General features: G+C 30.1%; 2 protein-coding genes across 2 annotated transcripts; one reads left to right on the forward strand and one right to left on the reverse strand.

The window, feature by feature from the left end:
* Positions 1-18,638: 18,638 nt before the first annotated feature.
* BDCG_17607 (uncharacterized protein) lies at positions 18,639-19,698 on the reverse strand (the record flags this gene model as incomplete). The annotated part of the gene is made up of 3 exons (XM_045426705.1): positions 18,639-18,864; positions 19,397-19,437; positions 19,664-19,698. Coding segments are annotated over 3 exons (302 nt in total), but the record flags the coding sequence as incomplete, so codon positions are not given.
* A 7,337-nt stretch (positions 19,699-27,035) lies between these two features.
* BDCG_07673 (uncharacterized protein) lies at positions 27,036-27,336 on the forward strand (the record flags this gene model as incomplete). The annotated part of the gene is made up of 1 exon (XM_045423459.1): positions 27,036-27,336. A coding segment is annotated over one exon (300 nt), but the record flags the coding sequence as incomplete, so codon positions are not given.
* Between the last annotated feature and the right edge of the window lie 41,027 nt (positions 27,337-68,363).

Genomic DNA, 68,363 nt, shown 5'->3' on the forward strand with positions numbered 1-68,363 from the left:
ACAATCAGAATGACTGAGTGCATTAATTATCACTTATGAAGTTTGTGTATAATAACTTAAAGTATGTCAGCACAGATAAAACTCTCTTTGAGATACTCACTGAGACTTATCTGTGAATAATCTTAATAGATCTGTGAGAGTATACTATAGAGTGTGATGATATCTGTGAATAGACTGAGAGAATTCAGAAGATCTGAGAGAAAGTCTGTGAATTCTTGAGAAAGACTCAAGAGTATCAGAAGAGATACTATAACTTTAAGCATATTATAAAGAGTTTCAAGAAAGATGATAGAGTCTGACTAAGTCTAGAAAACATCATTATATAGAGATTTAGTAAGAAGCTGAATCTCTTGCAGACAGAGTCTTGTAAGATTATAGAGAAAGTTAGTTTGTAGTTTTATAGATTGAAACTGTCATCTGAGTTGTAGATATATAATGTTTTTCATATCTCTTTACTCTGTGAATATAAGGAATTCTCAGAAGAGAATTCTGTGACTTATTATTCTGTCTATGAAGTACTAGAGAGTGAAAGAGAATATCAGATCAAAGAGATTATTAACTCAGAGAAGTGAGATTGTGAGCTCTGATTCAAGATTCAGTGATAAGAGTATTCTGACAAGATAAATGAGTTCACTTAAGAATCATCTAAGCAGATAAGATATCTGTAGAAGCTGAGACATGACTTTCATACTGTGAATTCTGATAAGTCAGAATAACACAGTCTTTGCTAAGAACCTAATTATAATAAAGATATTAATACTATCATTTACAAATTCTAGTCTATAAGATGATGAGTTTCTACTGAGATGAACAGTCTGCAGTGTATACAAGAGAAGAAGAAATCATATTCTTATTAAAGCTAAAAAACAGAAAATAAACAGAGTCATGAATACAATTTAGAGATTAATAAAGAAAAAATAAAGAAAATTTATATTTACACTCTTAACACTCATAACACTCAATCTTCTCATAACTATCAATTTTCTTCTTTAAAGAAGCAGAGAGTATCATATCTGTGATACAGATAATTATTGCATTTGACATGAAGATTATCAGAAATGTACAGACTTCAGAGAAGCTGAACATCAGAATATACACAGTTACAGCAGAGTCTTGAGAGCTGACTGTCTGCATGTGTGATCAGATATTTCTCATGAAGCTGTGTCTACTCTCTCAGTTATACTGAAGTATTCAGTCTGGAAACAATTGAGATATGAAGAGAGAGCTCATCTGTTCAGATCAACTCTTATTATAAATTCATGACATTTGCATTGTCTTGATTACTCAGATTTTATGAGTACTCAGAGACTCATCTCTTATTGACAATGAGATTGCAGAAATACGCCGCAGTGCAAGAATCATTGATAGAGAACCTAGACATATTTGTATATATCTGGTCAGAGATTGTGCAGACAGAGAGAGAATGATTATAGATCTGTGAGACTGCAGAAGACACTGATAATACAGAGAGCTTTGCAAGAACTGTTAGCTAGAGTCTGTAAGAAATTACTTATGAGAAGACTTACAGTAAAGAAAGGAACTGCACTGCTTGAAGTCAGAAACTGGTCTGAGAAAGGCAGGGGATTGACTGCTAGCCTGAAGATCGGATACAGTGGCAGGGCTGGAAGAGATAAAGACACAGTCATGAGCAGCAGCATTCCTGCTTCATGAACTGATAAAAAGTGATCAGAGAAGTTGCAGAGACACTTATAAGAAGCTCAGCAGTGATCAGACATTGTTTATAAAGAGATTAAAATTGAAAAAATTTTTATTCTTGAGAAGTTCTTGAATTAACACATAGATATTGTTAGAAACATTCTCTCTCTATTATCTGAGTAAAAATACTTTACAGATGAATGAGAATACTCACAGTTTATAAGAATGAGAGCTATTACAGAAAAAGAGAAAAGAAGATGAGATTCTATGAACAGATCTGAGATATTTATACTACTCTAGAGAGATTTGCTTACACTGTGAGTAATTCTGTGAAACAGCTAGATCACTCTAGTAAATAAGAGTGATTGTGAATCACAGGTCTGAATCTTTCTATATGACTATAAAGAGTGATTGCAGACTGCAGATATCTTGATTCTATAATTCTATAGAGTTGATAAAAGAATGAAAAATTCCTCACAATTCTACAGTGTCAAAGAACAATGATTTATGAGAATGAGTGAAAGATTAACTCATGAATGTTTCTCTTTGATAGAGATAATCTTATAGAGAGTGATTTATCTATGAAATGAATCTGTGTGATGATCACACAAGAATCTCATAAAAATAATTGAGAGTCAACTGAAATTCTTCTATATGAAAGATGTGAGATGAATCTGTGTGATAGTCAGAGAAGAATCTGTAGATTACAAAGAATCTCATAGAATAAGAAACTAAGTGACAGACTCTTTTCTCTTTATAATAATAAGGGATTTTTTCTCACTGAGATTTTTTATAGATATAAAGAGTTTTTAGTGAGTATCACTGCAGTACTGAGCTGATTCTATGAAGTTACTCAGTGAAAGACTTCATGAATAAAGTCTTAGAGAGGAGAAAGTATGTAAGAAATCCTGCTTCTCACAGATTCTTTATCTCTATTTCTATCTCTTATATAACTAATAGAGCTAGTGACTCTTGACTACACACAACTATATAGACTGAAGTTCATGAATACTATTCATAACTCAGCTTGAATGCTATTATATATTTGATCTCTACATTTTATCTTTCTACTGTGAATACTTCTAGTAGTTAACAGTACATATCACGCCAAGCTGCAAACATTCGAATAATTGCCTGCGAGCACTTATTCTTACAGAAGCACTCTGATTTCTCTCAGAATTATGTATAAGAACTGACATCTCAGAATGTTTAATTAATGATAATAATGCTCTATAATTCTATGAATAATACTGAGTCTCTCACTCTGAACTCTTACACACCTGAATAATATAAGAGATTCATAATTCATATATAACTGATTATTCAAACTGTGAATAACTGTATAGAATAATCTTCTGAGAGTTCTATTAATCTGAGATATTAAACAGTATCAGATACTTTGTCTGAAACTGTAATCACTGTTCTTCTATTATCTTATGAAAGAACTGTAGAAAAGATCTACTGAAATCACTTAATATTTCTGATAGAATCTGATAAGATGTAGTAATTAACTTTACTGTCAATCTATCTGAGAGTAAGAGTTGTAGAAACATTCTGATCATTGTGAATCAATTGAGTAAAGATATAATATTAAAATCTTGTAATAAGATGAATACTGAATAAGTCACTGAAGCTTTTCTACAGAGCTCATTCTATCAGATGCATGAATTACTGAGATTCATAGTATCAGATCAGAGCTGTCAATTTATGAGTACTCTTTGAACTAGAATCTGTCAAGTTCTCAAGATTATATACTGTCTGTTAACTGTCTATCACTCTGAGATTGATGATGTATCAGAATGAATAATTCAGACTATAAAGAATTATCTTTATAAGTTCTATAATTACTTATAAGATAATTAATATGATCTTCTTCTACACACAGAGGTTACTATCAATAGTCAAGATGCTATTTCAATAGATATAAGCCTGTTCTTTCTTATATATAGATATTATATGAAAGTGTTGAATCTTCTAGAGATTATATAGTTCACACTGAATCTCTGCAGTCTGATTCAGATCACTGATAATATAGTAATAAAGCTCTAAGATATCTGCAATTGAGTAGAGATCTCTATAACAACTGTAAAATAAGATTAAGAGAACTAAATCAATGTTTATCAAGACTCTGCTGAATAATATAAGATGAGAGATCTGATATGATTGAATCTTAAGAATATATAAATCACATGTTCATCTCATACACTAGATTATCACTATATTAGATATAAAGTAATAGAAGTTCTAGATAGTCACAACTACTATCTTGACACATTATCAGAGATTTATAATGTATTTCATACAAGTTTACTCTGCTGCACTATCACTAATCTGTTTTCTTCTCAGCTGACTTCTGACTGACAGTCATCAGACATTATAGAAGAAGATAATGAGCTTAAGTGAGAGATTGAGAATATTCTTGATAAGAGATCTCACAGCTGCAGCTGATAATATCTTATGAAATGAGTTGATTATAATCAACTGATCTGAACTCTGAGTTCTGTGTTATCTGAAACAGCAGTTCTTGACTGATGAGAATTGCTTCTGAAAGAGAGGAACTAATATGATGAGCTGTGCCTGATCAATTATATAGACTATTTCATTACATTTCATAGATTCTTTCATTTCTGATCACTGATCCTCAGCTGCTATGAATGTGCTTAATATATACTCTGATTCTCAGTCATTTCTGATCACTGATTCTCAGCTGCTATGAACATGCATATATTCTTTCACTCTGAAGCTTCACTGTGTACATCATCATATACACGTACATATATTCATCTCAATCAATGATTCTTGCACTTTCTCTTTCTTTTCTTCTTTAATGTTTTTATCTTTGTTAAATAAGATCTATCAATATAATACTGATCTATTCAGTGTAGGTCTCTTACACTATATCTGATTAATTTTCACCTCTTTATATTCAGATATTTCTGAATTCAGTTATTTTCTTATAGCTGCTTGAGTTTCTGATAGAAAGTCTATTAAGTATTTAATTTCTATATCAGTTAAGAATAAGAATCTTATATTTAATTAATTTAAATCATACTTCTCTTTTAATCTGACTCTGAGACTATTGTATAATATACAATGTATTATAATATACTGAGAATTTTCATTTGTATTACAGAATGAGCATTCTGTTGAATCAAATCTATTATTAAATCTTTGTATATAAGATTTGAAATAATCATGATCTAGTTTCAGCTGATTATTATTATTATTATTCTTCAATTATAGATGTATACAGTCAGAGACTATAATATCTATCTGAGAACTTTTAGTTCTCAGAGTTATTCTAATATCTATAGAGTTAACTATTATACATTTATCAATTTCAGATATGTAAAATTAGAAAATTTCAACTCAGAATATAAAAACTATTTATAAATTACAGTATTTTAACCTCTTCTAATACTTTGAAATTATTTGAAAATATCATGACAAAAGAAACAAGAACAAAGTCTTAAAGATAGACACATTAAATAAGTAGATAGAAAAGAATAGAAAAGAAAAAAGTAAAGTAAAGAGAGATTATAATAAGATAAAATTATTAAAAGATAGTGTATAGTAGTTTTAACAGAGTATATCTGATCAATTTTCATCTCTTTATATTCAGATATTTCTGAATTCAGTTATTTTCTTATAGCTGCTTAAGTTTCTGATAGAAAGTCTATTAAGTATTTAATTTCTGTCTCAGTTGAGAATAAGAATCTGATATTTAATTGATTTAAATTATACTACTCTTTCAATCTAGCTCTGAGACTATTATATAATACACAGTGTATTATAATATACTCAGAATTTTCATTTACATTGCAGAATGAGCATTCTATTGAATCAAATCCATTATCAAATCTTTGTATATAAGATTTGAAATAATCATGTCCTAGTTTCAGCTGAATTATAGATGTGAATATTTTCTTTTTACATTTAATTAAACAAGGTTTTCACTTAAGTTTTGTTTCAAATCTTGAATAATATATACTCTTCTTTTATTTCTATCAGCTTTTATTTATTTATTTAAATAAGACTCTTTTATCTTTCTTTTTATAAAAGATCAGAACACTGTTATTTAAATAGATCTGCTTAATTTTGAATTCTTTTTTACAGCTGAATCAGTCAATTCATTGTTATAAATATTCATATAAGCAGAAACTTAGTGTAGATAAATTATCAGTTTTAATTAAACTGACCGCCGGGATCATGAATTTCATGTTTGATTCTATTTGATCTGGTCTCATACATTTCTTGACGTGAATCCCGCTGAGACTAGACTGACCGTGTGACCATGTCTGAGACCAGAATCAGATTTTTTGATAGTCTCATTATCAATTCGACTGATCTCATTACATGGTCTTAACATTAGATAGTAGTCTCATACTGTCTCAGTGAAACTTACTGTCTACTCTTATTACATTTTTCAAATGAGATCATGATTTTCACTTCTCAATTTAAATTATTTTTATTGCTTTAAATGACTTTAAATCTCATTTGAGTGTTACTAAAAAGCATTACTTTTTAAAAAATTAAAAATAGTCTAAAAAAAACCTTAAAATGTCTAAAAATAGTAACTTTATGCCAAGAATGAGATTAAATGAGATCAAATGAGATCACTTTCTCATTTTTTTCAAGTCATGGTTCCATTTTAAGATCTGATATATAGTCACTTTACATGTTTTTTTGATAGTCAGTCTCAGCGGGATTCACGCCAAGAAATGTATGAAATCAGATAGACTGACCGTGTGACCGTGTCTGAGACCAGGACCAGAATTTTTGATAGTCTCATTGTTAATTCGACAGATCTCATTACACAGTTCTAACATTAGATAGTAGTCTCATACTGTTCTAGTGAGACTTACTGTCTACTCTTGTCACATTTTTCAAATAAGATCATGATTTTCACTTCTCAATTTAAATTATTTTTATTGCTTTAAATGGCTTTAAATCTCATTTGAGTGTTACCAAAAAGTGTTACTTTTTAAAAAATTAAAAATAGTCTAAAAAAAAACCTTAAAATGTCTAAAAATAGTAACTTTATGCTAAGAATAAGACTAAATGAGATCAAATGAGACCACTTTCTCATTTTTTTCAAGTCATGGTCTTATTTTAAAATCTGATATATAGTCACTTTGCATGTTTTTTTGATAGTCAGTCCCAGCGGAATTCACGCCAAGAAATGTATGGGACCAGACCAAATGAAATCAAATGTGAAATTCATGGTCCCGGCGGCCAGTCTAGAATCAGATCAAATGAAATCAAATGTGAAATTCATGATTTCAGCAGCCAGTCTAGCTGAGACTGACTATTAAAAAAACATGTAAAGTGACTATATATCAGATCTTAAAATGAAACCATGACTTGAAAAAAATGAGAAACTGATTTCATTTGATTTCATTTAGTTCTATTCTTGACATAAAGTTACTATTTTTAGACATTTTAAGGTTTTTTTTAGACTATTTTTAATTTTTTAAAAAGTAATGCTTTTTAGTAACACTCAAATGAGATTTAAAGTCATTTAAAGCAATAAAAATAATTTAAATTGAGAAGTGGAAATCATGATCTCATTTGAAAAATGTGATAAGAGTAGACAGTAAGTCTTACTGAGACAGTATGAAACTACTATCTAATGTTAAAACCGTGTAATGGAATCAGTCAAATTGATAATGAAACTATCAAAAAATCTAGTTCTGATCTCTGACACGGTCACACAGTCAGTCTAGTTTTAATATTCTTCTCTTTTGAATTTTTAAAATAGAATTTAAAATCAGTTCAAGATTCATTTAATTATTATAAATCTGACTATTTCTAAGTCTTTTTAAAGCAGTTTAACTATTAGAGAATATTCATATCTCTTTCAAACTATTTTCTCTTTTATAAGATTTTATTTTAATAAGTTTAAAAGCTTTTACTATTATAAATAGTTCAGCATCAAAGACTTCAGATTCACAGTCTAAATTTCAGAAATCTGAGATAAAATTAATATTATCTTCAGTATAAGTAATATCTGTATCTAGACTGGCCGCCGGAACCATGAATTTCACATTTGATTTCATTTGGTCTGATCTTATACATTTCTTGGTGTGAATCCCGCTGGGACTAGTCATTAAAAAAACATGCAAAGTGACTATATATGAGATCTTAAAATGAAACCATGACTTGAAAAAAATGAGAAAGTGATCTCATTTGATCTCATTTAGTTTCATTCTTGACATAAAGTTACTATTTTTAGACATTTTAAGGTTTTTTTTAGACTATTTTTAATTTTTTAAAAAGTAATACTTTTTGATAACACTCAAATGAGATTTAAAGTCATTTAAAGCAATAAAAATAATTTAAATTGAGAAGTGAAAATCATAATCTTATTTGAAAAATGTGATAAGAGTAGACAGTAAGTCTCACTGAGACAGTATGAGACTACTATCTAATGTTAAAATCATGTAATGGGATCAGTTGAATTGATAATGAAACTATCAAAAAATCTGATTCTGGTCTCAGACACGGTTACACGGTCAGTCTATCTATATCTAATCTATTTAAACTCTCATTTTTTAAGTTATCTGAGTAAATCAGAATAGAGTCTTTTATATTAATTATAGAGATCTTCTTCAAATACTGTTTATATTTTCTCTCTTAAGATAGTTCACTTATTTATAAGTCTATGAGAGATTTCAGCTTTTCTCTTCAGAGAGATATCTTCTCATAAGCAATTTTTTCAATATTTAATGAAGAAAATTGATTTTTAATTAGTAAATATAGTCTGTATATTCAAGAGAGTATTTTCTTTAAAGAATTATTTTCATTTCAATCAAGAAATCTATTTTACATCAGTTCATTTTCTGAGTTAATTAATGAAAATGAAGAAGAGACTCTTTCTCTGATTATATAATATAAGCTCATCTTTATGACTCTCAAAGTATAGTTTATACAGATATTTTCAAATTGAATATTAGAAGAGACAATTGAAGCTTTAATTTTCATTACTTTAATAGAAAATGATTTAAATGCTTTCAGAATTCTTCTTAAAGCTCTGTTTTACAGACTTTGAAAGACTTTAGTGAAATTTTCTTGATTATTTTATTAAACTTAAACTTCATAATCAGCTACTGAGATAATACAGACTATATATAACTGTCTTATAGCCTGAAAGAATAGATCTCTCTCTGTATTTAATAGTCTGATTATGCTATTCAATAGTGTTTTTATCTTCATAGTTCTTTATTGAATATAATATTTAAAATTCAACTTAGAGTTTAATCATACTTCTAATTATTTGACATTCAAACTGTGTTTAATCTCTTTATTTAAAAGAGTTAGACATAGTTTTTTCTCATTGAATCTAGAAAAGAAATGAATTAACTCAGTTTTATTCATATTAAATTGAATTTAATTAATATCTGCTCTAACAAAGATTTTCTTTACTACTTTTTTAATCACTTCTAAATTCTCTTCAATTATTTTTGAACTGTAGACTCAATCAATATCATTCATATAACTTAAAAATCTCATTATTTTCATATCTCTATTCTTGAATAGATATGCAGTGTATATTATAAATAAAATGAGTTAGATTGAAGATTGTAAGAGGCCTACGCCGAATAGATCAGTATGATATTGATAGGTCTTATATAACAAAGAGAAAAACATTAGAGAAGGAAAGAAACGAGAAAGTGCAAGAATCAGCAATCAAAGTGAATATTTATACATGTATGTGGTGGCTGAGAATCGGTGATCAAGAATGGCCGAGAATTGAAGCATACACATTCATAGCAGCTGAGAATCAGTGATTGAGAATGGCTGAGAATCAGAGTATACATATTTGAGAATGAAGTGATTGAAATTTGTGAAGTGTAACAGAATAGTCTATATAATTGATCAGGTGCAGTCAGTCACATTAGTTTCTCTCTTTCAGAAGCAGTTCTCATCAGTCAAGAGCTGCTGTTTCAGATAACATAGAACTCAGAGTTCAGATCAGTTAATTATAGTTAACTTATTTCATAAGATATTATCAGCTACAGCTGTGAGATCTCTTATTAAGAATATTCTCAATCTCTTACTCAAGCTCATTATCTTCTTCTATAATGCCTGGCAGCTGTCAGTTGAAAGTCAGTTGAGAAGAGAACAGATCAGTGACAGTATAGCAGAGTAAGCTTGTATAAAAAACATTATGAATCTCTGATAATATGTTAAAACAGTAGTTATAACTATCTAGAACTTCTATCACTTTATACCTGATATAATAGTAATCTAGTATATAAGATGAACATGTGATTTATATATTCTTGAGATTCAATTATATAAGATCTTCTATCTTATACTGCTCTGTGAGATTTCATCAGATATTAATTTAATCTTCTTAATCTTGTTTCACAGTTATCATAAAGATCTCTGCTCAGTCATAGATGTCTCAGAGCTTCATTACTATATTATCAGTGATTTAAATTGAACTGTAGAGATTCAGTGTAAACTGTGTAATCTCTAGAAGATTCAACACTTTCATATGATATTTATATATAAGAAAGAATGAGCTTACATCTGTTAAAACAGCATCTCAATCATTGATAGCACTCTCTATATGTAAAAGAAGATTATATCAATCATCTTATAAGTAATTACAGAACTTATAAAGATAATTCTTTATAGTCTGAATTATTCATTCTGATGCATTATCAGTCTCAGAGTGATAGATAGTTAACAGACAGTATATAATCTTAAAAACTTGACAGATTCTTGTTCAGAGAATGCTTATAAATTAGTAGTCTTAATTTAATACTATCAATCTCAGTAACTTATATATCTGATAGAATGAACTTTATAAGAAGACTTCAGTGACTTATTCAGTATTCATCTTATTATAAGATTTCAATATTATATCTTTACTTAATCAGTTAATAATGATCAGAATATTTCTACAATCTTTACTCTTAAATAGATTAATAGTGAAGTTAATTACTACATCTTACTAGATTCTATCAGAGATATTAAGTGATTTCAGTAGATCTTTTCTACAGTTCTTTTATAAGATAATAGAAGAACAGTAGTTGCAGTTTCAGATAAAGTATCTGATACTGTTTAATATCTCAGATTAATAGAACTCTCAGAAGATTATTCTATACAGTTATTCATAGTCTAAATAATCAGTTATACACAAATCATGCATCTCTTATATTATTCAAGTGTGTAAGAATTCAGAGTGAGGAACTCAGTGTCATTCACAGAATCATAGAGTGTTATTATCATTAATTAAATATTCTGAGATGTCAGTTCTTATACATAGTTCTGAGAGAAATCAGAGTGCTTCTTATCATACTGCTTCAGTGAGTGCTTGAAGAAGTTCATCAGTTTAAGCTGCTATATATCATAACTCATCTAATGTAGATTTAGAAGAAGTTGAGATATCAGTAATAGACTAATAGTTCTAACTGAAGAAGCATATATAGTTCTAATCAGAGAAGTATATATAGTATTATAAGCTGTTTTATCTTGATTAACTAGTATCTTCAGATTCAAGAGCTGATGCTCTTAATTTATTCAGTGAGTATCTGTTACATTAAATAGCATATCTTACTCTTGTCATGAGAGAGCATCTGTCATCAAGTTCTGACTATCAGAATAGTAGTGTATTATAAAATGAAAGCAGCTTAAGAACTCAGATCATCACATCTATTATTCAGTGAGTTTATAGATAATCATGAAGTATTTGAGATTCTTATAATCTATAATTATCTCAAATTCAGAGATACTTCAGAGTTCAGAGTTTCATTCTTCTAAATAGTATATAATTATGAAAAGTTTCTTATCATAGATCTCATAATTGCATTCAGTAAGACTCAGTTTCTTAGATATAAAGATATATGATTATAGAACATTTTTATTATCATATTATAATATCACTTCTTCTATCACATAGTCAGAGAAATCAGTCTCAACAACTATCTTATAATCAGAATCAAATGTTATCAGCAGAGAGATATTAATAAACATCTTCTTTATCTGTGTAAATACAGCTTCAGTGTTCACTGATTATTGAAATACTAAGTCTTTCTTAATAAGTTCTGTAAATGATCTCACAATATCTGAGAAGTTTTATATAAATTATCAATAGAAGTTAGCAAATCTGATGAAGCTTCATACATCTTTCACAGTGTACAGAATCTCTCATTTAAGAATAGCAGAGATCTTCTCAGAATTCATTCAAATTCTCTTATCAGCTTCTATAATGAAATCTAAGTATTTAGTACTCTTGACTTCAAAATTAAACTTATCAATATTAATTAATAGTCTCACTTCTCATAGTTATTGTAATACTCTTTGTATATACTCTTGATATTTCTTTCTGAATTCATCAGTGAAGATGAGAATGTTATCTAGATAAGTAGATATAAATTTATTAAGAAAGTCTCAGAGTGTTCAGTTGATATACTTCTGAAATGTACTGAGAGTATTAGTCAGTTCAAAGAGTGTAACTACTCATTCAAAGAGATTATATTATGTTCAGAATACTGTAAGTCACTCATCTTCTTCAGTGATGTGAATCTTATGAAACATGACAATAATATCTAACTTTGAAAATTATTGAGCTTGTTCAATACAAGCTAGAGTTTCATTAATAAGAGATAAAGAGTAACAGTCTTTCTTTGTTAATCTATTCAATTCTCAATAATTTACATAGAACTGAAGTTCTTCACCTGATTTCTTTGCAAAGAGAATAGAGACTGAAGTGAAAGAGTTGCTAATATATATGAATTCTTTATTTAACAGATTATTGAGTGTCTTTCAAAGAAGAAGAAGTTTATCTCAGAATATGTTATAAAGAGAGTCTTATAACAGTTCAGAGTTCTTATCATTCTTTTTCTCTAACTTAATACTGTGATTCACTTCAGAATCTTATAAGAGAGATATATTCATAATATTATCTTATCAGAAGACATCTAGATATTCATGATATTATTAAAAGAGTTTTATACAAGAATCTGTTATTGTAACACAGAATAACTTTTTCAGAGTCTTTTTAATATCAGTCAGACTGATGAAATAGATTGATACATAGTTCTGCTATTGATGAACTTATCAGTGACTCTGTTAGTGATTTTGATAATGACTTCTTTTTCAGAGTATTTTATAAGTGTTGACAGAGATCTGTGTAAGATTCATAGTCTTGTGAATATCATCTTCATGAATTCTATCATTATTAGAGAATATCAAGCTTCTATTTCAAGCATTTAGTAAGATATCTTATTCAGATAGTCAGACAAGTTCTAATATAAGATTATAATCAAGATTATTAACTTCATATGTATAGACATCTTTATATTAATGTTCTCTTATATCTATGTTTAGTTTCATTATATAACAGATACAAACATCTTTCAGATCATCAAATTCTGCAAGAAGTCAAGATTTTGATAAAGAAATACACTGAAGATTATGACATCTTACAACTGAAGATTTTATCATTGCATAGTAACATAGACTACTGTCTATTATAGCTTTTATATTATACATGTTATCAATCATAGTAGATACAAGAATCACATTCATTGTCATTTTCTCTTCAAATTGTTATTATTCAATCTCTTCAAGCTTCTGTTTACAAATTTGAATAGAAGCTAATCTTTTCCCTGTTTCATAAGAGTATTCTTATAGTTATCTTCTGAATCTTTCTCTAATGTAACATGATTGATGTGAACAGATGCTGATTCATTCTTTAAATAAGAAGACACTGATATTTCTCTCAAGTGTGAAGATACATAGATTGATTGATAGTTAAAAGCAATATGTTCTGATTAGTTACAGTTGATGTACACTTTATATTAACATTGATCAGTGACTTCTTCAGAAGTGATCTCAGAGATTCAGAAGCCTGTTCAGACAGCAGAGATTCTTGCTTATGCATAGATATTCAAGTCTACTCAGTTCATAGCATCTGTATCATTGTTGTTAACTTGTTATTCTTCAGCACAGATATATAAGTGACTGAGATGTAACATCTTCTATCACTGTTCTGTATACTCTTGAGCTTGATAAGACAGTTATTCAATGTTCAGAGTTGTGTGCAGAAGTCTTTATAAGTTGAGTCTTCATTTACACTTATAAGAGTCTGTAAGAGTTCAAAAGTTAATGTCTTCTTAAGCATGCTAATCATCATTCAATTCTCTCAAGATTGATCATCTGCTTCTAAGATCTTGATATCAAAGTCAGAGATGAATGTTGTAAGAGAAATATTTCTCTGTTAAGCACTCTATAATTAATCTAATGCCTTCTGTTGCATGACAGTGTCTCAGAACAGAATATCAAGATGTTTTATAATATTATCAAGTGTTTACAATACTGATTCACATGCTTTTATTCATGAATGAAACTTCTGTTTCACATGATTCTTCAATCATTCATTGATATATCAATCTTAATTAATTAATAAACTGATGACATCTTTATCTACACTCAGTTTTATAAGCATTTTCATTCTTTATAATGAGTAGAGAGTGAGATCAGAAGCATTGAAATATATAGAGATATCTCAGCATTCTTTGAGCACTTTTGTAGATGCTGAAGTTGCATGAGTTAATTGTTGAATTTCTTCATATTGAAGCTGTTAAGTGACATGCATGTCAGCTATGTGTTATTATTATAGTTTTAACATTGCTTAAAGTCACTGTGATATTATATCTATACTCACACTCAAGAGTTCTTCTATATTATTATTAGTAGACTGGCCGGCGGGATCATGAATTTCACATTTGATCTCATTTAATCTGGTCTCATACATTTCTTGACGTGAGTCCCACCTAGACTGGCCGCCGGGACCATGAATTTCACGTTTGGTCCCATTTGGTCTGGTCCCATACATTTCTTGGCGTGAATCCCGCTGGGACTGGCTATCAAAAAAACAGGTAAAGTGACTATATATCAGATCTTAGAATGGAACCATGACTTGAAAAAAATGAGAAAGTGGTCCCATTTGGTCCCATTTAGTCCCATTCTTGGCATAAAGTTACTATTTTTAGACATTTTAAGGTTTTTTTTAGACTATTTTTAATTTTTTAAAAAGTAACGCTTTTTGGTAACGCTCAAATGAGATTTAAAGTCATTTAAAGCAATAAAAATAATTTAAATTGAGAAGTGGAAATCATGGTCCTATTTGGAAAATGTGACAAGAGTAGACAGTAAGTCCCACTGGAACAGTATGGGACTACTATCTAATGTTAAAACCGTGTAATGGGATCAGTCGAATTGGTAATGGGACTATCAAAAAATCTGGTCCTGGTCCCAGACACGGTCACACGGTCAGTCTAGTCCCACCAGAACCAAGCCTCAAAAAAATCTGAAAATGAATCATTTCTGAGAGAAATGGTGTGAAAAATGACCAGATTTAATTCAAGAACAGTGAAATAAGAGTAATTTCTCAGAATAAACTGTAAAAGATAATCATTCTTTCAAAATCAGAATGAGACTGAGACTGAAGATTAAAATCAGTCTCATTCAATTCATTCAGTGATTACTTATATAATCAGAATTTGATAACAATTATTGATAATACTCATGAAACAACTAAATACATTCTTGTACAAGTTTATTCTTCACTTTCTCATGAAAACTATACTTCTCTGATATACTGTGATCAGAGATATTAAACTGTCTGATAATTTCATGTTTTACAATCATGAGTTTCTTGATTATTTCTTCTTATAATTATTCTCAGTGATAGTGATAAATATCTTGACTTGAGTTGAACTTTCACTTCATTTTCACCTCTGCTAATGAAATTGTTAAAATATCACATATCATCAGTACAACAGTTAGATATGTACTCTTAACAATTTTTCATAACTCTAGAATTGATTTAGTATGTAAATTTGTCAGATCATCTTGAAGATAGCAGTCAAATTCAGTTTTATAAGTATGTAGTTTTGTCTGATTTTCAGTTACAATCAATATATGTAAGTTCTGTTTCAAAGTTAGTATTATAGTTCTATGAAATATGAAGTGTTATCAAAGATTGTTACTTATTAAGAAATTGTATTTCACTGTCTTCATATTTCATACATCTGCTCATTCAAATCTCTGATAGTTGACATTGTAGTAGTCTCAGATTAATTTAATATACAAGTCTCATTTCTTCTCTGTTCAATCTTGAGAAGTGTAGATATTAACTCAATGAGAGAGATCTAGTAGAGCTACTATAGCATAGTACTCTGTAAAAGATTGTTCAGTTTTACTGTAGTAATATACTAGTTTATCTCTTACAGTAATAATAGTCTGTGCTATAGCATCATTTCAGACTGAATTTCTTTTTGAGTGATTCAACTACTTCTCAAGATGAGTAAATAAACTGTTATACACTCATCAGACTGACTGCAGTATTGATGTATAAGTGATTGAGACTGTCTTTATTATCTTATAAAACTGAAATAGTAAATCAATCACATATTTCAACTGAGTTCACTTCATATTAGAAAGTTTCAATATCTGAATCTTTTCTCAATCAGAGTATTACACTCAATGATTAATTATCTGATACAATTGAGGAGTCTGAACAGTTATCTTATATATTAAACTTTATTATATTTTAACATTCTGTATCATATTCAGTGATGTGACTGATTTATTTATTTATTAAATATCATGAAATCATTGTTATTATTTAGAAGAGATACAAATTATATTAGCAATATTTTGAATCTGTGATATTTAAATTATTAGTCAATCTATTTAAAATTAACAGTAGTATTATCAAAAAGTATTATTAAAAAGTAATATTAAAAAGTGTTATTAAAAAACATTATCTTTTGTAAAGTAAATGTAAAAGTTACTTAAGTAATCACTTTCATCTCATTCTTATCTCAAGAATCAGTCATCTCATTATTCTTTGTCTCAATATTAAGATTCTTTATCAGTGTTTGTATCACAAGTTGAATCATATGAGTAATTAGACTGGCCGCTGAGATCATAAATTTCACGTTTAGTTTCATTTGGTCTGATCTCATACATTTCTTGGCGTGAATCCCGCTGGGACTAATCATTAAATAAACATGCAAAGTGACTATATATCAGATCTCAAAATGAAACCATGACTTGAAAAAAATGAGAAAGTGGTCTCATTTGGTCCCATTTAGTCTCATTCTTGGCATAAAGTTACTATTTTTAGACATTTTAAGGTTTTTTTTAGACTATTTTTAATTTTTTAAAAAGTAACACTTTTTGGTAACACTCAAATGAGATTTAAAGCCATTTAAAGCAATAAAAATAATTTAAATTGAGAAGTGAAAATCATGGTCTCATTTGAAAAATGTGATAAGAGTAGACAGTAAGTCTCACTGAAACAGTATGAGACTACTATCTAATGTTAGAACTGTGTAATGAGATCTGTCGAATTGACAATGAGACTATCAAAAATTCTGGTCCTGGTCTCAGACACGGTCACACGGTCAGTCTCAGAGCAATGCAGAGAATATAATCTTATTTATCATTTCAGAAATACAAATTCAATTTTTACTCTAAGCTCTTTATCATAGTATAGTTATTCACAGCATTATCAGTTGTAATTATAAGAAGACTGAGACTAATATTTCAATAATCATTTTTAATCACAGTCATTAATATCTCTATCATATAATTCTCAGTATGACTACTGATCAATAATTCAAATTCAATTAATGTCTCTTGATAAGTTCAGTTCTCATCAATATAATAACATATAACTCTTATAAATGCAAGATTGTTTATACTAGTTCATGCATTCACTGTGAGAGACACTCTTTGATGATTCTTCAACTCTGATTCTAGATATTATATATTAACTTTGTAGTATATTTCAAGATTGAACTGAAGACAGAATTGATGTGAAATATAAAGATTTGAATTAAGTATTTAAAGAAGTGTTTGAAATTCAGAGTTTTAAATTAATTGAAGAGAAAGATTCAGAGATATATATATACAAAGTAATTATTCACAGAAGTTATCAGATGAGAGTTATGAAATCCGAGTACTGATATATAATTATTTTCATATAATTTTCTTCAAATTAGAAAGTTAGTATTATCAAAAATCATTATCTGATAGAGTAACTTATCAGCTCAGTAGTAATTTTCTGATTATTTTTTTTTATTGTCTACATTCTGATAACTTCAGATATCAGAAAATTTCTTCAGAGTTATAATCAGTTCATAATAAATGTTTCTGAATAAAGTTACAGTGATTGTAGCAGAGAGATAGCTCTTCAGTAATCTGCAATACAATCTGTTAATAATTATTTCATAGTTTATCTTGATATTTATGTTGAGTTTTTCATAAATTTCATGACCTGAAATCAGATGTGAAGAATGAAGTGATCATTCATCATGATTGAAAGAGAGTATTCTGTGTTAAATTATAAACAATGTAGACTTTGTAATTTACAGTGATTTCTTAAAGAGTTTATGAATCTTTAATAGAAGTAAAAGAAGTGAAAGAAGTGAATTCAGAAGATATAATAATAATTTAAGAAAGATAATAATTTATTTTCAATAACTGATCACTGATGTGTATAAGAAGAATTAATATAAGAGAAAATAATCTTGTTTCTTAGCTTAGTTATAATTTTAGTACTAACTCAGATTGAATATCATTGATATATAAAAGTAAATAAACAATCTTGATTATTCTCTGTTATATTTCTTGAAATATATTAATATTGTGAAAGACAGTGTTATCAAATTATATTATCAGATGATATCATTAAAAATATATTAATATTATGAATATTAATATTGAAAAAATGTTGATACTTATACATTATAGTGATTTGTGAATCATGATAGTTAAATATATATATATATATATATCATTCCTGACTTGATTACAACTTGTATAATAATTTTTGAAAACTCAAAATCAATTTTAATTATTAATAATTAAAAACTTAAACTTATAACTAACTAATATAAAAAGAAAAAAATCTACTTCTTCTCTTTCTTATTCTTCTTATTATTCTTTATAATTCACTTCTTATTCTTCTTCTTCTTCTTCTCCTCATCTGAGGTGATAATCATCTCAAAATCTCTCTTCACTGTCTTCTCAGAGAAGAGTTTCTGCTGCTTCTCTTCAGTCAGATCAATCTGTGCTTCAAAATCCCGCATTTTCTGATCTGCTGTCTCAGGTTTCACTTCAGTGATAAGCAGATTAACATACTCAGAGAGCAGAGCTAGACTGACCGTGTGACCGTGTCTGAGATCAGGATCAGAATTTTTGATAGTTTCATTATCAATTCAACAGATTTCATTACACAGTTCTAACATTAGATAGTAGTTTCATACTGTTTCAGTGAGACTTACTGTCTACTCTTATCACATTTTTCAAATGAGATCATGATTTTCACTTCTCAATTTAAATTATTTTTATTGATTTAAATGGCTTTAAATCTCATTTGAGCATTACCAAAAAGTGTTACTTTTTAAAAAATTAAAAATAGTCTAAAAAAAACCTTAAAATGTCTAAAAATAGTAACTTTATGCTAAGAATGAGACTAAATGAGATCAAATGAAATCACTTTCTCATTTTTTTCAAGTCATGGTTTCATTTTGAGATCTGATATATAGTCACTTTACATGTTTATTTAATGATTAGTCCCAGCGGGATTCACGCCAAGAAATGTATGAGATCAGATTAAATGAGACTAAATGTGAAATTCATAGTCTCAGCAGTCAGTCTAAGCAGAGCTGTCTTCTTAATATTCTGAATCATAGAGTGTATTTAAGACCTGAATAAGGCCTTAATTCTCTTCTTCTCTATCAGCTCCTGCTAATTAATTAGAGAATAGAAGTGTTATCAAAAATTGTTATCTCTCAATAAATAAAAAACTTATCAGTTTTGACTTCTTTATCTTCTACTTCAATACCTTGTTAATCTTCTTCTACTACTACTTATTTACAGTAATACTCTTCTTCTCTCTCTCTCTCTTCATCTTGATCTCAAATCATTCTCAGAACTTCTTCTAGTCTCACTGCTACTGTATGAGACTCTTCACTATTCTCTTCTTCAATCTCTTATAAGTGATGCTATCTGCATTATTTCTATACTTAGTTCAGTCTAAATCTATCAGAAGTATTACTTAAAATTATTATCATTCTGCTCTCTTACAGAGTCTCTTCAAGACATTATAACATGTCTTACAATCTGTCTTCTCTCACTTGAATACCTTCTTCTTCTCTCTCTTCAATCTGTGATGACGCTCACGCGTCTTGATAATCTGCAGAATCACAGAATATTTGAAGAGAGATGATATAATTAATTTCAGTGAGTGTTGAAGAGAGATAAAGGCAGAAGAGATGATCAGAAATGATATAATAATAATAATAATAATAATAATAATAATAATAATGATAATAATGATAATAATAGTAATGATGATAATGATAATAATAATAATGATAATGAAAGAGAGAGTGCATTGAAATATATTACTGACTTATCAAATATAAAGAGACTCAAAGAAAATATTAACAGCTTTCAGTGATGTACAGAAACAGCTACAGTGTTATATAGCAATATTATCTTCATTCAATGCATGTACTGTTGATATTCTTTGTATACAGTTATCATATAATCTATATTAGAGATACATGCAGAAAACAGATCTTTATTACTAGAATAAATGATTGCAACAATTCTCTGTTTTTATATTATAAAGATAAGTTATTCTCATTTCTTTCTTCTCTCTTTTCTCTTCTTCAATTAATCACTAATTTCAAGCTGATATGAAAACTATTAAAACACTCTCAGAAATTCTCAAATTGAAGAGTATAGACTAATTAAATTTCAAATACAGAAGAAACTAAATTATCTTCTATAGATTCAATTATTCACTCTCTCTTAAATAAAACAGCAGTCATGTCCCTCTCTCTCTTCAATCAAATAAAACATGGCCTGTGAAAAGTAAGTATCATATCAGATTATAATGATCAACACAGCCTCAGCATACAGAGCTGTATATATACAGCACATACTGAACTGAGAGACTGTGTGAGTTACAAATCAGCAGCAGCATTTCAGAGAGAGTCATGCAGTGTGAGAAAGCTGCAACTCTCAGTCACATGTACAGAGAGTGAATTACTGCAGTAAGTGTATATGTATTGAAGTAATACTTTTTAATAATACTCAGTCTCTGATATGATGAAAATAGAGTCTCTCTGTGAGATCTGTTTCTACTAGAAGTCAGAGAATCTTATATTTCTCAAGATTATCTTTATACATCTTATCTGTGAAATTGATGAGAAGAATCATTGATTTCAGTATTCTGTCATTTAAGTGACGGCAGAGTTCATCCTGGCCACACTTTTTAAGTGTATATTTTCTAATTATTCACATTTATATAGATATATACTGATTATTTATTAGATAATATTAAGATAATAACTCATTATAACTGTGATACTCTTACTGTGAGAGATATACAGTTAATAATAAATATTATAAAGACTCTGAAGAGTGAGTATTTTAAAAGTACTGCAGCTCTGTAATCTTGATTGTTTTTTTATTTTTTTTTTATTTTTTTCTTTTTCTTTTCTTTTTTTTTTATTTTTCTTTCTCTTTCTGTTTCTTTTTTTCTTTCTCTTCTTTTTTTCTTTCTCTTTTTTTTTTATTGTGATTTTTTCTTATTGTTTTATTTTTTGTTTTTTTATTATTTTTTGTATTTTACATTTTTTTTTAATTAAAATGATATTAATTATAATCTGTATTCAGAAAAGTAATGATATTTAATAACACTTTTTATTGAATTTTTAACAAATGAGCACTATGTTATGATATTATGTAAGTGAGAAATGATTTCATAGTCTCATTTAGTGCCATTTTCAATAATGAGATCAGAATGAAAATGTGACTAAGAATTTAAACATATTCTTTATCTAAGACTAGATTTTTATTTGAAAAGTGAATCTGAAATCTTTAATATTTAAAATAACAGAATTTGAGATCAATGTGATGAATATAAACTATGACTAGAAGTAATGCTTTTAGATAATATAACAACTGTAAAGTTTGATCCTGGTCTCAGACACGGTCACACGGTCAGTCTAATTATTAGACATGATTATATTATTTATCAGATATGTGATATCTGTGAAATCTGAAGAAGTGTAATTATATGAATATCTTATATATCTGAGTGTCAGAACTCTCAGATCTTTCACTAACATTCTCTTATAAGATCTTACTCTCTTTATAAGATCTTGTTATAGAGTCAGAGTGACTGGTGAGTAAGCTTCTATCTGAGAACTCAGTGTTTACTTTAACTGATTGTTTCTCTTTCTTACACATTGTTACATGTTCAGATATCTCTCAATGAATAATCATTTCTAATGAGAAGACAATGTGTGAATAATCATTTCTAATAAGAAGATAATAAACATTTTTCTAATATAAGAGATCTACACTGAATAGATCAGTATGATATTGATAGATCTTATATAATAAAGAGAAAAATGTTAGAGAAGAAATGAAAAGAGAAAGTGTAAGAATCAGTGATTGAAGTGAATATTTATACATGTATGTGATGGCCAAGAATCGGTGATCAAGAATGGCTGACAATCGGAGCATACATGTTCATGGCGGCTGAGAATCGGCAATTGAGAATGGCTGAGAATCGGAGCATATGCGTTTGAGAATGAAGCGGTTGGAATCTGTGAAGTGTAACAGAATAGTCTATATAATTGATCAGGCGCAGCCTGTCACAAAGATTCTTATAGTACTTCTATTTTTATCTCAGTCTTGTCTTATTTCATTTCATCAAAGAATAGTTGTATAATTCTTTTAAATATAAAACAGTTAACTCATTTTATTAAAGAAAGTGACAGTTTTAATATCTTCAAAGTCTGAATTATCTTTGACTTTGAAACATGATTAAATGCATCTTTTATATTAATAAAAACTGCAGTTGAGACCAGATCTTTATGCTTTACTGTTTAAATATCATGAATAGACTGGCCGCTGAGAACATAGATTAGACTGACCGTGTGACCGTGTCTGAGACCAGGACCAGATTTTTTGATAGTTTCATTACCAATTCAACTGATCTCATTACATGGTTTTAACATTAGATAGTAGTCTCATACTGTCCCAGTGAGACTTACTGTCTACTCTTGTCACATTTTTCAAATGAAATCATGATTTTCACTTCTCAATTTAAATTATTTTTATTGCTTTAAATGACTTTAAATCTCATTTGAGTGTTATCAAAAAGTGTTACTTTTTAAAAAATTAAAAATAGTCTAAAAAAAACCTTAAAATGTCTAAAATAGTAACTTTATGTCAAGAATGGAACTAAATGGAATTAAATGAGATCACTTTCTCATTTTTTTCAAGTCATGGTTTCATTTTAAGATCTGATATATAGTCACTTTACATGTTTTTTTGATAGCCAGTCCCAGCGGGATTCACACCAAGAAATGTATGAAATCAGATCAAACCCCCATCAAATGTGAAATTCATGTTCTCAGCGGCCAGTCTATGAGAACATGAATTTCACATTTAATCTCATTTAATGTAGTCTCATACATTTCTTGATGTCAATTCTGCTAGAACTAGTCATTAAAAAAACATGCAAACTGACTATATATCAAATCTTAAAATGAAATCATGACTTGAAAAAAATGAGAAAGTAGTCTCATTTGATCTCATTTAATTCTATTCTTGACATAAAGTTACTGTTTTTAGACATTTTAAGGTTTTTTTCAGACTATTTTTAATTTTTTAAAAAGTAACACTTTTTGATAATACTCAAATGAGATTTAAAGTCATTTAAAGTAATAAAAATAATTTAAATTGAGAAGTGAAAATCATGATCTTATTTAGAAAATATGATAAGAGTAGACAGTAAGTCTCACTGAGACAGTATAAGACTACTATTTAATGTTAAAACCGTGTAATGAGATCAGTTGAATTGATAATGAGACTATTAAAAATTCTGATTCTGTGGTTTGAAAGAATGTATGACTGCTGAATAATAACGCGGCCACTTCTGAACACACTTACAAATGTAAAGAGGCTCTAGAAGCCACTAATTAATTTAGATAATATATATAAGAAGCTGATGTACATCTGTAATCATACACTGACTCAAGCAATCTTTGAATCACATCTGATAGCATGTCTAAAAACTGGTGAGAAGTGCAGACTTCTTCAGAATGTAATAATTTCATCTACAAAGTGATTCATAGTTATCATATCAGTGTGGTTCTAAAACATCTTAAAAGATAGTGTATGAAGAAGCAGTGAGTAGAAGAGTATCTGATTGATACTACTCTGCTTATTAGAGACAAACTTCACACTCAGGCAAATACTATGTATACAAATGAATGAGATGTGAGAAAGGAAATATGAGCAGTGAATCGGATTCAAAGAAGACTGCTCTCTACTCAGAAGAATAAAAGAGAGATGACTATTACTAGACTGACTGTGTAATCATGTCTGAAACCAGGACCAGAATATTTGATAATCTCATTATCAATTTAACTGATTTCATTACACTGTTTTAATATTAGATAGTAGTCTCATACTGTCTCAGTGAGACTTACTGTCTACTCTTATCACATTTTTCAAATGAGATTATGATTTTCACTTCTCAATTTAAATTATTTTTATTGCTTTAAATGACTTTAAATCTTATTTGAGTGTTATCAAAAAGTGTTACTTTTTAAAAAATTAAAAATAGTTTAAAAAAAACCTTAAAATGTCTAAAAATAGTAACTTTATGCTAAGAATAAGACTAAATGAAATCAAATCAGATCACTTTCTTATTTTTTTCAAGTTATAATCTCATTTTGAGATCTGATATATAGTCACTTTGCATGTTTTTTTAATGATTAGTCTCAGCAGAATTCATATCAAGAAATGTATGAGATCAGATTAAATGAGATTAAACATGAAATTGATAATCTCAGCGGCCAGTCTAGCTATCACTGAAGTTGTACAATGATAATAGAAAACAGAAATCAGAAATTATATAATAATAAAATCATATAACAATATAATTATATAATGATATAACTAGACTAGTTATCAGAATCATGAATTTCACATTTGATTTCATTTGATCTGATCTCATACATTTCTTGACATGAATTCTGCTGAGACTAATCATTAAAAAAACATGAAAAGTAACTATATATCAGATCTCAAAATGAGATCATAACTTAGAAAAAATAAGAAAGTGATCTCATTTGATCTCATTTAGTCTCATTCTTGATATAAAGTTAGTATTTTTAGACATTTTAAGGTTTTTTTTAGACTATTTTTAATTTTTACAAAGTAACACTTTTTGATAATACTCAAATGAGATTTAAAGTCATTTAAAGCAATAAAAATAATTTAAATTGAGAAGTAGAAATCATAGTCTCATTTGAAAAATGTGATAAGAGTAGACAGTAAGTCTCACTGAGACAGTATAAGACTACTATCTAATGTTAAAACAGTGTAATAAGATTAGTTGAATTGATAATGAGATTATCAAATATTCTGATTCTGATCTCAGACACGGTCACACGGTCAGTCTAGATATAACAATAGACATTATACAATCAATGAGAAATCACTGAAATGAACATCTCTTATAGTTAATATGAATACTCTTCTCTGCTATCTGAATCAGAAGATATTCAGAACCTCTCAGAGAATTTATTTAAAACAGTAAGAAAGACAGCTAAGACTGCTGAACTGAAATTGAAGCTCTGTACATGTACAAGAATTCTAAACAAGATTGAGGCCTTGTATTCACAGTGACAGGCTGAGACAGAAGTTAAGCAACAATTGATATTCACTGTGAATCAAGCATTCACTATGAAGAGCTTCACTAATGCAATCACTATCATTAATAGAACAACCGCTCCACCACGAACTCGCTCGATTTTTCGAATAAGAACCCGCCGATAGATCCATCGAAAAGCCCTTGATCATACGAGCATTTTGACCCCATCGCCGACTGCATACCCCGTGTGGTGGTGGAGTTATCCAGCCAAATGTGAACCAGACGTCGTTCGGAACTCCTGCGTGGGAGTATCCCCTGTTCTCCCCTACCACACCACAACCCCGGGCCAAAGTGCCATACAAATTGTAAGGTGAAGAGACCTAGCCATATGCACCAATCTTCTCGATTTTGGAAGATCCCCGATCTGTAGTTGTGGAGATATCTGAGGAGCGACCTCCGCGAAAACCCTGTCCATCTTTGATGTTCCAAAACACCAACACCAAGTCCCACTGTTGTACCGCCCTTCCTAATCTGGCCCATCCCCAGCAGAAAAATACAAAAAGATACCTCGGCGATAATATCAAGCACATAACCAACGGCCACTTCTGAAGTGCAACCTCCACAGTCTGTCTTCAGTGTATCTGGACATCAACGCCAAGTCTCGCCCTCATACCACTCCTCTCAATCTGGCCCATCCCCAACAGAAAAGTACAAAAAGATACCTCAGCAACTGTACTCAATACATAATCAGCAGACACAACAACTATAAAATCAGTATATCTTAAGATCTGACTGAGCCTTTGATCCCTGCACAGTGAGATATATTAAATCTAGTTTTAATATCTCAATATTCAATAGATTCTGCAAGAGATTGAGAACAGCAACACTAGGTTTCTATTGAATTTGAGAATGAACTCTATATTGATATAATCATTGACAAAGTCTTCTATTTTGAGATATAAATAACCAGTTCCTCTACATCTCACTGACAATATTTATATTATCATATAGAAACAGACTTATATTCTCTATAATATCAAGACTCTGAAGAGAGAAAGTCTTGATAGAGAGTATACAGTAGTGTATATCTTAGCAGTTTCTATCTCATTCTTCTGCAGCAGTTAATGCAAAAAAAAAAAGATTTTAGAAATAGTTTTTTACTTCTCTTAAAAAAGTAAGGTGTTTTTCTCTGGGTTTTACACAATATTCTTACAAAGAATTAAAAACAGAGTTGTTTTCTGTCATAATTTCATATTCTTTTAAGTAAGAATTACTTTTTCAGTGGCTGAAGAGCTTTCATTAATACTTAATTCTTTTTTACACTCTTTATTAACTGATTTGAGTTGCACACCTGTTGTGTGAGGAGAATTAGATAATTTAGAATAAAATTGAATAGTTTTAATCAATTTCTCTGTGATTCAAAGGTTGCTTAAGCCAGCGTACGATTACAGGCGTACGCCGGCTTCTTATATATTGAATCTCGTACACTAAATTAATTAGTGGCCGCTAGGGCCCCCTTTACATTTGTACGCTAGTAGTTCGGAAGCGGCCGCGTTATTATCTGACAGTCATACATTCTTCTGAATCACATTCTCTCTCATCAGATTCAGTCACACTCATGTGACCATGTCATACACTCTAGCTTCATGCAGATTAGCTCACCACTAGCATTTCACAATCATGTGATCTATTTCTGATTCAGCTAGCATTCTGCATACACTCTCTCAAAGAAACTTTCACTATATTACATTACTTATTCACTAACTTTTCTCACTTTTTAATCATCATCTTCATCATCATCATCATTAAACATCATTATCTTATTCAAGATTCCTACCTCTTCTTCTGTTCAACTCTTTCTATTTGTTCACCTATCACATTGTATGTGTTTCTGGCAATGACCTCTCATTTTCATAACAAGCATTCTCATAGTGCTCATACTGAGCAGTTCATTAGCAGTAAGTGTAATATGTTGTAAAATGTGACCAGAACTTGTTTATCTTCTAACAATTGTCAGAATGTACTATTATAAATGACACATCTTCTTCATCTCCTTGTACACCCTCTTCATCTTCTTGTATATTCTTGACTGTTTCTCTTCTCAGTGGGTTTCTGATTGTGTTTTCTGACATGTTTTTGTATGAACACAGATGCTGATATGTTGTTTTTATTTGTGTAGAATCTTCATGTGTTGACAGATTCACATTCACTGATGATAGTGAACTCAATGTTGAATCATTGATTGAGAACCTGAAGGACATGATAATGAAGAAATTATTCATACCATGTGTGGCCAAGTCTTCTGTGCTTCTCTCTGCCCCTTCTATTTCTTTCTCTGCCGCTCCCCCTCAATCTTCTACACCTGTCCCTGTGTCTGATTCTCCCGCTCCTGCTACTCCTGTTCCCGCGACCCTCACTCCTGCCACTCCTGGTTTTGTCACCTCTGCTTTTGTTACCAGCTCTCCTCATTTCAAGGAGATGTTGTGTAGGCTCAGTGAATCACATTTCTCAGTGTGTACACTCTCACCCTTCTTATCAATCTCTAGAATGATTTATTGTATGAAGACAGCATACAACACAACTATCTAAAGCTCAGTCATAGACACTGATTATTACATTCATTTTAAATATTTATGATAAGACAATTGTTCATTTATATCAGAGAATCACTTCTCTCTTCAACAGTGTCTAGATTGTAAGTCTTTTCATTTTTCATCTTTTTCTTCTAACACTGATTTTTCTGTTCTTAGAAGAAATTATTATAAGTTTTACTATGCATGAAGTTGTGATGTTCACAGACATTAAGAAACTTTTCACAACTGTTAAATTCAATATTATGAGTATGTCTGCTCTAATGAATATCTTTGACATGATTGATCTGTATCAGTCTATTCTCTGACATTTGTCATCTGACTTTGTAATGCAGATGAAGAATATCTGTGTTTTTAAGAATGAGAATATGAATGTCATTCTCTTTTACACTCACAGGTGTGAGGCTTGTACATCTTGTCTGAGATATCATCATGAGAATGAGCTGTTTGCATGCTGCATTTTGCTTCCTGCATTTCTCTGTGTCTCTCTCTCTCTTTCTGAGAAGCCTCATGTGTGTTGTAATTGCATGTACAATTCTAAGGCCAGTGAGTATTTATTTGATAATTGTTACCTCTGCTTTTGTAATTTTTGTATACTAACAATGGTTCTTAGTTACTTCAGTGTCAGAGGCCATTCTCATTGAAGATGATAACATCACAGAGACTACTTTCTTTCATTTTCAAGCTTCTTCTGTCACTTTCTCTTTCTTCTCTGCAGAGAAGGTTGTGCACACACTGAATTATAAGTGTTCAGTTCTGAGTGACTTCTGCTGTTATTTATCTGGTTCTGCATCTTCTTCTTCTTCTATTTCTTTCATCTTCACTCTCTCTGCTCTGACTTCTGATTCTGTGAGTTTCACACTCTTCTTCAATTTCTCTACATGTACATGTACACATTTCTATATTAGCATTTCAGCCAATCTTGTGATAAATAACATTAATGTTGTACACAGAGCAGTAGAGAAATCAGAGACATGTACAGTGTTGTTATAAGAGTAGCTTACAGCTCTCAAATCTCTTGCAGATCTCAAGTTTTGAGATTTTCTTTATTTTTGATGTTTTTTAAGTGGTGTTGAAAATAGATTAAACATGTGACATATAAAAATGAATGAGATATGTATGATAACATTTGTCTTTTACAGCTGACTCTTACAGTTAATGACCAATTCATCATTTCTTTTCTTACACTTTTCCTCTATCTGCTAGTCACTACTCTTACATGACCTCTATATAATACAGCATTCAGTGACTAGGTTCAGCAGCTTTCAACTTTTTATGATTCTGTCTCATATATTATACTGTCTCTCTTCACCTGCTCAGATCACTACAGTGAACAGCTCATCAAAACTAATCTCATCTAATCTCTAAGTGTTCTCAGAGATTGAGATAACTTAGTCTCATGTGTTCACAGATGTTTCAGATAGTTCATTCTCTGTAATCTCTGTGATTGAACTGATGTAAACAGTTAAATTCAACTCTGAATTTCTTTTCCTTCTGTGATCTGACTCATGTATAAGTCTGCTGCTTTGAGACTGCTCTTTACTGTGTTGCATCTGCTGTCTATGATGTGTTATCATACAATCAGCTACAGTCTCATCACTTATTGAAGTGTGATATTTATCTGATTTCTTCATTTCTTCTCATTCTTTCCTTATAATCATGAAAAGATTGAAATAAGTGAGATCATCTGATTTGTAAGTGTCTATGATTTCTCTTACTTTGCAAGACTTTTCAATTGTAAGCTTCTTCTTTTTTAACACTGATAATAGTGCTGTGAATAATTATAATCTGCTTAAGTCTTATATCTTTACTTCTATAAGTTGTGAATCATTGATTAAGTTGTGTAAGACCTGTTTCTCTGATTCTTTCAATGTGTATGTTTTCAGAGAATGTGATTTGAGTATTTTATATAACTCAAACCATCTAGATTGAAACTTCTCAGAACTCTTATTATATATGAGAACTCACATTCTCATCTTGAGACTTGATTTCTTAACAAGTGAGTCTCATATTCTTTTCAATTGAATTGCTCAGTTCAGAAGTAACTTGTTAGCTTTTACATGTGCATGACTGATCTCTTTCAATCTTAATTCTATGTCTGTGACTGTTGTGTCTGTGACTGCTGTGTCTGTAACTGCTGTTTTCTCCCTCATCTTTTTCAAAGCATTCTCTGGAATGCGCGGATGCAATTCATACAACAGATAGAATGATGAACACTTGAAGACTGCATACTGTCAAATCTGTGTGGTCAACAGCGCCTGCCTGAGATATTCATCTCATAGTCTTGTAGGCTTGTTCACTAGATATTTCATCAGCATGTTGCTCAAGATTTCATTCAAGTGTTTCATCTTCTCATTTGTCTGCAGATGATATGACATTGTTCTACAATGTCTTGTCTGTAACTGGCTCACAAAATGCCTCATCACTTCTCTCATGAGGTTCACACTGTTATCAGTTAGAATCTCACACAGCATTTCATAGTTAACATAGATCTCATTATGTAGAAACTTCACTATCATCTTCTCTATTGCCTCTGAAACTGCTTTCACAACTGGTCAGTCAGTAGTGTAATCAATAGCAGTGATTATTCATTAATTTCCATTTGATGTTCACAGTAATATGTCTATGAGGTTCACTCTTCATCATTCAAATGATTATATTATACACTTCATCTGGTGTTGCACTTTCTCATGTTCTAACTCTTTCTTAGATTCTTTTGTGACCTGGCAATTCAGGCACTTGTGAGTGTACACCTGAATGTTCTCAGCCATGCTTGGCCAGTATGCTCTTGATTCAAGTACACTCATGAGTTCAGGGCTTTCTAAGTGGCTGAATTCCTTGTGCATGTGAGTCACTAAGTCACATTGAAATGAAGATTCTAGATAGAGAGCTTCTGCATATTCTAGATCATAGTAAAGCACAATGTTGTTTTTCTTTCTCAATTTCCCCAGCTTGAAGTTTGAAAGCATCTTTTCTACTACTTTCGCGAGACACTTGTCATTCAACACCTTGTCATTCTTTAAGCAAGAGATCATAATGTTCACTCATTCTGATTCCTTGCATTCTCTCAGCATGTTTAACATGAATGTTCCTTATGCCTGGTTTGTAGAACTCTCACTTATGAAATTGAGTCTGTGACTGATTGTGTCAGGCATCACTGTGTTCAATTTCTTTCAGTATTTGATATGAAGATTGTACACTTGAAACTCTGAGATTCAATGTGCTAAGTATTTGAAAGGTTTTATCATTGATTGTAGATAGATGAGACTTTCATGATTTATAATCACTATTGTTATATGCCTGTTATTGATATATCTATTTCACAACATCAGTGTGTGCTTGATTGCTAGCAATTCCTTTTCATGCACTGAGTAATTGAGCTCAGTGTCTGATAGTTTTCTATCATTGTATATTATCAGATGCAGCTTGCTGTTCTTACTCATCTGTAGAAGAGTGTCTCTGATAGCTCATTCAGATATGTCTGTCTTGATGTAGAAAGGTTTATCATGATCTGATTGAATAAGCACTGAGAATGTTATTATACATTCTCTCAGTGTGAGAAAAGCCTCTTCACATGCAGCATTTCAGATAATTGAATGAAACTTCTTCTTTCACAGATTTACATCTGTTTCTCTTAAGAGATCTGAGAGTGATGCAGATATTCATGTGAAATTCTTAATGAATCTGCAGTAGTATGAGACCAACTCAAGAAACTGTTGTATATGATGTACATTTCTTGACTGTGATCAATTCACTATGACATTCAATTTCTCTGAGATGAGGTGTATACAGTCATCACTCACTACATATTCTATAAACTTCAACTCTTTCATTTCAAACACATACTTGATTAATTTGATGTAGAGCTTATACTCTGTCAGAGTTATAAGCACTTTATCAAGATGCTTCAGATATTCATTGTATAAGTTTGAAAAGACTAGAATGTCATTAAGATATACAAGGCATGAGATTTCATTCTGTTTATGAAGAATTATATTCATCATTATTTAAAAGATGATGAACACATTTGTCAGACTGAATAGCATTGCTAGGAATTTGAACTTCTCTCATTATATATTAAATACAGTTCATGAGACTGACAGTTCATCTACACAGATCTGCCAGTATTCTGAGAGAAGATTGATCTTTGATAGATATCAGATGTTTTCAACTGTATTCAACTGTTGTTGAATCTGTGACAGTGAATATTCATTCTTAATCATAAGCTTGTTAAGTGCTTGATAATCAATACACATTCATCACTTCTCATTCACCTTTTTCACAAATAGAACTGGAAAGCCTCACACACTTGATAAGAGTCATATGAGACTACATTCTAGAAGGTCAGTGATCTGACACTTCTGTTCTTTAAGATGCATTTGTGATAGAGAGTATACATTCTGATTGACTGGTTTTGCATTCTCTGTGTTAATCTCATGTACAAATTCTTGTTCTGATGACAATTCTGATGAAAGATCTGTTTAAAAGACCTTTTCATACTTCTTCAGAAGCTTCTTCATATGCTTGTTCTTCTGTATATTCTTTATCTTGATTTTCTCTGCTTTCAGGTCTCATATGACATACAGAATGCTTTTAGATGAGATCTTATGAATCATTCTCTTTGCTTGTTAATGTATAAGCAGATTTAATTCTTCTATATCAGAGGTGTGAAATGTCCTTCTCATATCAGTTAATAGAATCATATGAATCATTTTCTTCCTATCAGTCAACTATATATAGCATGTATGTCATTGAATCTGTGAGTTGAACCTTTGAAACTAATTAAGTCTGAGAATAAGATTATATTTCATGTTCTGCAGCTCTCATGCTCAAATATAGCAAGATTATTCTCTGAAGTGCAAGGGAACTCTTACTTTTACAGATGATATCAGATATTAATTATCAGATAATCTTATGTATTGAGAATTCTTCACTCAGCAGACCTCTTTCAATCTTCAGATCATATAATTATCAATATATTATATAGAAGCTTCTGTATCTGCTAACACTTTTACAGTCATCTCTTAATTCTTATTCAAGTGCTCTCTATACATTAACATTTCAGGTCTTAAGACATTGAGATGAGTGTTTACTTCATTATTCTCACTTACATCTTATTCAGAAGTCTGCTTCTTCTTTGTATTCATAGAATTCAGAGAGTCATCTAACACAGGCATCTCTTTCACTTTAAAGGCTTTTTATAGAATATCAGTGAGTATCTCTGAGCTCACTGATTCTGCTAGTTTTTTAACTGTGCATGCTGAGTGCAATCTTTTATATCATGATTTTGATGTCTGCAGTTGAAACAAGCTTGATGCTTGTAATATCAAGATTTTCACTCAGAGAATCTCTTTTTCAGAGAATTCAGTGCTTTAGTAATGACATTCAGATCTAGATTCATCATGTCTGAGTGTGTGACTTGTATTATAGAAGTCTGATTACTCATTCTCTGCTGAGATATACTTGATTGCAGTATTTTCTGTCACAATTGACTCACTTATTCTCATATAATGAGAATGTTATATGCTTCTTTCATCATGTCTGATTATGAGGTTAAGCATTTTCATTTCACTCTCAACTCAGATATAAGATCATGAATAAAGATCTGTAAATAGAAAGATATTGAAAGCTCTTCATTCAATGTGAGATAGTGTAAACTGAAGTGTGTGAAGTATAATATAAGATTATTCACTTATCTACACTCAGTGAAGTGTTTGTAATGCTTGTCTTATATATCTACTTTCTCAAAGTTATGTAAGATTCATTTGAAAAACTCATTTCATATTCATAAGAATGAATATTACTCTGAGTCTGTGAGATTCATCTTTTTATCAGTTATTTATAATGACTTTGCTTTTCTGTGTAGAAATGTGACAGATCTTAAGACTTATTAAAATTCTGTTAACTGTCTGTCTGTGAGTTCTTATTCAATTTAATAATATGATTGCATCTGACTTAGTCAGCTGATTACAGCATCATTTTTTCAGTTACTATTAAAGCTTAATAGCTTCAGCAGATCTTCTGACTTGATATATTTCATACTCAGATTCTCATCCTGTGCAGCAGTCTCTGATGATGTGTATACTTCTGAAAAGGTTATGAATGATTATGATAGAATCTTCAGGTTCAGTGTAGTTATCTGTCTGTATAAATATTTAATCTTCTGCTACAGATCTAAGATCTGGTTTTCTCTATTCTTATTAATGATGATGATTGTGTCAGTGAAGCTCTTCATAGTGAATGCCTGATCTGCAGTGAATGTCAATTGTTGTTTAACTTCTGTCTCAGCCTGTCACTGTGTATGCAAGACCTCAATCTTGTTTAGAATCCTTGTACATGTACAGAGCTTTGATTCCAGTTCAGCAGTCTCAGCTGCTTTTCTTACTACTTTGAGTAAACTCTCTGAGAGGTTCTGCATACCTTCCAGTTCAGATAGCAGAGAAGAGTGTTGTTCATATCAGCTAGGGAAGATATCCATTTCAGTGGTTTCTTGTTGATCATATGATGTCTATTGTTATCGCTGTATTGTTATATCACTATATCGCTGTATCGTTATATCACTATATCGTTATATTATCATCGTACGACTCCGGTGGTGGCCACCCCCCCCTTTTATCCCTTTGGGTGGAGAGCGGTCTCCTTTGAATCTGGTTCACTGCTCCCATCCCTTTTCTCACACCTCATCTGTTCACATACGTGGCATTCGCCTGGGTGTGGAGTTTTCCCCCAACAAGTGAAGCAGCATCAATCAGATGCTCTTCCACTCACCGCCCTTTGTACACTATCTTTTGAGGTGTTCTAGGACCACACTGACATGATAACTACAAATCACTTCATAGATGGAATTATCATGCCCTGAAGGAGCCTGCACTTCTCACCAATTTTTAGACATGCTATCAGATGTGATTCAAAGGTTGCTTAAGCCAGCATATGATTACAGGCGTACGCCGGCTTCTTATATATTGAATCTCATACACTAAATTAATTAGTGGCTGCTAGGGCCCTCTTTACATTCGTACGCTAGTAGTTCGGAAGCGGCCGCGTTATTATCCGACGGTCGTACGTTCTTCCGAACCACATCTCTTCAAAAAATTGATTTATTTTTTGTCAGTTTTTCTCTCAAAAACTGTCATATCATCTGATTTACTATCAATTGATATCATACTTTTCCTCACTGTATTCTAAGAAAGAGATTGTAAAGATTTTATTGATTTATCTTAAAAATCAATTTTAGTTTATTAGATTCTCTTCAAAAATCTAACCTAGTTACTGAACTAGTGTGAAAAAAATCAGGTGTTTTATACACAAAAGTCTGCAATTCTTCTTTTGAAATAGTCTGATCAACTTTTCAATTGAAAACAGACTTAGAAACCTCTTAATTGAAACAGTCTGACCAACTTTTCAATTCAAAAGAGTTTAATAAATATCTCAATTGAATTAGTCTGACCAACTTTTCATTGAGTAAGAACAATGAGTTCAAAAGTACACTCAGTTGATGTGGAAAAAGATGCTTTCTCAAATGCTATTTCTGAGATTGAAATTCTGAAGAGAAGAAAGAAAGAAGAGATAGAGAAACAATAAGTTCTTGAAATATAGAAACTTGAAAAAGCAAGTAAAATTCTTGAAAAGCAGTGTCTGAGTGAGATGAATGAAGAAGTTCTGTTAATTCTTCATGCTCAGGCTAGACAACTACAGGAAGTGATCAAGTTCAAACTTAGAATTTCAAACACAGTTCAAAAAACTTTGAAAATTTCTAATACAATCACTGACTCTTCAGTTTGCTCTTCTTTCTTTTCTACTTCTTCTTCTTCTTCTTCTTTGAATCAGAAGAAAACATATGCTCAAGCAGCTGAATTTGCTGTCTCTAAACCTGCTATCTCTAAACCTGCTGTCTCAAAACCTGCTCAAAATCCTGAGAAAACTGAGAAGAATACTGCTCATGCCTCTATTCATAGAAAAGTGAAAAAGAAAATGCAAAAAGAGAAAAACTTTCAAATCTCCAGAAATAGAAGACTTATTCTCAAAGTCTTAAACCAGGATATTCTGCAAAGAAACAAGCTAAACTCAAATCTCATTTTCAGAATCAGAAATGAAATTAATCAGCAGTTCTTTTCTCAGTTGATGACTGATATTGAAGTTCAAAAACCAGTTATAGCTTCAATTGAATTATCATTCTTTGAAAACTTTATTATTCTGACTACAATGCCTGAATTCAGTGCTGAATTTCTTATTCAGAATGAGAATCTCTGAAAGTCAGCAGTAGAATCTTTGCTAAACACAATAATTCTATCTGAAAGAGATGAAAAGTGAGACAAATTCATTCTTCATAATATTTCAGTTGAAATTTTTGACTGTGAAGAAGGAATGCTACTTCTCAAAAATGAATTGGAAGAATACAACTCTATTCAACTGAGAAAGAAGCCTGTATGACTAAATTCAATTGAGTTCAGACAAAGCAGGAGAAATGCCTCTGTTCTAGTATATATAAAAACACTTGAACAGTCAAAGATCTCTGAAGTAAGAGTAGCAGATTTGAAAATGAGAGTTCATGAATACAAAGACTCAAGAATGAACCTCAAAGCTCAAACACAGTGTTCAAACTGTCAAAGATATGAACACTTTGCAATCTCATGTTTTAGAGACTCAAAATGTGCATTCTGTGCCAGAGATCACAAAACTAGTGAGCATAAATGTGAAATATGCTCAAAAAGAGGTGAAATTTGTCAATATACTCTGCTTAAGTGCTCTAACTGCAAAGAAAAACATGCATCTAGCTCAAAAGAATGTATGTTTACTTCTAGAACTCAAAAGAACTGGAGAAAAGATGAAGCTCAAAGTCAATCTAGAACTGAAGAGAAGAGTCAAGCCAGTAAACTCATAACTGTAAGCTTAAAAAGAAGAAACTCTCAACTATCTAAGTCTTCAAACTTCAACTCTCCAGCTAAATGTAAATAGAATTTGAATTCTCAAACTTCTGTTAAGATTAGAGAATTGAGAAATGACTCTGATGATAAACTAGATATAATGCAAGCAGTTGAGATTCCTACTTTTCAGAACAGTTATAATCTACTATCTGATGATAGTGATTAGATTCTATCCTACTCTCTTTTAGTATGAATATACAACAAAAACAATAAAAAAAGTTTAAAAACTCTTCAAAAATCACATTTATTCAAAATAATGTGGATAGAAACTCAAATTGTATTTATTCTTGTCTTCAAATTGTATTTGAATAAAAAGTTGATTTTATACTGCTTCAGGAGCCAAATTTTGATGCTGAGTAAAAATATGTCATTTCTCATTCAAGCTACTACTGCTTTTTATCTCAAAAGTCTGAGATAAAGTCAAGAGTAGTGATCTATGAAAGAAAGAGATCAAGATATCAATTTAATCTAAGATTTGATATCATGTCTGACCCTGATATTCTGGTGGGTGATATTATAGATAAAGAAAATGAGTTTGATACTATACAGCTCATAAATATCTATAATGAAAAGTCATTGAAGGAAAATAACAATATCTGAACAATTGATAGAGAATTTCTGAACATAACTTCATCAAGAAACTCTATAATTGCAGGAGATTTCAATGTGCATCATCTCTGATGAAATTCAGAATACAAGAGAGCAGTGAGAGCTGATAATCTGATTGAATGAACCTTTGAGCATTCAATAGATTTGGTTAATAAGTCTGATCAACAAACATTCTTTAGAAAAGGCATGAAACAGAAGTCTATTATAGATCTAACCTTCATGTCACAAAATCTAATGAAAAGAAGACTTGTAAACTGATTTATTAATTCAAATGAGACATCAGGATCAGATCATGAGATTATTCAATTTAATATTGAACTGAGTGAAAAACAAATGAGTGAAAATCCTCTTCTCTCTAATCAGTATAACTTTGAAAAAGCTGATTGAAAAGCAGTTGAAGAAAGTATAAAACTGCTAAAATCTGAAAGACAGAATGAGCTATATTGGAATTCTGGTCAAGATATCTCAAATGAAATGCTTGAGAATAGAGTGAAGCTTATTACATCTATTATTCTAACAAGTGTTAGAGATAATATTTCAAAAAGAAAATCTTCTGAGTATTCAAAACCTTGATGAAATGAGAATATCTCATCTAAAAGGAAAGAATTAGCTACTGCTAGAAGAGATTGAAAGAATGATGTAATATCTGATGAAGAGTTCAAAGCTGTCAGAAATGAATATTTTTCAGATATCAAAAGAGCTAAAACAGACTGCTGGAATAAATTTCTTGAAGAAGCACAAGAGAAGAAAGTTTTTAAAGCTTTTAACTATACTAAAACAAGAAGTGTAGCAAAACTTCCAGCCTTAGAATATGAGTTTCAGAATGAATCATATACAGCAAACTCTTTTGAGGAAAAATGTCAAGCTTTCATGAGAATTCTCTTTCAGAACTCACCAGATTCAGATTCAGATTCAGAGGAAGAGAATATATCACTTCTCAACTACATTGATGAAAATGACTGGGAATGGCCTGATCTTACATAAGATGAATTAGAGTCAGCTATCTTCTCAAGTTCTGTTAAAACTGCTGCAGATCCTGATTTAATTAATCACTTGATTATTCAAAATACATATTTCTACTTAAAGAATGAATATTTTGAGCTCTTTTTCAATCTCTTGAAAAATGAATATCATTCTGAATGCTGGAGAGAAGCCACTGGAGTGATTCTTGCAAAATCTAATAGAAAAACTTCAATTCCTAAGTCATATAGAGTAATATCTCTATTGAACTGTTTAGAAAAGGTTTTAGAAAAGATAATAGCTACTCAACTATCTTTTATAAGCTCTATAGATGATTCTCTTTTAGTCAGTGAATAAATGAGAGATAGAAAACAGTGTTCTGCAATTGACACTGTTCTCTCAGTTGTTCATGATATTCAAATAGCAAAGCATGAGAGTCTGGTCTCAACTGCAGTTTTTATTGATATAAAGAGAGCATTTGATCATGTTTCAAAGTCAAAGTTAATTCAGACATTGAAGATATTAAAACTGCCACTTTCTCTAATAAAATGAGTTAACTGTTTTATGTCTAAAAGAATTATACAACTCTTCTTTGATGGAATGAAACAAGATAAGACTGAGATAAAAATAGGAGTATCACAGAGATCTTCAATCTCACTCATTTTATTTGCAATATACACTGCATATCTATTCAAAAATAGAAATATGAGAATAGTGCAATCTCCGAGTTATGTGGATGATATTGGTCTAGTCTACAGCTCAAAAACTATCAAAGAGAATTTGAAAGTAATTGAAGAAGCTGCAAAGAAAATCTTTGTTAGAGCAGACATCAATCAAATTCAATTTGATATGAATAAAACTGAGTTAATTCATTTCTTTTCTAGACTCAATGAGAAAGAACTATCTCTAACTCTTTTAAATAGAGAGATTAAATCCAGTGTAAATATCAAATGATTAGGAGTATGGTTAAACTTCAAGTTGAATTTTAAATATCACATTCAACAAAGAACTGTCAAGGCAGAAAGACTATTGAACAACATAATCAGACTATCAAATACAGAGAGAGATCTATCCTTCCAGGCTATGAGACAGTTATATATAGCCTGTATTACATCAGTAGCTGATTATGGAGTTCAAGTTTGATGGAATAATCAAGGGAATTTCACTGAACTCTTTCAAAGTCTGCAAAACAGAGCCTTGAGAAGAATTCTGGAAGCATTCAAATCATCTTCTATTAAAGCAATGGAAATTGAAGCTTCAATTCCTCCTCCTGCTATTAGATTTGAAAAGGCCTGTATGAACTATGCTCTGAGAGTTGTAAAGATGAGCTCAAATCATATAATCAGAGAAAGAGTCTCTTCTTCATTTCCATCAATTAACTCTGGAAATGAACTGGATTGGAATAGATTTCTTGATTGAAATGAAAATAATTCTTCAAAGAAAATGCCTTCTCAACTGTACAGACTATGCTCTCTGATTAAAAATCAATTTTCTTCTTTAAATGTTGAAAAAGTTAATCATGAGAAGTTATCTCTCTGGAGAGAAAAGCTTGAATCTCTTATAGACTTACAAATAAGTGAACTATCAAAAGAGAAAGAATATGAACAGCATTTAAAGAGAATTTCTACAATCAATATAAAAGACTCTATTCTGATTTATTCAGATGGCTTAAAAAATGAGAACTTGAATAGATTAGGTGCAGACATTGCTTATACTGAAGATAATATTAATTTTATCTCAGATTTCTGAAATCTAGGCTCTGAATGTGAAGTCTTTGATGCTGAACTATTTGCAATAGTGAAAGCTTTGAAACTCATTGAAATAAAATCTTATAAAAGAGGAAATTGTTTGAAAGAGGTATGAATATTCTCTGATAGTCAAGCTGCTTTAAAAAGACTTAGAAATAGTCAGATTCATAATGGTCAAATGAATCTTGAACTGATCTTAAACTCTGTTTTGAAAATTCAAAAGAGAAGAACATCAAAGCTGATAATTCATCTGCACTGGGTTCCTGCTCACATGAATATTCATGGCAATGAATTGGCTGATTCAGCTGCAAAAAAGAGTGCAGAATTAAGCAGATCTATTCAAAAAATTATGTCCTGATCTTTTATAAAGAGAAAAATAAAAGAATCTTGTTTAGACAAGTGAAATGAAAGCTGGCAGAAACAAAAGAAGAGTATATATTATTCAAGATTTGAAACAAAACCCAAGTGGAAATCTTGTTCAATTAAATGTAAAAAGAAAATATTCTCATCTATAATACAGCTGAAACTAGGACATGACTATTTCAAATCTTATATACAAAGATTTGATGATAGATTTGACTCAATAGAATGCTCATTCTGCAATACAAATGAGAATCCTGAGCATATTGTAATGCACTGTGCATTATACAATAGTCTCAGAGCCAGATTGAAAGAGAAGTATGATCTAAATCAATTAAATATAAGATTCTTATTCTCAACTGAGACAGGAATTAAATACTTAATAGACTTTCTATCAGAAACTCAAGCAGCTACAAGAAAATGACTAAATTCAGAATTATCTGAATATGAAGAGGAGGAAATTAATCAGATATAGTCTGTTAAAACAGCTATACACTCTCTTTTAATAATTTGTTTCATTATAGTCTCTCTTTACTTTATCTTTTTCTTTATCTTTTTCTTTCAATTTCTTTCTATCTATCTATTTAATGTGTCTATCTTTGAGACTGTGTTCTTTTTCTCTTTTCTTTTGTCATGATATTGTCAAATGGTTTCAAAGTATCAAAAGATGTTAAAACACTGCAATTTGTAAACAGTTTTTGTATTCTGGGCTGGAATTTTCTGATTTTGCATATCTGAAATTGATGAATGTATAATAGTTAACTTTACAGACATAGAAAAAACCCTGAGAACTAAAGTTCTCAGGTAGATGTCATAGTCTCTGACTGCATACATCTATAATTGAAGAATAATAATAATAATAATAACTATCATTAATAAGAATAGAGAAAACTAGGTCATAGATCTGTAGCAGAAGATTGAACATTTACACAGATAGATAATCACACTGAATCTGAAGATCTCATCACAATTATTCACAATCTTATCAGAAGTATACACATTATCTGAGACTGCTGTACAAAATGAGAATCTGAGTATGAAATATATCAAGTCAGAAGATCTGTTAGAGTCATTGAGCTTTAATAATAACTGAAAAAATGATGCTGCAATCAGCTGACTAAGTCAGATATAATTATATTATCAGATTGAACATGAACTCACAGATAGATAGTCAATGAAATTTCAATAAGTCTTAAGATCTGCTATATTTCTACATGAAAAAGTGAAGTTATTATGAATAATCAGTGAAAAGATGAATCTCACAGACTCAGAGTAATATTCATTCTCATAAATATAAAATGAGTTTTTCAAATGAATCTTACACAACTTTGAGAAAGTGAATATATAAGACAAGTGTTATAAATGCTTTACTGAGTATAGATAAGTAAGTAATCTTATATTATACTTTATATACTTCAGCTTATAGTCTTATACTATCTTATATTAAATGAAGAGCTTTTAACATCTTTCTATTTACAGATCTTTATTCATGATCTTATATCTGAGTTAAGAGTGAAATGAAAATGCTTAATCTTATAATCAGACACAGTGAAAGAAGTATACAATATTCTCATTATACAGAAATAAGTAGACTGGCCGGTGAGACCATGAATTTCACATTTGATCTCATTTAATCTGATCTCATACATTTCTTGACGTGAGTCCCATCAGAACCAAGCCTCAAAAAAATCTGAAAATGAATCATTTCTGAGAGAAATGATGTGAAAAATGACCAGATTTAATTCAAGAACAGTGAAATGAGAGTAATTTCTCAGAATAAACTGTGAAAGATGATCATTCTTTCAAAATCAGAATGAGACTGAGACTGAAGATCAAAATCAGTCTCATTTAGTTCATTCAGTAATTACTTATATAATCAGAATTTGGTAATAATTATTGATAATACTTATGAAACAACTAAATACATTCTTGTACAAGTTTATTCTTCACTTTCTCATGAAAACTACACTTCTCTGATATACTGTGATCAGAGGTATTAAACTATCTGATAATTTCATGTTTTATAATAATGAGTTTCTTAATTGTTTCTCCTTGTAATTGTCTCTGATGATAGTAATAAATATCTTAACTTGAGTTGAACTTTCACTTCATTCTCATTTCTATCAATGAAATTATCAGAATATCACACATTATCAGTGCAATAGTTGAATATATACTCTCAATAATTTTTCATAACTCTAGAATTGATTTGATATGTAAATTTATCAAATTATCTTGAAGATAGCAGTTAAATTCAGTTTTACAAGTATGTAGTTTTATCTGATTTTCAGTTGTAATCAATGTATGTAAGTTCTGTTTCAAAGTTAGTATTATAGTTCTATGAGATATGAAGTATTATCAAAGATCATTACTTACTAGAGAATTGTATTTCACTGTCTTCATATCTTAAATATCTGCTTATTCAAATCTCTGATAGTTGATATTGTAGTAGTCTTGAGCTAATTTAATATACAAGTCTCATTTCTTCTCTGTTCAATCTTGAGAAGTGTAGATATTAACTTAATAAGAGAGATTTAATAGAGCTGATACAGTATAGTACTCTGTAAAAGATTGTTCAGTTTTACTGTAGTAATATACTAGTTTATTTCTTACAGTAATAATAGCCTGCACTATAGCATCATTTCAGACTGAATTTCTTTTTAAGTGATTCAACTGCTTCTTAAGATAAGTAAATAAACTGTTATACACTCATCAGACTGACTACAGCATTGATGTATAAGTGATTAAGACTGTCTTTGTTATCTTATAAAACTGAAACAGTAAATTAATCACATATTTTAACTGAGTTTACTTCATATCAGAAAGTTTTAATATCTGAATCTTTTTCTAATCAGAGTATTGCACTCAATGATCAATTATCTGATATAATCAAAGAGTCTGAACAGTTATCTTATATATTAAACTTCATCATATTCTAACATTCTGTATCATATTCAGTGATGTGACTGATTTGTTTATTTATTGAATATTATGAAATTGTTATTATTATTTAGAGAAGATACAAATTGCATTAGCAATGTTTCAAATCTGTGATATTTAAATTATTAATCAATCTATTTAAAATTAACAGTAGTGTTATTAAAAAGTGTTATCAAAAAGTAATATTAAAAAGTATTGTCAAAAAACATTATCTTTTATAAAGTGAATGCAAAAGTTACTTAAGTAATTGCTTTTATCTCATTCTCATCTCAAGAATCAGATATCTCATTATTCTTCATCTTGATATTAAGATTCTTTATCAGTGTTTGCATTACAAGTTGAATTATATAAGTAATACAGAAGATATGATCTTGTTTATCATTTCAGAAATACAAAGTTAATTTTTGCTTTAAGCTCTTCATCATAGTGTACTTATTCACAGTATTATCAGATATAATTGTAAAAAGACTGAGACTAATATCTTAATAGTTATTTTTAATCACAGTTATTAATATCTCTGTTATATAATTCTCAGTATGACTACTGATCAATGATTTAAATTTAATTAATGTCTCTTAATAAGTTCAGTTCTCATCAATATAATAACATGTAACTCTTATAAATGTAAGATTATTTATACTAGTTCATACATTCACTGTAAGAGACACTCTTCAATGATTCTTCAACTCTGATTCTAGATATTATATATGAACTTTGTAGTATATCTCAAGATTGAACTGAAGACAGAATTGATGTGAAATATGAAGATTTGAATTAAGTATTTAAAGAAGTGTTCAGAATTCAGAGTTTTCAATTGATTGAAGAGAAAGATTCAGAGATATATATATACAAAGTAATTATTCATAAAAGTTATCAGATAAGAGTTGTGAAATCAGAGTACTAATATATGATTATTTTTACATGATTTTCTTCAAATTAGAAAGTTAGTGTTATTAAAAATTGTTATCTGATAGAGTAACTTATCAGCTTAGTAGTAATTTTCTGATTATTTTTCTTTTATTATCTGTATTCTGATGACTTCAGATGTTGAAAAATTTCTTCAGAGTTATAATCAGTTTATAATAAATGTTTCTGAATAAAGTTGCAGTGATTATAGCAGAGAGATAACTCTTCAGTAATCTGTAATATAATCTGTTGATAATTATTCTATAGTTTATCTTGATATTTGTGTTGAGTTTTTCATAAATTTTATGACCTGGAATCAGATGTGAAGAATAAAGTAGTCATTTATTATAATTGAAAAAGAGTATTCTGTGTTGAATTGTAAACAACATAGATTTTATGATTCACAGTGATTTCTTAAAGAGTTTATGAATCTTCAATAGAAGTAAAAGAAGTGAAAGAAGTGAATTCAGAAGATATAATAATAATTTGAGAAAGATAATAATTTATTTTCAATAACTAATCACTGATGTGTGTAAGAAGAATTAATATAAGAGAAAATAATCTTATTTCTTAGCTTAGTTATAATTTTAGTACTAACTCAGATTGAATATCATTGATGTATAAAAGTAAATAAACAATCTTAATTAATCTCTATTATATTTCTTGAAATATATTAATATTATGAAAGAGAGTGTTATCAAATTGTATTATCAGATAATATTATTAAAAATATATTAATATTGTAAATATCAATGTTGAAAAAATGTTGATACTTATATATTATAGTGATTTGTGAATCATGATAGTTAAATATATATCTATATATATATCATTCCTGACTTGATTACAACTTGTACAATAATTTTTGAAAACTCAAAATCAATTTTAATTATTAATAATTAAAAACTTAAACTTATAACTAACTAATATAAAAAGAAAAAAATCTACTTCTTCTCTTTCTCATTCTTCTTATCATTCTTCATAATTTACTTCTTATTCTTCTTCTTCTTCTTCTTCTTCTCATCTGAGATGATAATCATCTTAAAATCTCTCTCTGCTATCTTCTCAGAGAAGAGTTTCTGCTGCTCTCTCTCAGTCAGGTTAATCTGTATCTTAAAATTTCACATTTTCTGATCTACTGTCTCAGGTTTTATCTCAGCAGTAAGCAGATTAACATGTTCAGAGAGCAGAGCTATCTTCTCAATATTCTGAATCATGAGGCACATTTGAGATCTGAATAAGATCTTAATTCTCTTCTTCTCTATCAGCTTCTGCTAATCAATTAGAGAATAGAAGTATTATCAAAAATTATTATTTCTTAATAAATAAAAAACTTATCAGTTTTGACTTCTTTATCTTCTGCTTTAACACTCTCTTAATCTTCTTCTACTACTACTTATTTACAGTAATACTCTTCTTCTCTCTCTCTCTCTTTATCTTGTTCTTAAATCATTCTCAGAACTTCTTCTGATTTCATCACTACTGCATGAGACTCTTCACTATCTTCTTCTTCAATCTCTTACAGACAGTGTTATTCACATTATTTCTATACTTAGTTCAGTCTAAATCTATCAGAAGCATTACTTAAAATCATTATTATTTTACTCTCTTACAGAGCCTCTTCAAGGCATTATAATATGTTTTACAATCTGTCTTCTCTTACTTAAATACCTTCTTCTTCTCTCTCTTCAATCTGTGACAGTGCTCACACATCTTGATGATCCGCAGAACTGCAGAATATTTAAAGAGAGATGACATGATTGATTTCAGTAAGTGTTGAAGAGAGATGAAGGCAGAAGAGACAGTTAGAAATGATATGATAATAATGATAATAATAATAATAATGATGATAATAATGATGATGATAGTGATGATGATGATAATAATATTAATGATAATAATGAAAGAGAGAGTGTATTGAAATATATTACTGACTTATCAAATATAAAGAGACTTAAAGAAAATATTAACAGCTTTCAGCAATGTATAGAAACAGCTACAGTGTTATATAGCAATATTATCTTCATTCAATGCATACACTGTTGATATTCTTTGTATACAGTTATCATATAATCTGTATCAGAGATACATGCAGAAAACAGATCTTTATTACTAGAATAAATAATTACAGCAATTCTCTGTTTTCATATTATAAAAATAAGTTATTCTTATTTCTTTCTTCTCTCTTTTCTCTTCTTCAATCAAACACTAATTTCAAGCTGATATGAAAACTATTAAAACACTCTCAGAAACTCTTAAATTGAAGAATATAGACTAATTAAATTTTAAATACAGAAGAAATTAAATTATCTTCTATAGATTCAATTACTTATTCTCTCTTAAATAAAACAGCAGTTGTGTTCTTCTCTTCTCTCAATCAAACAAAACATAGCCTGTGAAAAGTGAGTATCATGTCAGATCATAATAATCAACACAGTCTCAGTATACAGAGCTGTATATACACAGTACATGCTGAACTGAGAGACTGTGTGAATTGTAAATCAGCAGCAGCATCTCAGAGAGAGCTGTGCAGTGTGAAAAAGTCACAACTCTCAGTTATATATGCAGAGAGTGAATCATCACAGTAAGTACATATGTATTAAAGTAATGCTTTTTAATAATACTTAGTCTCTGATATGATGAAAATAGAGTCTCTCTGTGAGATCTGTTTCTATCAGAAGTCAGAGAATCTTATATTTTTCAAGATTATCTTCACATATTATTATTATTATTATTATTCTTTCATTATACTCATATACAAGTGAAGCTTATGATGAGTTCTTGCATGATGTTAAATACAGACCAAGTGTTGATTATACAGGAGGAAATACAGGTGTTGAGACCATGTCAAGATAATAAGAACATAGGAAATACAAAGAAGTAACAATTAGATACATGCGATAATAACTTCTCAGCTCAGAAACATAGAGTGATTTATTGAAGTAATTTGTACATCTCTGTATTTATTAGAAATCTGAGGTGCTTGAGTTCTGAATTTAATGTATTTCCTGCAGGTTTCAAACTCACATACTCTGGTTTTCCACGCTAAGACACTATCAGATAACTGCATTAATCATTCAGTCACTGAGACTATCTTCACATATCTTATCTGTGAAATCAATGAGAAAAATCATTAATTTCAGTGTTCTGTTCTTGATACTATTCAAGTAACAGCAGAGTTCATCCTGATCACACTTTTTAAGTATATATTTTCTAATTATTCACATTTATATAGATATATACTGATTATTTCTTAAATAATATTAAGATGATAACTTATTACAGTTATATTACCCTTACTGTAAGAGATACACAGTTAATAATAAACATTGTAAAGACTCTGAGAAGTGAATATTTTAAGAGTACTGCAGCTCTGTAATCTTGATTTTTTTTTATTTTTATTTTTTATTTTTTTATTTTTCTTTTCTTTTTTTTTTATTTTTCTTTCTCTTTCTGTCTCTTTTTTTCTTTCTCTTCTTTTTTTCTTTCTCTTTTTTTTTTATTATGATTTTTTCTTGTTATTTTATTTTTTGTTTTTTTATTATTTTTTGTATTTTACATTTTTTTTTTAATTAAAATGATATTAATTATAATCTATGTTTAGAAAAGTAATGATATTTGATAATACTTGTAAGAGGCCTACGCTGAATAGATCAGTATAATATTGATAGGTTTTATATAACAAAGGATAAAAACGCTAGAGAAGGAAAGAAAGAGAAAGTATGAGAATCAGTGATTGAGATGAATATTTATATACATATGTGATGGCGTACGCGGTGGAGCTTTGAGGCGGAAGAATATACGCGTGTTTGTAGCAGCCGAGGATCAGCAATCGAGAATGGCTGAGAATCAGAGTGTACATAGAATCTGTGAAGTGTAATGAAATAGTCTATATGATTGATCAGAGTGGTGATCAAGAATCAGTAATTGAGAATGACTGAGAATTGAAGTGTATGTGAAATCTGTGAAGTGTAACAGAATAGTCTATATAATTGATCAAGTGCAGCCTGTCACATTAGTCCTCTCTTTTCAGAAGCAGTTCTCATCAGTAAAGAGCTGCTGTTTCAGATAACACAGAACTCAGAGTCTGGTCAGTTGAGAAGAAATCAGATCAGTAGCAGCGCGGCGGTTCAGTGTGAAGTTTTTAATAAGAGAATATGCTGAAGATTATAATGTCTTATGACTGAAGATTGTATAGTAGCTTCTCTTCAAATTGTTGTTATTCAATCTCTTCAAGCTTCTGTTTGCAAATTTAAACAGAAGCTAATATTTTCCCTGTTTCATTGAGATATTCTCATAGTTATTTTCTGAATCTTTCTTCACTGCTATATGATTAATGTGAACAGACACTGATTCATTCTTTGAACAAGAAGAAACTGATCTTTCTCTTGATTATGAAGATGCCAGTTCTTCTCTTAAGTGTGAAAACACATAGATTAATCAGCAGTTGAAAGTAATATGTTCTGATTGATTACAGTTAATACATACTTTATATTAATATTAATCAGCAACTTCTTCAGAAGTGATTCTAGAGATTTAAAAGCCTGTTTAAATAATGAAAACTCTTACTTATGTATAGATATTTAAATCTATTCAGTTTATAACATCTGCATTATAATTATTCTTCAGTGTGAGTGTATAAGTGACTGAGTTATTTATCAGTACAGGTGTATAAGTAGCTGAGTTATTTATCAGTACAGATGTATAAGTAGCTGAGTTATTCATTAGTACAGATGTATAAATGTAATGTCTTCTATCACTATTCTATATACTTTTAAGCTTGATAAGATAATTGTTCAATGTCTGAAGCTGTATGCAGAAACCTTTATAAGTTGAGTCTTTATCTATACTTATAAAAGTCTGTAAGAGTTTAAAAGTTAATATCTTCTTAAACATGCTAATCTTCATTTAATTCTCTTAAGACTAATTACCTGCTTCTAAAATCTTGATATTGAAGTCAGAGATAAATGTTATAAGAGAAGTATTTCTCTGTCAGATACTCTGTAATTAATCTAATACTTTCTGTTATATAATAGTGTCTCAGAACAGAATATCAAGATATTTTATAATATTATCAGATATTTATAACACTGATTTGCATACTTTTATTTATAAATGAAACTTCTGTTTCATGTGATTCTTCAATCATTCATTGATATATTAATCTTGATTAATTAATGAACTGATGAAATCTCTATCTACACTCAGTTTTGCAAGCATTTTCATCCTTCATGATGAGTAGAAAGTGAGGTCAGAAGTATTAAAATATGCAGAAGCATCTAAGTGTTCTTTCAATACTTTTGTATTCAATTCTGTAGATGTTGAAATTATATGAGTTAATTGTTGAATCTCTTTGTATTGAAGTTATTGAGTTGTGTGCATGTCTGCTATCTGTTACTGTTGTAATTTCAACATTGCTTAGAGCCACTGTGGCACTGCGTCTATGCTCGTGTTCAGGGGTTTCATATTATCATTAGACATGATTATATTGATCGTCGGATATGTAATTGTATGAATATCTCATATGTCTGAGTGTCAGAACTCTCAGGTCTTTTGCTGATATTCTCTTATAAAATCTTATTCTCTTTGTAAGATCTTGTTGCGGGGCCAGAGTGACTGGTGAGCAAGCTTCTATCTGAGAACTCAGTGTTCACTTAACTGTGTGACTGTTTCTCTATTTCTTACACATTGTTACGCGTTCGAATATCTCTTGATGAATAATCATTTCTAATAAGAAGATGATGAGTGTTTTTATAGTGTAAGAGGCCTACGCCGAATAGATCAGTATAATATTGATAGGTCTTATATAACAAAGGATAAAAATGCTAGAGAAGGAAAGAAAGAGAAAGTGCGAGAATCAGCGATCAAGGTGGATATTTATATACATATGTGGTGGCGTACGCGGTGGAGCTTCGGGGCGGAAGAATATACACGCGTTCGTAGCGGCCGAGGATCGGCGATCGAGAATGGCCGAGGATCGGAGCGGTGATTGAGAATGGCCGAGGATCGGAGCGTACGTAGAATCTGTGAAGTGTAACGGAATAGTCTATATGATTGATCGGGGTGGCGATCGAGAATCGGCGATCGAGAATGGCCGAGGATTGGAGCGTACGTGGAATCTGTGAAGTGTAACGGAATAGTCTATATAATTGATCGGGCGCAGCCCGCCACAATACTCTCTATTAAATTTTCAACAAATGAGTACTATGTTATGATATTATGTAAGTGAGAAATGATTTCATGATCTCATTTAATATCATTTTCAATAATGAGATCAGAATGAAAATGTGACTAAGAATTTAAATATATTCTTTATCTGAGACTAGATTTTTATTTGAAAAGTGAATCTGAGATCTTTAATATTTAAAATAACAGAATTTGAAATCAATGTAATGAATACAAATTATGATCACAAGTAATGCTTTTAGACAATGTGATAACTGTAAAGTTTGATTCTGATCTCAGACATGATCACACAGTCAGTCTAGAAATAAGTGAGTCAATTGCAATATAAAATACTGTAATTGAGTATGTCTCAGTGAAGAATAAATAATCAGACATCTATAATACAAGTCACACACTCAGATATGATAAATCTAGATTTGAATATTATTGTTAAAGCATTAAATCTCTTAAAAAAGAGATTTTCTGAGTGAAAATCTTAGTATTGCAAGTATCAAGCTTGCTTCAACTGTAGATGCTAAAATCATGATATAAAAGATTACACACAGTGTACACAGTCAAGAGAAACAAGAGAGTCAAAAACTAGCAGAATCAGTAAGCTTGAAGACACTCACTGATATTCTATGAAAAGTATTCAAAGTGAAAGAGATGTCTGTATTAGATAATTCTCTGAATTCTATAAATATTAAGAGAAAGCAGGCTTCTGAATAAGATGTGAGTGAGAATGAAAAAATAAATACTCATCTCAATGTCTTAAGACCTGAAATGTCAATGTATAGAGAGCACTTAGATAAGAATTAAAAGATGACTGTAAAAGTATTAGCAGATACAGAAGCTTCTACATAATATATTAGTAATTATATAATTCAAAGACTAAAAGAGATTCACTGAGTGAAGAATTCCTGATATATAAGATTATCTAATAACTGATATTTAGTATCATCTACAAGAGTAAGAGTTCTCTTGCACTTTGAAGAATGATCTTGCTATATTTGAGTGTGAGAGCTGCAAAATGTGAAATATAATCTTATTCTCAGACTTGATTGATTTCAAAGGTTTAATTCACAGATTCAATGATATATATACTATATACAGTTAACTGATAGAAAGATAATGATTTATACAATTTCATCAACTGATATGAGAAGAACATTTCACATCTCTGATATAGAAGAGTTAAATCTGCTTATAAATTAACAAGTAAAGAGAATAATTCACAAGATCTCATCTGAAAGTATTCTGTATATTATACAGAATCTGAAAGTGAAGAAAACCAAGATAAAGAATATACAGATGAATAAGCATATGAAGAAACTTCTAAAGAAGCATGAGAAGGTTTTTCAAACAGATCTTTCACTGAAATTGCTGCTGAAATGAGAATTTGTACATGAGATTGACACAGAGAATGTGAAATCAGTCAATCAAAATGTGTACTCTCTGTCATAAACACATCTTGAAGAACAGAAGCATCAGATCACAGATCTTCTAGAACATAATCTTATATAACTCTCATCAAGTATATAAGACATTTCAGTTCTATTTATAAAAAAGACAGGTGAGAAGTGATGAATATATATTAATTATTAAGCACTCAATAAGCTTACAATTAAGAACAGATACTCATTGTCATAGATTTAACAATAGTTGAATACAGTTAGAAACATCTAACATCTATTAAAGATTGATCTTCTCTCAGAATATTAACAGATCTGTGTAGATAAACTGTCAGTACTGCAAATCATTATTATTATTATTATTATTCTTCAATTATAGATGTATGCAGTCAGAGACTATGACATCTATCTGAGAACTAAAAGTTCTCAGAGTTTTTCCTATATCTATACAGTTAACTATTATACATTCACCAATTTCAGATATGCAAAATCAGAAAATTTCAGCTCAGAATATAAAAACTGTTTACAAATTACAGTGTTTTAACATCTTCTGATACTTTGAAACCATTTGACAATATTATGACAAAAGAAAAGAGAACACAGTCTTAAAGATAGACACATTAAATAGATAGATAGAAAAGAATAGAAAGGAAAAAGTAAAGTAAAATAAAGAGAGACTGTAATGAAACAAATTATCAAAAGATAGTATATAGCTGTTTTAACAGACTATATCTGATCAATTTCCTTCTCTTCATATTCAGATATTTCTGAATTCAGTCATTTTCTTGTCGCTGCTTGAGTTTCTGATAGAAAGTCTATTAAATATTTAATTTCTGTCTCAGTTGAGAATAAGAATCTTATATTTAATTGATTTATATCATACTTCTCTTTCAATCTGACTCTGAGACTATTGTATAATGCACAGTGCATTACAATATACTCAGAATTCTCATTTGCATTACAGAATGAGCAATCTATTGAATCAAATCTATCATCAAATCTTTGTATATAAGATTTGAAATAGCCATGTTCTAGTTTCAGCTGTATTATAAATGAGAATATTTTCTTTTTACATTTAATTAAACAAGATTTTCACTTAAGTTTTGTTTCAAATCTTGAATAATGTATACTCTTCTTTTGTTTCTATCAGCTTTCATTTCACTTGTCTAAACAAGATTCTTTTATTTTTCTCCTTATAAAAGATCAGGACACAATTTTTTGAATAGACTTGCTTAGTTCTGAACCTTTTTTTACAGCTGAATCAGTCAATTCATTGGCATGAATATTCATATAAGCAGGAACTTAGTACAGATAAATTATCAGCTTTAATATTCTTCTCTTTTGAATTTTTAAAACAGAGTTTAAGATCAGTTCAAGATTCATTTGATCATTATGAATCTGACTATTTCTAAGTCTTTTTAAAGCAGCTTGACTATCAGAGAATATTCATATCTCTTTCAAACTATTTTCTCTTTTATAAGATTTTATTTCAATAAGTTTGAAAGCTTTCACTATTGAAAATAGTTCAGTGTCAAAGACTTCAGATTCACAGTCTAAATTTCAGAAATCTGAGATAAAATTAATATTATCTTCAGTATAAGCAATGTCTGTATCTAATCTATTTAAATTCTTGTTTTTTAAGTCATCTGAATAAATCAGAATAGAGTCTTTTATATTGATTGTAGAAATTCTCTTCAAATACTGTTTATATTTTTCTCTTTAGATAGTTCACTTATGTCACGCTCCCAGCCGCGCCAAGGCCCTGTTGCGGTTTCACACGGCCCATCGCTTCCATGCGGATGATTTCATCCTGTCTGAACTGGTTTCCAACTGCTCTATGACATCATTCAGATATATCATAGAAAGATCTGATTGATGAATATGAGAACCCCGCTTCTATACAAGGTCAGCAGATTACTCTTTCTTGATAATAAGGCGCTGCTGAGGTATCACTCCGGCTATTCTCACTCATGAAATGAGAGAAGGATATTCACTCATTGTCTATATAGAATAGCTAGATGCTGGCTTCTCATCAAAGAAGTCAGTGATTCATTTTACTCTGACTGAAATATATACAAGAGTTACTGCATGTCTTATACAATCTTCTTAGTATACTAAGTATCATATCTGTGATATTCTTGCAATAACTCTGTAGCCTATAAGCTTGCTATTCAAGCAAGATAGTTAAGCTCACTTATACAGCTTTTCAAACAACTATCTCTATATATCATTACTGACTAGTCACTGCTTCAGTTTCACTATGTTACAATTCAAATCACTTGACCTGATTATACATTTGAATCAGTTAAGCTTTAACAGACTGATATGACCTCATGTACCTGCACTGAGATCAATCTGATCTCACTCTCTGAAGGAAACACTACATCATTCTCTAGAGTGTGTACATCTCTATTCTAGCAGAAATCTGAGATTTCTGAACTCACTGCACATTTTGATATGAGCTCTTCAACCACTCTGTCATCACTGCAGCCTCTACACACCTACATCTATCATGAAGATAGAGAGATTAAGGTCAGAGATTCTTCAAGATATAAGAGAAACATCTTGTCTGAATTTCACAGCTTTATCTATACTCTTGAACAGAAATTCCACCTTAATCTGAGCCAGTATAATACTCATAAGATATAAGTAATATACACTGTCAATCTTCTTGAAGGCATCTCTGTGACTACTTGAGTTATTAAGAAGAGAGAGCTTGAGCATATCAATGCTGCTATGACTTGAGAAGAATTCAAGAACTTTCTACTTAATCAAATCAAAGATCACTGCAACTGTAGCTTCACAGCAGCACAGTAGTTCAACTTATTATATTAACAAGATAATAAGAATTCTTTCAATTTCAATGCAAGATTTAAAGAATATTGAGAGAAATTAACTGATGATTTGAATCAATTAAAAACACAGCTTTATCTTGTGAAGCTGACTCATAAGATGTGAACAATGATATTACAATATCAGAGTTCACTAATCAATTACACTGAGCTTGTCAACCTGACTTCTTGAATCTATTTGAATAATCAATTCTCTGAGAAAAAGGTCAATAAGACCTCTTCTAAGTAATCAATAACAGAATCTAAACAGTGTCATGACAGCTTCAGTGTGAAGAAAGTAAAGAAGAATTTCAAGTATTCTGATTCTTCACTCACTATGAAGAAATATTAAAAAAGATTTGACAAAGATCTCTGTTTTAACTGCAGAGCTGATGATCACTATGTCAGTGATTGTAAGAAGCTGAAGAAGAGAAGAAACTGAGAAGACATCTTCTCAAAGTTGACTTCTCTTCTGACAAATATATCCGCGGAAGATAAAGAAGAGAAAGAAAAGAATTGATAATTCTCATATCTCTGAGTTCATGTTACAATCACAATGCATACTCTGAATAAGAAGATATCAGTGAAATGTCTACTTGACTCTGAGATGAATACTAACTTTATATTCTATTTCTTTTCTTTGATGAAGAGTTGAAAGAAGATAGATCTGTCAGGCCATGTGAAATTTACAGATGAAATGAAATGTCACTATTTTAACATAATTCAAGCAAAGTATGTGATCACAGACTCAGAAGAAATCTTTAAGAAGAGTAGTCTGCTTCTTCATGCAGTTAACATCATAGATGAGAATGTCATTCTAGATCTTCTGTGATTAAGAGAAAACAATTCTCTCATTGACTGAGTCACTCAGATGTGATGATACTGCCTCACTAATAAAGAGACAGTAATAGAGAAATCTGAAGAGTTTCATCAGAAGAATCTTGAGAAAAAGATTGAGTCAATATACTGCATAGCAGATGATTGAGACTTGAGAACAGGTAAAGAAGTCATCACTCTCACTGCAAGATTAGCAGCAGTATCTGTCATTGAAGATGAATGTAAATGATGTCTCTTTACAGATTTTAAGAATATCTTTTCAGAAAGAGAAGTAGTGAAGTTTTCTGATATCAAGATATGATATAAGATTCATCTTGAAGACAGTGTAACAGTGCTGTACAGGCCTCTTTACAACTTGTCTGTAAAGAAGTTGAATGTTCTGTGCAAATATCTTGAAGAAGTGCAATCAAAGAACTGAATATATTTATCAAAGAGTTCAGCAGAGATGTCTATACTCTTTATACTCAAGAAGAATGATAGACTACATCTATGTGTAGACTACAGAGGCCTCAATAAGATGACAGTTAAGAATTGCTATTCATTACTGTTAATTGATGAGATGATCAATTGATTATCTGAAGCAAAGATGTTCTCAAAGATTGATATACAGAATATCTATCATAGAATCAGAGTTAATAAAGATGACATTTGAAAAACAGCTTTTCATACTAAGTACAGCAATTTTGAATATCTTGTTTTATCTTTTAATCTTTGTAACACTTCAGTCATCTTTCAGATCTATATAAATGAGGTGCTGTGAGGCCTTGTCAATATCTCCTGCATAGTATACTTGAACAACATTCTAATCTTCTCAAAAACAGAGAAAGAACATGATACTCATGTTCAAGAAGTGTTGAGTCACTTGAGACAGTATCAACTCTATACAAATACTGAAAAATGCTTATTCTACATGCAGAAGATTGATTTCTTAGATTATATTATTGAGATGAATGGCATTTCAATGAACAGAAGCTGAGTCTCTGCTATTGAGAACTGACCAGCGCCGCAGATGTACTGTGAGATGCAGATATTCCTAGAATTTGCAAATTTCTACAGATGATTCATCTATACATATTCACAGATTACTGTCTCTCTTACAGATCTGTTGAAGAGAAGTGTGAAAGACAGGAAAATGAAACTGTTTATTCTCACCCAAGACACCGCACAGGTGTTTGCAGAATTGAAACAAGCTTTTACAGATGTTATAATGCTGAATTACTTTAACTCTGACTTACTCAGTCAGTGTGAGACTGATACATCTAAGAATGAGATCTATGAAATCTTTTCACAGTTGACACTGAAGACCTTTCAACATTGAAAGAATCAGAGAATAATTATCTCTGAGGAAATAGACAATGAATTATCTGTGAGAGAAGACTTTTTTATAAAGTCTACAAGATACTGCAAATGAAGATCAGTGATCTTCTTCTTCAAGAAGTTATCACTCACACAGAGAAGATATGATACTCATGATTAGAAGATGTTAGTAATTGTTAAATTCTTTAAGATCTGATGACATTATCTTCAGAGTAGTAAGTACTCAGTGTAAGTTCTCACTGATCATGCAAATCTGTATTACTTCTTGATAACAAAGAGCTTGACAGAATATCAAGCCAGGTGAGTGAAGCTGCTTTCAGAGTATGATTTCTATATCTGATATCATTCAGGTCGGCTTAACCCTGCTGACACACTGTCTAGATGACCTGATTATAATATCATTGATGTGAAGAAGAATTCTACAAAAGAACCTCTGTCATCACTGCAGAAGAAGCTGGCTGCAGAGAGTTGAGATTCTCTAAAGCTCAGAAACAGTGCTGAAGAGACAGCTGTATGACTCAGTATAGAAGATGAAAGAGAATTCAGATCTCTGTGAGAAACTGACACTGAAGATCATGAGCTTCTCATGTCATATCTTGCAATCATTGAATTAGTAAAGAATGAAATAATCTACAATCTTTCAATCTGACTACTTTTGAAATTCATTAATAAGTTACAGAAGAGAGACATCTCTACTACAGCTTGAATTCAGAAGTTGAAGAAGAAAGAATCTGATTTGAACTTGAAAGAGACAGACTCTGAGTGAGACAGTGCTGCTAAGAAATCAAGTCACTGATAACTAGAAGAATGTGAACTTCTACTGCTGAATGATTCAGTCTTCATTCCTTGTAGTAGAGTGATGTGCCAGAAGTTATTGAGAATTCATTATAATGATTCTCATACAGAGCACTTCAGGTTAGAGAAGACTGAGAAGCTTCTAAAATATAAATATACTTAAAACAAGCTTCAGACAGATATCAAAGAGTATATTGAGACTTATGATATCTGTTAAAGAATAAAGATTCTGTGATATAAGTAATATAATGAGTTGATGTCACTGTCTGTTTTAAAGAGCTCATGACAGAATCTATCAATGAATTTCATAGTTGACCTGCTGAAGTTGACAAGAGTCAAAGAATATGACTCAATTTTAATTATTGTTGACTGCTTCATGAAGATGATCAGATATATTTCTACTTATAAAAAGATTAAAGTCTCTGAATTGACTGACCTGTTTTTAGATATCATTATTCATAATTACAGTGCTCTGAAATTGTTAATAATAGATCAAGAATTCCTCTTCATCAGTAAGTACTGATCAGCTTTTTACTATTATCTTATAATAAGATGTCTTCTCAGTACTGCTTTTCATTCACAGACTGATAATCAGACTGAACATCAGAATCAGATACTAGAACAGCATCTTCAAGTGTTCTGTTCATATTATTAGAATAATTGACTTAAACATCTTCTAATCACTGAATTCATATATAACAATACAAAGAATGCAATCTTAAAGATATCTTCTTTCTATACTTATTATGAATATAATTCTTTATTACTCAGTGATGTTGCAGATAATGTTTCAAAGAGAGAGATAGACAGTCAGAATATTGAACAGATACAGAAAATGAAGTATTTCTCAGTGTCAGAAGTAAAAGTAAGATTGAAACTTTTGAACAAAATTCATGAGAAGACAGTGAAAAGTATTCACTATACTCAGAAGCAGTAGATAAAATACTACAATTGAAAACATCTTCTAATGAAGTTCTTAATAGAGAATCAAGTGCTACTTTCAGCAAAGAATATCAAGACAATGAGACTGTGTAAGAAGCTCAGTGAGTGATGACTAGAATCTTTCTCAGTAACAAGAGTGATAAGTAAGCAGATATATGAGTTAAAATTACTCACAGAATTGAAATCAATTCATTCTATTTTTCACATTTTCTATTTAAAGCTCTATAAGTAATACTTCAGAGCAGAGCTGTCTCAGCTGAATAGTATTAAGATTGAGAGTAATACTGAATATCTTATGAAGAAAATATTGAATAAGTGAATATATTACAGCAAGCTTCAATATCTTGTTAAATGAAAAGATTATTCATTGTCAGAGAATTTATAAGAACTGCTTGAGTATTTGAAAAATGCTGAGAAAGAGATTGCAATCTATAAGACAGCTAGTAGAGACTGCTCTGTTACATATCAGAGACATTGAGTAAGAAATGTTACTTAAGACTTCTTATTTTTCTCAAAGAGTTTTTTTAGAGATAATCTCATAATGATAAGCTGATGTCTTATAGACTCTGTAGCACTCTTCTTCTATTTTCTCTCAAAGAGTTTTTAGAAGTTTAATGAGACTACACAAGTGTAAAATTCCTGAAGCAGTTAGAGAAAAGAGATATTGAAAATTAATAAAAAGATTAATATTATCAATCTGCAGACTGCTGCTATTCTAATAAAGCTGCAGCTCACTGAAAAAGTAAAAAGAGAGATCAGAGTCTACTCATCAATAATTACATCTTTATCAAACTCATTCTTCACTGTTAAAGTCTCTGATACTGATATCTTTATCTGCTGAGAAGTTAGTACTGCAGCACTATAGAGAAGCATGCTGCAGAAGAGTATGAAAGATGCTGAAAGTGTTAACTTATTAACTTATAAAGTATCTCAGTCATCTACTTTAACTGAAGTAAGATTCTCTTCAATCAGTGATTAATCTCTGTGATACTTTCAACAGCAGCACTGACTAATCTCTTCTTAAGATCAGTCATTCTGAGATGTTTTTTCATCTCAGAGACTCATGCTTTCATCTTCTTTTACAGATGAGCAAGGAGAATCTTCTCAGTCTTGACAGAATCTGTCAATACTTAAAGCTCTGAGATTCTCACTCTGTACTGCTTAAGCATCTAGACTTCTTATCAGAACTGACACAATGTCTTTCTGTGAGATGATACTTACAGAGAGATAGAAGTCATTGTTACAGACACAATGAAAATAACAGAAGTGAGAGAAGAAACAGATGTATAAAATCCCTCTCTTCTTCAGCTGCTTGATGCAGTACAGACAAGTAGCAGTACCAGCCAGAGACTGCACTGAAGCCTTCTCACAGAGAGAAGATAAAGAAACTGCAGAACTCTGCAGACTCAACTCAGCAGCATTCTGAGCAGGGCTCAGGTGTGCTATGAGAGAGGAACTATGAATTGAGCTTCTCAGAGTCACTGTCTTCAGAATCAAGCTCTTTCTGAGTTCCTCTCTGAATGATCACATGGGGTTATATATCACTGTATTGGCCGGGGAGAGGGGCAGCGTCGCAACAGTGACAGAGGGGGCAGAGAATGAACTGAACATGAACAAACTGACTGGCAGAAGGGATGACATCTCACTGCAAGACACAGCAACTATCACCATGACTGCAAAAGAAGCAGGAGAAGAAGAAGATGTGATAATGAAAGTGATGCTCTCACAGCTCATTGACACTGCTATCTCTGCCTTCAACCTGGCTTTCTTGGCAGTCATGAAGGCCACTGCCACACCACAAAGATGTTTGTTATTCACTAGAAAATGTCAGAATAAGCCCTTGATTATTCTTTAAGAATGATACTCTCATGCACTCACTGTTACAATTGAGAAAGAGGAAAGAAAAATGTTTCATGAAGAGAGAGATCTTTTTGAAAAATCCTGTCACTACTGTTAGCTTTGTCTCTAAAATACATCACTTTTACAGAGAATTTTATATATAGAATGAAATATGTTAAGAGATCTGTAAGTCACTTGTTAACTACATTTTTCATATTTCAAATCAATATATAAGAAACTCACTTATCATACATTTGATTTAAATAATGATGAGAAAAGAAAGATCTATACAGTCAGTAGAAAAACTCATCTATTTCTTTGTATCACATGCAGTATATATGCTGTTAATCAGTTGATAACTGTTACTATATAATAAAGATAATTTCTAATTCAGTAATCTTAAGAGTATAGAGACTATACTCTTAAAGAAAAGAGCATTGTCATACTCTCAGCTGTGTCAAGACTCTGTTGTGATTTTATACAGCTCATTACTTTCATGCAGATGATTTCATTTTATTCAAACTGATTTTCAATCACTCTATGATATTATTTGAATATATTATAGAAAGATCTGATTGATGAATATGAGAACTCTGCTTCTATATAAGATCAGCAGATTACTCTTTCTTGATAATAAGGTATCACTGAGATATCACTCTGACTATTCTCACTCATGAAATGAGAGAAGAGTATCTGCTTATTATCTATATAGAATAGCTAGATACTGGCTTCTCATTAAAGAAGCTAGTGATTCATTTTACTCTGACTGAAATATACACAAGAGTTACTGCATGTCTTATACAATCTTCTTAGTATACTAAGTATTATATCTGTGATATTCTCACAATAACTCTGTAGCCTATGAGCTTGCTATTTAAGCAAGATAGTCAAGCTCACTTATACAGCTTCTCAAACAACTATCTCTACATGTCACTGCTGACTAGCCACCGCTTCGGTTCCGCCATGTTACAACTTATTTGTAAGTCTATAAGAGATTCAAGCTTTTCTCTTCAGAGAGATAACTTCTCATAATCAACTTTTTCAATATTTAAAGAAGAAAATTGATTTTTAATCAGTGAGTATAGTCTGTACAGTTGAGAAGACATTTTCTTTGAAGAATTATTTTCATTTCAATCAAGAAATCTATTTTAATTCAGTTCATTTTCAGAGTTAATAGATAAAAATGAAGAAGAGACTGTTTCTCTGATTATATAATTTAAGCTCATCTTTATAACTCTCAGAGTATAGTTTATACAGGTCTTTTCAAATCTAATAGCAGAAGAGAGAATTGAAGCTTCAATTTTCATTGCTTTAATAGAAGATAATTTGAATACTCTCAGAATTCTTCTCAAAGCTCTGTTTTACAGACTTTGAAAGAGTTCAGTGAAATTTTCTTGATTATTTCATCAAACTTGAACTTCATAATCAGCTACTGAGGTAATACAGGCTATATATAACTGTCTCATAGCCTGGAAGAATAGACCTCTCTCTGTATTTAATAGTCTGATAATGTTGTTTAATAGTCTTTCTGCCTTGACAGTTCTTTATTGAATATGATATTTAAAATTCAACTTAGAGTTTAATCATACTTCTAATTATTTGACATTTAAACTGGGTTTAATCTCTCTATTTAAAAGAGTGAGAGATTGTTCTTTCTCATTGAATTCAGAAAAGAAATGAATTAACTCAGTTTTATTCATATTAAATTGAATTTGATTGATATCTGCTCTGACAAAGATTTCCTTTACAGCTTTTTCAATCACTTTCAAATTCTCTTTAGTAGTTTTTGAGCTGTAGACTAGATCAATATCATCTACATAACTCAGAGATTACACTATTTTCATATTTCTATCTTTGAATAGATATGCAGTGTATATTGTAAATAAAATGAGTGAGATTGAAGATCTTTGCAGTACTTCTATTTTTATCTCAGTCTTATCTTATTTCATTTCATCAAAGAAAAGTTGTATGATTCTTTTAGACATAAAACAGTTAACTCATTTTATTAGAGAAATTGGCAGTTTTAACATCTTCAAAGTCTGAATTAACTTTGGCTTTGAAACATGATCAAATGTTTCTTTTATATCAATAGAAACTGCAGTTGAGATCAGACCTTCATGCTTTGCTATTTGAATATTATGAACAACTGAGAGAACAGTGTCAATTGCAGAACATTGTTTTCTACCTCTCATTTATTCACTGAATAAAAGAGAGTTATTAATAGACTGGCCGCCAGAATCATGAATTTCATGTTTGATCTCATTTGATCTGATCTCATACATTTCTTGATGTGAATCCCGCTGGGACTAGTCATTAAAAAAACATGTAAAGTGACTATATATCAGATCTTAAAATGAAACCATGACTTGAAAAAAATGAGAAAGTGATCTCATTTAATCCCATTTAGTCTCATTCTTGACATAAAGTTACTATTTTTAGACATTTTAAGGTTTTTTTAGACTATTTTTAATTTTTTAAAAAGTAATGCTTTTTGATAACACTCAAATAAGATTTAAAGTCATTTAAAGCAATAACAATAATTTAAATTGAGAAGTGAAAATCATGATCTCATTTGAAAAATGTGATAAGAGTAGACAGTAAGTCTCACTGAGACAGTATGAAACTACTATCTAATGTTAAAACTGTGTAATGAGATCAGTTAAATTGATAATAAGACTATCAAAAAATCTGGTCCTGGTTTCAGACACGGTCACACGGTCAGTCTAGTATTTAATAGAGCTTATAAAAGATAGTTGAGTAGCTATTATCTTTTCCAAAACCTTTTCTAGACAGTTTAATAAAGATATTACTCTATATGACTTAGAAATTGAAGTTTTTCTATTAGGTTTTACAAGAATCACTTCAGTGGCTTCTCTTCAGCATTCAGAATGATATTCATTTTTCAAGAGATTGAAAAAGAGCTCAAAATATTCATTCTTTAAGTAGTAATATGTATTTTGAATAATCAAGTGATTAATTGAATCAGGCTCTGCAGCAGTTTTAACAGAACTTGAGAAGATAGCTGACTCTAATTCATCTTGTGTAAGATCAGGTCATTCCCAGTCATTTTCATCAATGTATTTAAGAAGTGATATATTCTCTTCCTCTAAATCTGAATCTGATGAGTTTTGAAAGAGAATTCTCATAAAAGCTTGACATTTTTCCTCAAAAGAGTTTGCTGTATATGATTCATTCTGAAACTCATATTCTAAGGCTGAAAGTTTTTCTACACTTCTTGTTTTAGTATAGTTAAAAGCTTTAAAAACTTCCTTTTCTTATGCTTCTTCAAGAAATTTATTTCAGCAGTCTGTTTTAGCTCTTTTAATATCTGAAAAATATTCATTTCTGACAGCTTTTAACTCTTCATTAGATATTACATCATTCTTTCAATCTCTTCTAGCAGTAGCTAATTCTTTTCTTTTAAATGAGATATTCTCATTCTCATTTCATATTTATGAGAATGAATATTATTTCAGATCTGTGAGATTTATCTTTTCATCAGTTATTTATAATAACTTCACTTTTCTGTGTAGAAATGTGACAGATCTTAAGACTTGTTAAAATTCTGTTAACTATCTGTCTATAAGTTCATGTTCAATCTAATAATATAATTGCATCTGACTTAATCAGCTGATTACAGCATCATTTTTTCAGTTATTATTAAAGCATGATAATTTCAGCAAATTTTCTGACTTGATGTATTTCATGTTTAAATTCTCATTCTGCACAGCAGTCTCTTGATGATATATATACTTCTGAAGAGATCATGAATAATTATGATGAGATCTTCAGATTCAGTGTAATTATCTATCTGTGTAAATGTTCAATCTCTCACTACAGATCTACAATCTGATTTTCTCTATTTTTATTAATGATAATAATTGTGTTGATGAAGCTCTTCATAGTAAATACTTACTCTGCAGTGAATGTCAATTGTTATTTAACTTCTGTCTCAGCCTGTCACTGTGTACACAAGGCCTTAATCTTATTTAGAATTCTTATGCATATACAGAGCTTTGATTTCAGTTCAGTAATCTCAGCTGCTTTTCTTACTACTTTAAGTAAATTCTCTGAGAGGTTCTGCATATCTTCTAGTTCAGATAGCAGAGAAGAATATTTGTATTAACTAGAAAAGATGTTCATTTCAGTGATTTCTCATTGATTATACAATGTCTATTGTTATATTATTATATTATTATATTATTATATGATTTCTGATTTTCATTTCCTATTATCATTATATAACTTCAGTAATAATCATCTCTCTTTTTATTCTTCTTTTAAGTAGAGAGTGAACTTCTTTGAATCTGATTCACTACTCTCATTCTCTTTCTCACATCTCATTCATTTATATACATGATATTCATCTGAGTATGAAGTTTTCTCTCAACAAGTAAAGCAGTATTAATCAGATGCTCTTCTACTCACTGCTCTTTATATACTATCTTTTGAGATGTTTTTAGAATTATACTGACATGATAACTATGAATCACTTCATAGATGAAATTATCATATTCTGAAGAAGTCTGTACTTCTCACCGGTTTTTAGACATGCTATCAGATGTGATTCAAAGGTTGCTTTAAGTCAGTATATAATTACAGATGTATGCTGACTTCTTATATACAGTACACTAAATTAATTAATGACTGCTATGATCTCTTTACATTTATAAGCAAGTTCAGAAGCGGCCGTGTTATTATCTGATAATTATATGTTCTTCCGAACTACAATATAACAGCTTTTATAAGACAGTTAATTATATTCTTAATCAGAGATAGAGAGTAGTGACTCTTTATAATTTTAAAGTTTAAATTATAATAGTTTATATATAATCTGAGATCTTTATTCTTCTTCTTTATAAATATCACAGAGACTTTTATAAATATTTATAAAGTTATTATATAGATAAGCTTATTTTCTCTAATTAACTTTATAGTATTAACTGATTCTATCTTTATAAGTAAGTCTGTTAATACTAATTAAAAGTATAAATCTAACTTATAAATAGTTATATATGAATTGTGTCTTTAAAGTTATATAAGTCTTAAGTATATATTATCTGTAATATCTATAATAATCACAGTTTTTATAAATTTTCTTCAAGTTTCAGAGAGATCTTATAATTTAAAGATAACTTTTATAAGTCTTTTAACTCTCAGATCTGAGTTCTTATATTCTATTTATTATAAGAGTAAATTCTCAGTTTTTATCACTTAGCTTATTTATTTTATAAGCTTTAGAAACACTATAGTAATCTGAAATTCTAAGTTTATTAATACTTTTTATACTTTTAGAGTAATAGTACTGTGATGTAATCTCTCTTTATAAGTATATATTTTCATTAAGAGAGTAACAGATTCAGATATTAGTTTTAAGACTTTTAAAAAGACTATTACTAACTCTGTTTATAACTCTTTAAATTTCTATTTTAGTTTACTAGAATAGTTTATACAGAGATATTCTGATTTAAAATAGATAAAATAAAGACTCTTTTTCTTAATCTCTCTATTATATACTCTATTTATAGAAGCTTATAAAACTCTCTCTTTTTACTTAGTAATTAAATATAAATCTCTCTATATCTTATTGTCTTTTCTTAGTAAATCTATTCTCTATTATTTTAGCTTTTATAGAGTTAATTAATAATCTGCTTTTTACAGATTTATAACTCTTACAGTAATTTATAAATAGTAAATAAAAGTTATTAATTTCTTCAAAGTTAAAAATTAAGAGTCTTACTTAATAAGCTTATTCTATATATTTTTATTCAGTCTCTTTATAAATATTATTATTCAGATCTTATTTCAGAGCTCTGTTTTCACAGATTTTAATTTATATTATAATTTTATAAAGTACTATAAGTAGTCTTTATCAGATTTCTTATCTCTTTTTTTAATATTAGTAATTATAGTTTAAATATTCTCTGTTTAACTTATAGAGTCTTTTAACTTATTCTTTAAATAAATCTTAAGAATAAATTAATAAAATCTCTTATAATTATTTTCTAGATAATTCAGTTAATTCTTAACTTCAGTATAGTAGAGATCTATTATTATATAGATAATAACTTCTTTATCTTTTATATTATATAATCAGACTTATAAGTTAATTTTAAATATAAACTTATAAAAACTTTTATAAATTATAATTCAGTAGATAATTTTAAGTAATTATAACTTAAGAAAGTTTCTTTTCAGTTTATAAGTATTTCTGAAGATTATGTCTAGAGACTTAGTTTAAGAGTGTTTATAAATAGTAAGTATTTCTTATAGAAAAATAACTTAGTTCTATAAAATTATTATTATTATTATTATTCTTCAATTATAGATGTATGCAGTCAGAGACTATGACATCTATCTGAGAACTTTAGTTCTCAGGGTTTTTTCTATGTCTGTAAAGTTTAGACTGACCGTGTGACCGTGTCTGAGACCAGGACCAAACTTTACAGTTGTCACATTGCCTAAAAGCATTACTTCTGATCATGGTTTGTGTTCATCACATTGATCTCAAATCATGTTATTTCAAATATTAAAGATCTCAGATTCACTTTTCAAATAAAAATCTAGTTCTGAATAAAGAATATGTTTGAATTCTTAGTCACATTTTCATTCTGATCTCATTATTGAGAATGGCACTAAATGAGATCATGAAATCACTTCTCACTTACATAATATCATAACATAGTGCTCATTTGTTGAAAATTCAATAGAGAGTATTATTAAATATCATTACTTTTCTGAACACAGATCATAATTCATATAATTTTAATTATAAAAAAAACATAAAATATAAAAAAAAACAAAAAACAAAAAACAAAACAAACACAAGAAAAAATCATATTAAAAAAAAAAAAAAGAAAAGAAAAAGAAAAAAACAAAAAATAAAAACAAAAAAAATCAAGGTCACAGAGTCACAGCACCCTCAAAATACTCACTCTTCAGAGTCTTTACAATGTTCATCATCAATCATGTATCTCTCACAGTGAGGATAACACAGCTGTGATGAGTCATTGCCTTAACATTATCTAACAAATAATCAGTATATATCTGTATAAATGTGAATAATTAGAAAACATACACTCAAAAAGTGTGACCAGGGTGGACTCTGCTGTCACTTGAATGACATCAAGGACAGAATGCTGGAATTGATGATTCTCCTCATTGATTTCACAGACAAGGTGCGCGAAGATGGTCTTGGGAAATATAAGATTCTCTGACTTCTGGTAAAAACAGATCTCACAGAGAGACTCTATTTTCATGATATCAGAGACTGAGTGTTATCAAAAAGCATTACTTTCATACAATGCACATGCACTTACTGCAGCAATTCATTCTCTGTGCATGTGACTGAGAGTTGCAGCTTTTTCACGCTGCACAGCTCTCTCTGAGATGCTGCCATCAGTTTGCAACTCAGACAGTCTCTCAGTCCAGCACATGCTGCGCGTATGCAGCCCTGTGTACTGGGGCCATGTTGGTCATTATGACCTGGTGTGGTACTTGCTTTTCGCGAGCCATGTTTCATTTGAAGGGAAGAGAAGAGAAGACATGACTGTTATTTTATTGAGAGAGAAATGAATAATTAGTATTATTAAATTAATTTGATTCATCTGTATTTAAAATTTGATTAGTTTATACTCTTCAATTTGAGGGTTTCTATGAGTGTTTTAATAGTTTTCATACCAGCTTGAACTTAGTGATGAGTTGAAGAAGAAGAGAAAAGAGAGAAGAAAGAAATGAGAATAACTTATCTTTATAATATGAAAATAGAGAATCACTGTAATCATTCTCTCTAGCAACAAAGATCTGTTT

Source organism: Blastomyces dermatitidis (genome assembly GCF_000003525.1).
Source record: "Blastomyces dermatitidis ER-3 genomic scaffold supercont1.9, whole genome shotgun sequence".
In the NCBI taxonomy this organism is placed as follows: Eukaryota; Fungi; Ascomycota; class Eurotiomycetes; order Onygenales; family Ajellomycetaceae; genus Blastomyces; species Blastomyces dermatitidis.